The 72,089-nt window shown below is 45.2% G+C and overlaps 1 long non-coding RNA gene and 3 other non-coding genes across 4 annotated transcripts in view; all 4 read left to right on the forward strand.

The window, feature by feature from the left end:
* The window catches only part of LOC130297524 (uncharacterized), a 3,751-nt gene extending 3,164 nt beyond the window's left edge, over nt 1–587 (forward strand). The window contains exon 4 of the long non-coding RNA XR_008849571.1: nt 119–587. This is a non-coding gene — a long non-coding RNA (uncharacterized LOC130297524). The remainder of the gene's footprint in view (nt 1–118) is intronic.
* Nucleotides 588–1,600: 1,013 nt separating this feature from the next.
* LOC130297843 (U2 spliceosomal RNA) lies at nt 1,601–1,785 on the forward strand. The gene has a single exon (XR_008849709.1). It is a non-coding gene; the product is annotated as a U2 spliceosomal RNA (small nuclear RNA).
* Nucleotides 1,786–16,671: 14,886 nt separating this feature from the next.
* Nucleotides 16,672–16,857, forward strand: LOC130297868 (U2 spliceosomal RNA). The gene has a single exon (XR_008849724.1). It is a non-coding gene; the product is annotated as a U2 spliceosomal RNA (small nuclear RNA).
* Nucleotides 16,858–29,750: 12,893 nt separating this feature from the next.
* On the forward strand, nt 29,751–29,935 carry LOC130297854 (U2 spliceosomal RNA). The gene has a single exon (XR_008849718.1). It is a non-coding gene; the product is annotated as a U2 spliceosomal RNA (small nuclear RNA).
* Nucleotides 29,936–72,089: the final 42,154 nt, after the last annotated feature.

The raw sequence follows: 72,089 nt of genomic DNA on the forward strand, positions 1-72,089 counted from the left end.
AAATAACAAATAGTAAAAGACTATTGAAGGATTTTAAAGAAAGTGCTTTCATTGCCCCTGTAAAGGAATTTTAAGAAAAATGCAAATGGAAAATATTAATTATCTTTTTAATTCACAGAAAGATCTGGCTTGGAGCTGAATACACGAGTGTCTTCCATGCCGGGCATTCCAGCACCGAAGAAGGATGGCCAACACTGCAGACTGCCCGAGAGACGGCTGCCAGGAACAAGAGACCGTGTACCACCTTTTCTGGACTTGTTTTTATGCGAAAATTGTATGGACTAAAATACTCCCTCTGGTGAAGAAAATAACAGGACTAAAGGATTTGAACACCGCAGTTATTTTTTATGGATGTCTGAAATGCCCAGCGGACTCAAGAAATAATGGCATGGAAGACCATAAACTGTGTTAAGGCAGCTCTGTGGAACACCAGAAAAATGTAACTTTTTAAAAACAAGATTTTATCTGTGAATTACATTTTATCTATTTGTTTTAGTAATATGTACCTGTACCTTTTATTAGACAGGAAATACTATCCTTTATTAGCTAGAAAATTGTATTCTAATGAATGGAACGCCATTTTGTAAAGCCACCAAGTGTCCATTTTAAGTGTAATATGATTGTATTTATGTAAACTTATTACTATTTGAGATTTTTATTATGTAAAATTTGTTTTTATTGCAAAAACAATAATTGTATGATCGTATGCACTTTGTAACTTTTATAAATTCTAAAAAAAGATACCCCTCATGGGTAGCCAAGTTAAAAAATCTGTTCTTATCAGTTTCATGCCAGTGGCAGGTGACGCCAGTGTAGAGCTGGTGAGGATGGGTGCTACATGGTAGGGGGCAGGTGTACTAGGGTGTTCCGGGGCTGGCTCTGAGGAATCAGCTCAACGGCTGCCCCGATGTGACCTGTTTCCTCCGGGTTTCGCCATGAGGCTGAGAGGGTCTAGAACCGAGGTACTTTAGTGCCTCGGGGAGTGGTGACCCCGAGGTGCCGAAACTCACTGGGAGTATTGGCTCACTGAGTGGTAGCACGGGCACCATGATCTCTTCCCCTTTTGGCATCCACGTCTTGATTCCCGGCCTTCTGGTTAGGATCAGAGAAATTTTTATAGATTGGCCGAATGTCCTGGCAGTATACCTGCCTGCGCATATTCACTTATTTATTTATTTTTGACCCTGTGTCACTTTTTGCGTGTTGTGTGTTCACAGGATTGTTAAGATGCAGTAGCCCTTCTGGGTGTCCCTCCTAGCAGTCTAGGGGAGGTGTGTGTGGCCATCAGGTTCCTCTCCTCCCTGCAACAAACCTTGGTTACTCCTGCATGGGCAGGGTACCGATCGTTTATGGCTCTACAGGCAGATACCTTGGTTAATGCCAAGGGGGATGCCTGGAGCATTTGTGGTCCCTTAGTAGCTTCGGCGAAAAGGGACATCGAACCTGGAAACTTGCAGGTACCTTTTGGTCCGGAGGTGAAGGGTAAGGTTTGTTGGGGGGTTCTCCTATCGGAAAAGGGCTTGCGATAGACCACATCCTTTGTGCACTTTTTTTAGTGTAAAATGTTCTCACTCTTTTTGCACTTTGGGTGATTTGAAAGCACGTTCCTCAGCTCTTAGATAAAAAAAAAAATCTGTTCTTATCAGTTTAATATCTGATACGTCCCCTATCTGGGGACCATATATTAAATGTTTTTTTGAGAACGGGGGCCGATTTTGAAGCTTGCTTCCGTCGCCCTGTGCATTGACCCGATAAGGCAGTATCTTTGGGTACAGTGCATCACCCCATTTCAGTGTTAAAAAGAAAGATTCATTATTTATTTGCTACTTGCTGGCTAGTCCAGTGGGCCTCACTGCAGCCGAAAAACAAAAGGTGCCGCTTGTCTGGCCTCTGTTGGAGCGTCCAGGCACCAGACTGCTGCTGAATGGCCTCCTTAATTGGATAAGCTCAGCAGCAGCCGACACACCTGTGCAGGTTTGACATGACATGATAGTTAGCTGTCTTGCAGGTGGTGGGTGCTGAATCTTGTTAATTGACATGAGGGTCTCCAGGCTATTCACACAGATGTGTCATTGCTGTTGATTGACCATGAATTGGTTCTGTGGTGTTGCAATGATAAAAACAAATGTTTCCATCCATTGCAATAATGGATATGCAATCAGCTATGAGGCATTTGTTTTTACAAACTGCTGCTTACAACCAATGTTGCAATGGAGTGTCTCCATCTGCTGGTGGTATTGGATAAGCATTAGTGCAATGATAGGGTCTGAATAAGAAGAAGAAGAAAAAGAAGAAGCAGAGAAAAAAGGAGAAAAGAATAAAAACATGGAAAGTTTGTAATATGTAAAAACAAGGTTAAAAAGAACTATATACACATACATACATATATGTGTGTGTATTTATGGAGTTGCAAACATGGGTGCAATTGACAAACTTATATTGGCTATTCCCCATTGAGAGATTGTTGCATTCAGGACCCTTAGCACTGCGAGGTGCCACTCAATACCACTGGCATGGCTAGGTGTAAACAGAATATCACCTTTGTTATGTATGTAACCATGGAGATTGTGATGTATCACCTACGTCCAAACAAAGAACAGCTATATCAGAAGCAGCACTGCCATGAGCAGAAGCAGCACTGCCATGGGTTGTGAAATAACCTGGATTTAACCAAGACAAGTGAGTCCAATACGATGCAGGCATCTCCTCTATCCTTACAGCTTCCCATTACTGTTAGTTTTATACTGTTTGGGGACAGCCAAGGAGGCAGCTGCAGGCAACAAAGGTAGGTGTGTGTTTCCTACGCAGATCCTAAACCCAGTATAACATGCAAGGAGGAGGAGTCAGAAGGGTTCCTGCCAAAGCCAGGGTATGAATTGCATTTAAAAATGCTCCTTCAGAGTGGAATGGACTCCTGTTTTCCTGCTTAGCAATAATTATATGGGTATGGGTCTGCTGTGTGTACTGGGGGCTGACTGCCACCCAGCCAGAGTGTGTATGGGAGGCTGCCATCCAGCCTCCCTTCCTACAAGTAGTGATAGTGCTTGTGAAGGGGACATTGTTGGTTCCGCCCCTAACAACGCAATAACGCAAAAAATCCCATTAGCCCCAATAACTTAAATAATAATGTTAGACCCAATAACTCAAAAAATCCCATTAGCCCCAATAACTTAAATAGTACAATTAGCCCTTATAACTCAAATAATAACATTAACCCCAATAACTCTGAAAATCCCATTAGTGAGACTATATGTGTAAAACTTAATGGAAATGTAAAGTGTATGTTCAAAATGCCAGAAGCCTAGCATATAAAATGGGGGAGCTTGAGGCCTTGATACTGGAGGAACATATTGATATAGTTGGGGTCACTGAGACATGGCTGGACTCCTCGCATGACTGGGCTGTCAATCTGCAGGGATTTACATTGTTTCGCAAGGATAGAATGAACAGGAAAGGTGGTGGAGTCTGTCTGTGTGTAAGAAGTGGTATGAAAGTCAGTGTGAACGATGCCATAGTGTGTGATGATTCTGAGGAGGTGGAATCACTGTGGGTAGAATTACAAAAGGAGGGAAATACTGAAAAAATAATACTTGGTGTAATCTACAGACCCCCTAATATCACTGAAGAGATAGAAGGTCGGCTGTATAAACAAATAGAGAGGGCCGCCCGGGCAGGTACAGTGGTAATAATGGGAGATTATAACTATCCAGATATAGATTGGGGCCGGGGGCTGGCTAAAACTACAAAGGGGAGAAAATTCCTAAATTTATTGCAGGATAATTTTATGGGCCAGTTTGTGGAGGACCCAACAAGAAGTGATGCCTTGTTGGATCTGATTATTTCCAACAACGCAGAGCTGATTGGTAATGTAACTGTGCGGGAAAACCTTGGTAATAGCGACCACAATATAGTTACTTTTGACTTAAAATGTAGAAAACAAAGACAGGCGGGGAAGGCAAAAACATATAACTTTAAAAAGGCAAACTTCCCTGGGCTGAGGGCTGCACTACAGGACAGACTGGGGGGAGGTGTTGTCAAATACTGATACAGAAGGTAAATGGGACATCTTTAAATCAATTCTAAATAAGTATACATCTAAATATACACCAAAGGGGAACAAATATAAACGATTAAAACTAAATCCTACATGGCTGACAAATGATGTTAAAAGAGCAATAAACAACAAAAAAATAGCCTTCAAAAAATACAAATCTGATGGGTCAGCGATAACATTTAAACAGTACAAAGAGCTTAATAAAATCTGTAAAAATGTAATAAAAACAGCAAAAATTCAAAACGAGAGACAGGTGGCCAAAGAAAGCAAAACTAATCCTAAATATTTTTTTTGATATATAAATGCAAAAAAAACAAGGACAGAGCATGTAGGACCCCGTAATAATGATATTGGGGTGGTTGTCACAGGCGATCAAGAGAAAGCGGAGCTACTGAATGGGTTCTTTAGTTCTGTATACACTATGGAAAAAGGAGCTGACATTGGCCAGGTCAGTGCTGGTAACACATCATGTAATGTACTGAACTGGCTTAATGTAGAGATGGTACAAGGTAAGTTAAGTAATATAAATGTAAGCAAATCCCCAGGGCCGGATGGACTACACCCAAGAGTTCTTAGAGAGGTAAGTTCAGTAATATCTTTACCCCTGTTCATGATATTTAGAGATTCTCTGGTGTCTGGTATTGTGCCAAGGGACTGGCGCAAGGCGAATGTGGTGCCAATCTTCAAAAAGGGCTCTAGGTCTTCCCCAGGAAACTATAGACCGGTAAGTTTAACGTGCATTGTGGGTAAATTGTTTGAAGGACTTATATGGGATTACATACAGGAATACATAGGGGATAATTGTATTATAAGTGATAGCCAGCATGGGTTTACTAAGGATAGAAGTTGTCAAACCAATCTAATTTGCTTTTATGAAGAGGTGAGTAGAAGCCTTGACAGAGGAATGGCTGTGGATATAGTGTTTCTGGATTTTGCTAAAGCGTTTGATACTGTCCCTCATAGACATCTGACAGGTAAATTAAGGTCTTTGGGTTTGGAAATTTTAGTTTGTAACTGGATTGAACACTGGCTCATGGATCGTACCCAGAGAGTGGTGGTCAATGATTCGTACTCTGATTGGTCCCCGGTATTTAGTGGTGTACCCCAAGGTTCAGTACTGGGCCCGCTGTTGTTTAATTTATTTATCAATGATATAGAGGATGGCATTAACAGCTCTGTTTCTATCTTTGCAGATGACACCAAGCTTTGTAGCACGGTACAGTCTATAGAGGATGTGCATAAGTTACAAGATGACGGATAGACTAAGTGTCTGGGCATCCACTTGGCAAATGAGGTTCTATGTGGATAAATGTAAAGTTATGCATCTGGGTACTAATAACCTGCATGCATCGTATGTCTTAGGGGGGATTAAACTGGCAGAGTCACTGGTAGAGAAGGATCTGGGTGTACTTGTAGATCACAGACTACAGAATAGCATGCAATGTCAGGCTGCTGCTTCCAAAGCCGGCAGGATATTGTCATGTATCAAAAGAGGCATGGACTCAAGGGACAGGGACATAATACTCCCCCTTTATAAAGTATTGGTACGGCCTCACCTGGAATATGCTGTTCAGTTTTGGGCACCTGTCCATAAAAGGGACACTGTGGAGCTGGAAAGGGTGCAGAGACGCGCGACTAAACTAACAGTCTAACAGTCTACCTCAGGAACTGGTCACAGCAGGAACAATTAACAGCTTTAAAACAGGGTTAGATACATTCATGGAACAAAATAACATTAATGCTTATGAAGAAATATAAAATCCCATCCCTTCCCCAATATCGCGCCACACCCCTACACCTTAATTCCCTGGTTGAACTTGATGGACATATGTCTTTTTTCGACCGTACTAACTATGTAACTAACTATGTAACCCTCGACTGACACTTCCCCGAGGGTGGTGTCCGCGGTCCGCCCTCCTAATACGTCTCGCCCGCAACGTTCCCGTGGACGACGATTTAGCTCTTCCCGCGCAGGCAGAGGCTCCCAATGCTCACCTTGAGGCCCTGACCTGACTCTAGGATTCTCCGCTCCACTGGAACCCTCCTGAGACTGTTGAGTATTTTGTTTAATTTGATGTCTAATATCTTACATATGCTAATTGAATTGACTTTAGGTTTCCCTCAAACTGTTTATGATGTTATTATTGTCATGTCATCTGTGGTCATACGGAGCTCTCCGGTTTGCGGACCTGTTTTACCGCGGCTGGTGTACCCCGTATTTCCATTCATTGTTCCTACGCCCCTAGTAGATTGTTGGTAGAATAACCCTCTACCAGGTGTTTGCCTTTTGGCACTTTTGATAGTTTGATACCTCCCTCCTTTTTGCCTCTGGTTCTCCTGCTTCTCCTACTCCCTCCTCATCCCCCTCCCTCTCTCTCTCTTCTCCTACCTCTTTATGCTTCCGCGCTATAGCGAGAGGCCCCGGTTTTTGCTTGCTCCTCTGTAACTCCTCTCTGTCCTCTCTAGGACTCACCATCCCTGATAGCGTCGTTGAGGGTCTCTTCCCTGAATGTTCAGGGTTTTAATGTTCCGGGGAAGTGAGCGAAAATTCTTTACGGATTACACAAACGAAAGTCCCTGGTGGTATGTCTGCAAGAGACTTACTTGAGACAGGACCAGTTAGTGGGGTTTCACAATAGGTACTATCCTCTGTGGTTTCATAGTAGTTCCCCATCACGGAAGGTCAAGGGAGTTGCTATCTTCTTCCATAAATCGCTAGCGGTACAGATAGTAGACACCCGCTCAGACAGTGATGCACGCTATGTTTTTGTCAAGTGCTTAATTCAGGGTAGGGAATACACGGTGGCATCTATGTACGCCCCCAACCATGGCCAGCGCGCCTTCCTTGAGAAGGCACTTGAAGACTTAAATGCCTTTTCACAAGGCACATTGATTGTGTGTGGTGACCTTAATGTGGCCCTCAACCCTGTCCTAGACACGTCGTTGGGCTCCAGTACCCTCTCCTATGCTGCTCTGAACGGGATCAAACGCGCTTTGCATAGACAACAGCTGTGTGATTCCTGGCGTCCGACTCACCCCTCAGACCGTGATTACACTTTTTATTTGCATGTTAGGGGGGTGTACTCACAGCTCGACTACATTTTTCTCTCTCATCATCTCCTTCCCGCCTTGGGGACAACTGTCATCGATCCGATGATATATTCGGACCATGCGGCAATCACTTGCGTCCTGCATTTGCCATATCTTGCTAAGGAAGAGTTCTCCTGCCGTCTCAATGAGACACTGCTTTCAGACCCCATCTGCCTGGCCGATCTTAAATTGGCAATAGTTGATTTTGCTTCTGCGCATGAAGCTGACACTACATCCCCGCAGACCCAATGGGAGGCAATGAAATGTGTACTCCGATGTGTTTTGATTAGACATGTCATCAGGCGTAAAAGGGAAGCATCTAGCAAATTGGCTGTCTTTTTGGACCAGCTTCACCGTTTGGAGGCTACTCATAAACGCTTGCAGTCCAAGGGGGTCCTCAGGGACCTCCTCAGGGTGCGCAAAGAAGTCCAGGTCCTTATAGAACATAAGCACAACCGTTATAGACAGATCTGCGCAGTGTCCCGTTTTGAATGGGGTAACAAGGCATGCTATTGGCCCGAGCACTGCGAGATAAGCGTTCGGCCCTCGATGTCCCGTCCCTTCGGAACTCTGTTGGCAGACTTAAACACATCATGTCAAATATCTTTGATTGCTTTCATGCTTATTACACGCAGCTGTATGACTTAGAGAACTCTAACCCCAGGCCAATGCGGCCTGACTCTGCTATGCTCACGTTCTTGAGACGTACTGCCCTCCCCTCTCTCCCTGCAGAAGCTCTGGTGGACATCGATAGGCCCTTTACGGTGGAGGAACTGGAGGCGGCCGTCTCTCACTCCCCTTCGGGCAAGGCCCCGGGCCCGGATGGTTACACCACCCGTTTCTCCAAGATGCTCCTTCCCGACCTAGCTCCTCACCTCCTAGCGGCCTTTAATGCAATTTCCCCTACCTCACAATTCCCTGACTCCTTCCTGGCAGCGTTTATTACTGTGATCCCTAAGGAGGGTGAAGACCCCAATCTATGTCCCAGCTACCGCCCCATATCACTCCTAAATGTGGACAATAAATTGTATGCCAAATTACTGGCCCTGCGTCTTACTCCCCTGCTGGACTCCCTGGTTCACCCGGACCAAGTGGGTTTTATACCCTCCCGAGAAGCGAGGGACAACACGCTCAAAACTTTTTCTCTGATTAATTATGCTCAATCTGCCAAGGTTCCCTGTATGGTTTTATCCATTGATGCAGAGAAGGCGTTTGATCGGGTGAGCTGGGGATTCCTCAGGGGCGTTCTGCAGTAGATACGCTGACCTTTAGTCGGATCCTGGCGCTGTATGGTAATCCTACGGCGAGGATACGAGTTAACGGCTCCCTCTCTCGCTCTATCAAGATGCGCCAGGGCCACCCCCTCTCCCCCTTGCTCTATGTACTGGTTATGGAGCACTTATTGCAGACTATACGCCATCACCCAGACATTCAGGTCCGTAACATGCACTTTAAGTGCTCTGCATTTGCCGATGACCTTCTTCTGTACATTTCTTCCCCCAATACCTCTCTTCCAGCTCTTATGAAGGTCCTAGATGAATATTGTTACGCCGAGCGCTCCGGGTCCCCGCTCCTCCCCGGAGCGCTCGCTACACTCTCCTCACTGCAGCGCTCCGGTCAGATCCACTGACCCGGGGCGCTGCGATACCGCCTCCAGCCGGGATGCGATTCGGGATGCGATTCGCGATGCGGGTAGCGCCCGCTCGCGATGCGCACCCCGGCTCCCGTACCTGACTCGTTCTCCGTCGGTCCTGTCCCGGCGCGCGCGGCCCCGCTCCTTAGGGCGCGCGCGCGCCGGGTCTTTGCGATTTAAAGGGCCACTGCGCCGCTGATTGGCGCAGTGGTTCCAATTAGTCTGATCACCTGTGCACTTCCCTATATCACCTCACTTCCCCTGCACTTCCTTGCCGGATCTTGTTGCCATCGTGCCAGTGAAAGCGTTTCCTTGTGTGTTCCTAGCCTGTGTTCCAGACCTCCTGCCGTTGCCCCTGACTACGATCCTTGCTGCCTGCCCCGACCTTCTGCTACGTCCGACCTTGCTTCTGTCTACTCCCTTGTACCGCGCCTATCTTCAGCAGCCAGAGAGGTGAGCCGTTGCTAGTGGATACGACCTGGTCACTACCGCCGCAGCAAGACCATCCCGCTTTGCGGCGGGCTCTGGTGAAAACCAGTAGTGACTTAGAACCGATCCACTAGCACGGTCCACGCCAATCCCTCTCCGGCACAGAGGATCCACTACCTGCCAGCCGGCATCGTGACAGTAGATCCGGCCATGGATCCCGCTGAAGTTCCTCTGCCAGTTGTCGCTGACCTCACCACGGTGGTCGCCCAGCAGTCACAACAGATAGCGCAACAAGGCCAACAGCTGTCTCAACTGACCGTTATGCTACAGCAGTTACTACCACAGCTTCAGCAATCATCTCCTCCGCCAGCTCCTGCACCTCCTCCGCAGCGAGTGGCCGCTTCTGGTCTACGCCTATCCTTGCCGGATAAATTTGATGGGGACTCTAAGTTTTGCCGTGGCTTTCTTTCCCAATGTTCCCTGCACTTGGAGATGATGTCGGACCAGTTTCCCACTGAAAGGTCTAAGGTGGCTTTCGTAGTCAGCCTTCTGTCTGGAAAAGCCCTGTCTTGGGCCACACCGCTCTGGGACCGCAATGACCCCGTCACTGCCTCTGTACACTCCTTCTTCTCGGAAATCCGAAGTGTCTTTGAGGAACCTGCCCGAGCCTCTTCTGCTGAGACTGCCCTGTTGAACCTGGTCCAGGGTAATTCTTCCGTTGGCGAGTATGCCGTACAATTCCGTACTCTTGCTTCAGAATTATCCTGGAATAATGAGGCCCTCTGCGCGACCTTTAAAAAAGGCCTATCCAGCAACATTAAAGATGTTCTGGCCGCACGAGAAATCCCTGCTAATCTTCATGAACTCATTCACCTTGCCACTCGCATTGACATGCGTTTTTCCGAAAGGCGTCAGGAGCTCCGCCAGGATATGGACTCTGTTCGCACGAGGCGTTTCTTCTCCTCGGCTCCTCTCTCCTCTGGTCCCCTGCAATCTGTTCCTGTGCCTCCCGCCGTGGAGGCTATGCAGGTCGACCGGTCTCGCCTGACACTTCAAGAGAGGACACGACGCCGCATGGAGAATCTCTGCCTGTACTGTGCTAGTACCGAACACTTCCTGAAGGATTGTCCTATCCGTCCTCCCCGCCTGGAAAGACGTACGCTGACTCCGCACAAAGGTGAGACAGTCCTTGATGTCTACTCTGCTTCTCCACGTCTTACTGTGCCTGTGCGGATATCTGCCTCTGCCTTCTCCTTCTCTACTATGGCCTTCTTGGACTCCGGATCTGCAGGAAATTTTATTTTGGCCTCTCTCGTCAACAGGTTCAACATCCCAGTGACCAGTCTCGCCAGACCCCTCTACATCAATTGTGTAAACAATGAAAGATTAGACTGTACCATACGTTTCCGCACGGAGCCCCTTCTAATGTGCATCGGATCTCATCACGAGAGGATTGAACTTTTGGTCCTCCCCAATTGCACTTCTGAAATTCTCCTTGGACTTCCCTGGCTTCAACTTCATTCCCCAACCCTGGATTGGTCCACTGGGGAGATCAAGAGTTGGGGGCCCTCTTGTTCCAAGGACTGCCTAAAACCGGTTCCCAGTAACCCTTGCCGTGACTCTGTGGTTCCTCCTGTAACCGGTCTCCCTAAGGCCTATATGGACTTTGCGGATGTTTTTTGCAAAAAACAAGCTGAGACTCTACCTCCTCACAGGCCTTATGATTGTCCTATCGACCTCCTCCCGGGCAGAATTTATCCTCTGTCCGCACCAGAGACTCTTGCCATGTCTGAATACGTCCAGGAAAATTTAAAAAAGGGCTTTATCCGTAAATCCTCCTCTCCTGCCGGAGCCGGATTTTTCTTTGTGTCCAAAAAAGATGGCTCCCTACGTCCTTGCATTGACTACCGCGGTCTTAATAAAATCACGGTTAAGAACCGCTACCCCCTACCCCTCATCTCTGAACTCTTTGATCGCCTCCAAGGTGCCCACATCTTTACCAAACTGGACTTAAGAGGTGCTTATAATCTCATCCGCATCAGAGAGGGGGATGAATGGAAAACGGCATTTAACACCAGAGATGGACACTGAGTATCTGGTCATGCCCTTTGGCCTGTGCAACGCCCCTGCCGTCTTCCAAGACTTTGTTAATGAAATTTTTCGTGATCTTTTATACTCCTGTGTTGTTGTATATCTGGACGATATCCTGATTTTTTCTGCCAATCTAGAAGAACACCGCCAGCATGTCCGTATGGTTCTTCAGAGACTTCGTGACAATCAACTCTATGCCAAAATAGAGAAATGTCTGTTTGAATGCCAATCTCTTCCTTTCCTAGGATACTTGGTCTCTGGCCAGGGACTACAAATGGATCCAGACAAACTCTCTGCCGTCTTAGATTGGCCACGCCCCTCCGGACTCCGTGCTATCCAACGCTTTTTGGGGTTCGCCAATTATTACAGGCAATTTATTCCACATTTTTCTACCGTTGTGGCTCCTATCGTGGCTTTAACCAAAAAAAATGCCGATCCCAAGTCTTGGCCTCCTCAAGCGGAAGACGCCTTTAAACGACTCAAGTCTGCCTTTTCTTCGGCTCCCGTGCTCTCCAGACCTGACCCATCCAAACCCTTCCTATTGGAGGTTGATGCCTCCTCAGTGGGAGCTGGAGCTGTCCTTCTACAAAAAAATTCTTCCGGGCATGCTGTTACTTGTGGTTTTTTTTCTAGGACCTTCTCTCCGGCGGAGAGGAACTACTCCATCGGGGATCGAGAGCTTCTAGCCATCAAATTAGCACTTGAGGAATGGAGGCATCTGCTGGAGGGATCAAGATTTCCAGTTATTATTTACACCGATCACAAGAACCTCTCCTACCTCCAGTCTGCCCAACGGCTGAATCCTCGCCAGGCCAGGTGGTCTCTGTTCTTTGCCCGATTTAATTTTGAAATTCACTTTCGGCCTGCCGATAAGAACATTAGGGCCGATGCTCTCTCTCGTTCCTCGGATGCTTCTGAAATTGAACTCTCTCCGCAACACATCATTCCTCCTGACTGCCTGATTTCCACTTCTCCAGCCTCCATCAGGCAAACTCCTCCAGGAAAGACCTTTGTTTCTCCACGCCAACGCCTCGGAATCCTCAAATGGGGTCACTCCTCCCATCTCGCAGGTCATGCGGGCATCAAGAAATCTGTGCAACTCATCTCTCGCTTCTATTGGTGGCCGACTCTGGAGACGGATGTTGTGGACTTTGTGCGAGCCTGCACTATCTGTGCCCGGGATAAGACTCCTCGCCAGAAGCCCGCTGGTTTTCTTCATCCTCTGCCTGTCCCCGAACAGCCTTGGTCTCTGATTGGTATGGATTTTATTACTGATTTACCCCCTTCCCGTGGCAACACTGTTATTTGGGTGGTCGTTGATCGATTCTCCAAAATGGCACATTTCATCCCTCTTCCTGGTCTTCCTTCAGCGCCTCAGTTGGCTAAACAATTTTTTGTACACATTTTTCGTCTTCACGGGTTGCCTACGCAGATCGTCTCGGATAGAGGCGTTCAATTCGTGTCTAAATTCTGGAGAGCTCTCTGTAAACAACTCAAGATTAAATTAAATTTTTCTTCTGCATATCATCCTCAATCCAACGGACAAGTAGAAAGAATTAACCAGGTCTTGGGTGATTATTTACGACATTTTGTTTCCTCCCGCCAGGATGACTGGGCAGATCTTCTTCCATGGGCCGAATTCTCGTATAACTTCAGAGTCTCTGAATCTTCCTCCAAATCCCCATTTTTCGTGGTGTACGGCCGTCACCCTCTTCCCCCCCTCCCTACCCCCTTGCCCTCTGGTCTGCCCGCTGTGGATGAAATTTCTCGTGACCTCTCCATCATATGGAGAGAGACCCAAAATTCTCTCTTACAGGCTTCATCACGCATGAAGAAGTTCGCGGATAAGAAAAGAAGAGCTCCTCCCATTTTTTCCCCTGGAGACAAGGTATGGCTCTCCGCTAAATATGTCCGCTTCCGTGTCCCTAGCTACAAGTTGGGACCACGCTATCTTGGTCCTTTCAAAATTTTGTGCCAGATTAATCCTGTCTCTTACAAACTTCTTCTTCCTCCTTCTCTTCGTATTCCTAATGCCTTTCACGTTTCTCTTCTTAAACCACTTATCATCAACCGTTTCTCTCCCAAATCTGTTCCTCCCACTCCTGTTTCCGGCTCCTCGGACATCTTCTCCGTCAAAGAGATTCTGGCATCCAAAAAGGTCAGAGGGAAAACCTTTTTTTTAGTGGATTGGGAGGGTTGTGGTCCAGAAGAGAGATCCTGGGAACCTGAGGACAATATCCTAGACAAAAGTCTACTCCTCAGGTTCTCAGGCTCTAAGAAGAGGGGGAGACCCAAGGGGGGGGGTACTGTTACGCCGAGCGCTCCGGGTCCCCGCTCCTCCCCGGAGCGCTCGCTACACTCTCCTCACTGCAGCGCTCCGGTCAGATCCACTGACCCGGGGCGCTGCGATACCGCCTCCAGCCGGGATGCGATTCGCGATGCGGGTAGCGCCCGCTCGCGATGCGCACCCCGGCTCCCGTACCTGACTCGTTCTCCGTCGGTCCTGTCCCGGCGCGCGCGGCCCCGCTCCTTAGGGCGCGCGCGTGCCGGGTCTTTGCGATTTAAAGGGCCACTGCGCCGCTGATTGGCGCAGTGGTTCCAATTAGTCTGATCACCTGTGCACTTCCCTATATCACCTCACTTCCCCTGCACTTCCTTGCCGGATCTTGTTGCCATCGTGCCAGTGAAAGCGTTTCCTTGTGTGTTCCTAGCCTGTGTTCCAGACCTCCTGCCGTTGCCCCTGACTACGATCCTTGCTGCCTGCCCCGACCTTCTGCTACGTCCGACCTTGCTTCTGTCTACTCCCTTGTACCGCGCCTATCTTCAGCAGCCAGAGAGGTGAGCCGTTGCTAGTGGATACGACCTGGTCACTACCGCCGCAGCAAGACCATCCCGCTTTGCGGCGGGCTCTGGTGAAAACCAGTAGTGACTTAGAACCGATCCACTAGCACGGTCCACGCCAATCCCTCTCCGGCACAGAGGATCCACTACCTGCCAGCCGGCATCGTGACAAATATGGTGAGTTTTGCAATTTTAAAATTAATTGCTCTAATAGTTTGGCCATGAATGTGTCCCTGGAGCCCCTCGTGGTCCAGCGACTATGTACATCTTATCCATTCTCATGGCACCCTTCCTCCTTCAAAAATCTGGGGGTCATAGTCCCCCGTAATTTATCCCAAATTGTAGACCTTAATTGTGATCTGTAGACCTTAATTGTGATCTGCGTAAATGGGACCGTAAAGATTTCTCTTGGCTAGGACACGTTAATATTCTGAAAATGAATCTTCTTCCCCGCTTGCTCTACCTGTTTCAGACCCTCCCCATGGTCCTATCCGATCTTTCTTTCGTCCCCTCACTGGTTTATTCACAGATTACATCTGGTCCCACACACTCTATTGTGTCGCTAAGGACTCCCTGTCTAGGCCTAAGTGGGATGGTGGTTTGGCCTTCCCTGACCCATACTCCTACTACCTGGCAGCATCTGCTACTCGCATTTTAGACTGTTTTCACTATATGCGGGTGAAGCTGTGGTTACAACTGGAACGGGCTTTATCCCCATGCCCGCTTACTGCCCTGCCATGGATTTTCCCGGCGTTCTGGACTAAACATAACACGACTGGCCTCCCTTTCATTTCCCGCACCTTTCTTCTCACCTGCCACCAACATCCGTATAAGACAAAACTCCTTCAGCCTCTGGGCCCTATGTCCCCCCTAGTTGGTAATCCTGACTTCCCTCCGGGTTTGTCTGTTGGTAATTTCCTAGGGATGGATGCTGCTAGTCCCCTCCCGATTACGAAAGTGTTCTAATCCTCATCCCTGACCCCCCTCCCTGACATCCTAGGTGCTCCCCCCACCTCTCCTATATATTCCTTTCAACACATGCAACTGCAGCACTTTTACATGACATCGAGGACCCTTGGGGATTTCCACTGGGATCTCACAGCGTTTGAACACCTCTGCTTGTCAACTGATGCCCCAACCCCCTTAGTATCCCAACTATATGTTCTGTTGCGCCCGTGGGGCTCTGGTGACCTCCTCCCCTTTCAGAGAGGTTGGATTGCAGAACTTGGCTACACACCTAACACATCTTAATGGGAGGCTTCCTTTCTGTTATGCCATAAATCTTCCATAGCAGTGGCGGTCCAGGAGACCAATCACAAATTATTCTCTCGATGGTACACGGTTCCATCCCTCCTTCATAAATTCTACCCTGCGGTCCCAGATGTGTGCTGGCAGTGTGGCCAATCGGGTGGGATGCTGACACGTGTGGTTATCCTGCCCCATTCTAGCTCCTTTCTGGCAGGCGGTTTGCAAGCTTATTACTGACATTACTTGCGCGCATTTGTCATTCACCCCACAGGTTCTGCTACTGTCCATGCTTGCGGGTACCCCCAGGTCCCTTAAGAAGAGTCTCACGGGTTTGTTGTTGGCAGCGGCTAGGCGGGTAATTCCTAGACGCTGGAAGTCCACCTCCCCCCCCACTGTGACGGACTGGCTGAAAGAAGTCTTATATATTCATGGGTTAGAGGAGAACTGAATGGCACCTCTGATAGGTTCTTGTTGCGCTGGCGACACTGGCTAGATTTTCTTTTTACTCCTCAATTCCTGCAGTTTGGCCTTTCCCCTTCTTCAACGACCACTGGTTAGCCTTCTGCTCCTCTATCTCTCCTGTTTTGGGCAATTTGTCCGAACTCTTCCTCTCTCTTTTCTCCCCCACCCTTCTTAGTCTCTCCATTTCCACTCCCTCTTCTATCCTTCCCCCTTTCTACAATCATCCCTCTTTGTTTCCTATTGCACTCTCTCTCCAGCCTTTCTCAGATGAGCTAGTTATGTGCTTCATTTTGCTCTTGACTGTTCTTTTGCAAATATACCCATACCGGTTTTTACCCCTCCTGCGTTAGGTGGTTTGCTTTATTATTCTTTTGGATTTGTTTTTGTACCCTTTGACGTTGTCACTGACAACATGCATGCATTTCTTATACTTTGTGAACCTGCTATGTGATGTTTGATAAAGCGTTGAATTTGAAAAAAAATACGTTTTTATACTATTTGGTTCATTATTGAAATTCTTAACAGGTCTAAAGGTTTTAAATCATGAAGTTGTTTTGCATGGCAAAAGTGATGGAGTTACGAAAGAAAAAGAATTTCTTGGATTTTAATCAACTGTACAAAAAATGTATTATGCAAAGTTCGTAATATTCTTGTCTTCAAAAGAGATTTTATTTGTGAAAAAATTTTTGAAGATGAAATACAGTGAAATCTACTTGTACTGTTTAATTGATAAAAATATATGGGCAGGAAAAAGCATTAACTACGTGGAATTTGCATATATGGAAGACTGTATTTGATGAATTGTAAAAGTTCCTTGTGATGTATTGAAGTTTTTGAGTTTTTCAAATAATGTATAAAAAAAATCTGTTCTTATCAGTTTTATATCTGATACGTCTGGGGACCATATATTAAATGGATTTTTCAGAACGGGGTCCGATTTTGAAGCTTGCTTCCGTCGCCCTATGTATGGACCCGATATGGCAGTATCTTCGGGTAGAGTGTCCTGATGCAAAACATCAAGCTAGGGAATGTCCTGCAAAAAAGAAAAACAGAATGAACAACTTGGTATGGATGTTGTGGAAAAGCAGGTTGAAGATGTACAGAAAGGATAGAAAGTATAATCAAAGGAAAAGGAGGTGGAGGAGTGAAAAAGGAAAGAGGCTGAGAAGAAGAGGAGGAGGGAGGAAGAGAAAGTGGAGGCTGAGAAAGAGAGAAAGGAAGAGGAGAAAAAGAAAATAGAGGCTGAAAGAAAAAAGAAAGAGGAAGAGGTTAAGAGTGCGGAGGCTGAAAGGAAGAGGAAGGAGGATTAAAAAAAGAGAATGGACGCTGAGAAAGCTAAAAAAAAAAAAAGCAAAAGCATCCAACGGAGTGGTTGTTAGCCAGCTAGAGCCACCATCACAGAAGAAAGGTAAGGAGTGGGGGCGGAGCCTGACCGCTGACTGGAATGGCTGCGTGAGTGAGAGCTCTCCTGCCTCGTACCTCTATAACATCACTTTATTCCCATTTCATTTGGACTGTTATGGTGAAATACGGTCGTTACCAACCCAGTGACCCGCCGGGAATGCCTAAGTCCCAGAAAAGCTAGGCAGACATGGCCAAATATTTCACTAAAAAAGAGTGGAGCGTTCCCCCGCCAGATCTTTCAAGATGGCGCCAGAGCCCGCCTCGCACTGCAACTCTGAGGAGGAGGCTGGACAGGAGAGCGACTCGGACGATGGAGGATCCGCTGCACTGACACCAGCTTTTCTCAAATCCTTAATGAAAAAAGCACTTACCCAAGCCTTGAAACCGGTAAGAGCCAACCTAGCGGAGATTAAATCGGTTGTGCAGGCCATAGGGTTTCGCACTGAGTCCCTGGAATCGGCTTGCGCTGACCTCGTCGTGCACTCGGCGGCCATGGCTGACAAAACTACGGTCCTTGAAACCCACGTGAACAAGGCGCTGACCCTGATAGAGGACCAGGAGAACAGGAGCCGGAGGAGAAATGTCCGCTTCAAAGGTCTGTCAGAGTCATGGGCAGCTGATGCGCTTCCTAAGGTCGAGGGCTTGCTGGGCGCTGACCGGGCAGCGAGCATAGTGATTTAACGCATCTATAGAGCTTTGAGGCCCAAACCCTCTGAACCACCCAGAGACATTATTTGTGGTCTACTGTCTTACGTTGACACCGCTGCTATCCTGCAAGCTGCGCGGGAGAAAAGGCTGATTCATTACGGTGACAACGAGATCACTCTCTATCAAGACATCGCACCTACGACCTTGATGAAAAAACGCATTATGCGCCCATTGCTCGAAAAGCTCAGAGATAAAGGTGTCCCCTACGCCTGCCTTTTCCCCTTCGGCCTCTCCGTGCTCAAGGGAGGCAAGCGATAGGTCATCAAAACGCCTGAAGACCTGGAGAATGTGTGGGAGCCTCTGGGAATCTCTCCTGTCCCAGTCCCCTCGTGGTTACAACTTTCGGATCATGTACCTTTGCCTCAGCTCCCTCGTTTGGATGGCTGGAAACAGGTATCCCACAATAAACCTGCTAAACAAAAGAAAACCCCAGTGAAGACCCCGGTTAAAGCTGCTCCGCCGGACCGCTGACCTCCAGAGGATACTTCTTCCTTCTCGCTTACTTGATACGAACACACTCGGATGACCTGACGAATTGCTGGATACTCCCCGAATGTACGGAGATGCTCACTGTTTATAATTCCTCCCAGTTCCATTGCGACCTGGACACCTGAGGCTTGAACTGGACGCCTATCCCGCATTACAGGTCTTCCTTGCTATCGGAGCCACTTCAGGTGACAAGCTGCGAGGTCACTCCTCGGACCACCGATGATGCCAGCAGGAGAGATGAGTACTGTGACTTCTTTCAACCCCCCCACCTTTTCCCCACTCTCACCTGCCCCTGATCCTGCAGTCCTTACCTCGTGAGTCTCCCATATCTTCCCAGCGACCTCTCCACATACTGCCATTGTCCCCCGCATTCCCCAGAACAGTTCTAAGCTGGTCAATGACTTTTGTGCACACCCCTCCTCCCTATACCCCCCTCCCCCCCTTACTGTGTATGTGATATCGGTCATCCCCTCATGTCCACAATATGCCTTATTTACCTACCATTTATGCACCGGACAGTGCAGCTAAGCGCTGGCAAGCTGAATTTAATTGATGCTGTATGGTTATCTTTATATTGCATATCCGATGTGCACTCTCTACGCTGATCAGTGTGTGCCGTATGCTCCAGGTATTAGCTGATTTATCATAAGTTGCACTGGAGGAGTTGCGTTTCTCCCTCAGCCTCTACTAAGTGTCTTACGTCACCGACCATCCCTCTGTTCTTATACCGGTGGTAATGCCTTTCTTCTACTGACTTCCTTTCTATGATCTATACCCCCCCCTCCAGTTGCTTCAGCAACTTCTCATGCTACCCCTCTGATGACCTCTGACTCCTCTCTAATTCTCATTACCCATACACGTCTGCACCTCCTCTATGGCTTTATGGCTTTAGAGGCTGGGGACACTCTTAAGTCATGTTTCCTTCCCTTTTCTCTCCCTTGCCTTCACTGCTATATCCATCAACCTCCTTACTATAGCTTCCTACAATACTCTGCCTATCTGACCCTCCTCTCTCTCGACATTTTACCCCCCTCTCCCCACCATTTTTTCTTTCCCTTCCTTTTTACTCTCCTCTACCCAGCCTCTCCTTCCCGCCCCCTTTCCTTTGCACCTCCTTTTCCACAATCCCTTTCTATCTGCTATCCCTATCCATCCCTCTCTTATAAATCTCTCCTGAAGACGCTGCTGTAATGCTGCCTGTTAGATGTTTAAACGTCTAGTTGATATAGGCCATGCATGTCTTATGCTCTCAATTGCCTGATTATCTCGTACTGTTTTAATTTGTTATTTCTGGTTTGTCACAAGATTTGACTCATCTCCCTGTTTCACTTAATAGTGGTGCGGAGGTGGCATACCATAGGTCAGACACACCTACGTCCCCCACCTTTTGATACACCGTCTGTTCCTATCGGACCATTGTTCCCGTTCAGTTCTTTAAATACTCCCTTACTCCCCCCTCCCCACACACCTTCTGGGAGCCACCACTACTTCTCTTCCCTCTTGATAGCCCGTTCCCTTGCTCACACCCTTCCCTACCCGACTACCATTCCTACCCCCCCTTTTATTTCTTCCCACCCACGTGGGACTATACCCTCTACCCCAAGCATCCCTCCCTCTCCTCTCTTCTCTGGTACTTCTCTCCTCCTTTCCACTGACCCTAGCTCTTACCCAACGCCTCTCTTCAGCGCTCTTTCGCACACTTCTTTTTAGCTATGGCGGCTCTTTCATGTGTATCCTTTAATGTCAGGGGTATGTTAACTCCAAATAAGCGGAATCATGTGCTCACTGTAGTTAGGCGCTTCAATCCATCGATAATATTTCTTCAAGAAACTCATTTTAAACAGGGGAAGGTTCCTAAACTTCCAACTAAACACTTTTCCAACTGGTTCCATTCTTGCCATGCTACCTCAGCATCTAAGGGCGTATCGATTGCTGTTCACAAGAATACTCCCTTAAAAATCCTACAACAACACTCGGACGATGAGGGGAGAGCTCTCTTTCTCAGAGTCCTGATATGTAACTCCAAATACACCTTAGCAAACATTTACGCTCTGAACCATGCTCAGGTACCATGGCTTCTGAAGGTCTTGGACGACCTTAGGTTGTTCGCTGACGGCCCCATAATTCTTGGGGGTGACCTAAAGGTCACCTTGAACCCGACACTGGACACTTCTGCCCTGAAACCCACTATCTCTGGTAGGGCCCTTGCTTGCTTGCAAACTAAACTCTCGGATCTCTCCTTAATAGATGCCTGGAGGTCTCTGAATCCCATGGTCAGGGGACTACTCCCACTTTGCGGCTGCCCACAACTCCCACCAGAGGTTAGACTACATATTCCTCCACTCCTCTCTACTACCATCCCTCAAGACCACAGGTATAGATGTTATTTCCATTTCCACCACGTTCCTGTCAACCTTTCCTTTCTTCCTTCTGATTCCACCTCTAAGACAGCCCCCGCTGGTGCCTCAATGAACACATCTTAGAAAACGCACAGGCTAGGACAGACATTGAGTCCCACTTGGCTTCCTTTTTCGCTATCAACTCGGACTCTGGCCCGTCCACCCAATTTGTTTGGGAAACACACAAGGCGTACATCAGAGGTATCTTTATCTCCTGGGGTTCTAAATTGAAGGACATTGATGCCCTGTTAGGCCAAATTGCTAATCTAGAGAAGATCCACAGGTCATCCCGCGATAGTGATACTCAGCGCACCCTGGTCTCCCTTAGAGAAAAATTGTTAGATCACTCGAATTATAAATCCGCTAAAGCTTATTTAAACTTCCGCCACAGACTTTATGCACATGGGGACAAAGGTGGCAAACTTATGTCATCCCTTCTTAAAAAAGCGAAGGACAAACAATACATTCACACGATTAAGGATTCAAATGGAATCCTGCACTCTGAGACCCCCGACATAGCTGTAGCTTTTCAGCAATATTACTCTAGGTTATATAACTTGAATGAAAGTGCTACTCCGATGCCTATAGGAGACATGCGCCCATTGATTGAGAGCTTCTTGGAAGACCTCTCGCTCCCTGTTCTAGATGAGGGGATGTCTTCTTCCCTCTTGGAACCCATCACCACTGAAGAGGTTAATCAGGTCTTATCTTCTTTCCCTCCTGGGAAGAGCCCAGGCCCTGACGGCCTCCTGCTCTCCTACTATAAAAAATTCTCTCTTCTCGAGGGTACACCGTTACCGAAGCAGTCCTTGGCAGCACATATTACCTTGATCGCCAAGGAGGGAAAGGACCCAACTGAATATGGTAGTTTCCGCCCGATCTCTCTGTTAAACCTAGACCTCAAGCTATGGGCCAAACTTATTTCATTATGGATTAAAAAATTGCTGCCCCACCTTATTGGAGAGGACCAAGTGGGCTTCGTGCCAGGTAGGGAAGGATGTGTGAATACAGAAAAACTCCTACTTGCTATCTCACAGGCTTCCTCGTCTGCTCTGCCGTTGGCCCTTCTTGGTGTTGACGCCGAGAAGGCCTTCGTTAGAGTAAACTTGCAATATATGATTGAGGTTCTCAAGAAATTCAAATTTCCCAACTTCTTCATCAAGGCCATAATGTCTCTTTACTCCGCTCAGTCGGCCTCCCTCCTGGTGAATTATACTATATCTCCGCCCTTTACCATATCCAATGGAACCAGGCAAGGGTGTCCCTTTCCCCCACCCTTTTCAGCCTGGTGATGGAAACGTTACTCCAAAAGGTTCGCCAACTCACCGCCATTAAAGGATTCCTCACACCCCACGGTGAGCTGAAAGTTTTAGCTTTCGCGGATGACCTGTTGTTTCTCTTGGCTGACCCCCTAAATAGTCTCCCCTCACTGATGCAGCTTTTCTATGACTATGGTACTATCTCTAATTTTAAAGTTAATATCACAAAGTTGGAGTTGCTCAATGTAAGCTTAACCCCAAAAATAGCCTCACAACTTCGCAAGCAGTCTAAATTTCAATGGGCCAAATCCCAGTGAACATAACAGCCAACCTGGGAGCCCTGTACGGTCTCAATTTTGAGTGAACATAACAGTGAACATAACAGCCAACCTGGGAGCCCTGTACGGTCTCAATTTTGAGACGTTACTGACTGAGATCACGTCGACCTTAGCAGAATATGACATATCGTTGATCTCGTGGATGGGGAGGCGTAATGTAATTCAATGCTATGTACTCCCTAAAATAACCTATAAGATGTCCATGTTACCTATTTCCCTCCATGAAAAGTTCTTCAAGTCTATTAGAAGAATTTTCTCTAACTACCTCTAGAAACATAAGATGCCACGTATGTCACATGCCTAAACATGAGGGAGGCTTAGGGCTACCGGATGTTCGCAAATTGTATAAAGAAATCCAGCTTAAACGCTGGGTCCAACTTACTTAGTCCTACACGCTCTACGAGTGTCACAGAATGGGCACACGAAGCTTACGGGGACGACCTGTTAAAAGATCTGTGGCATCCTCCCTCGTCTCGCCAAGGTTCTAAAAAAAGGCGACAGCGGGCTTCTCTATGGAAGGATTTTCTCTTCTTGGTCTAGTCTAGTGTTGAGCAGCATAGGCCATATTCGAATTTGCGAATATTCGCGAATATATGGACGAAAATTTGTCCATATATTCGCAATATTCGCATATTCGTAATATTCTCGTTTTATTTTCGCGTATGCAGAAATTAACATATGCGAAAATTAGCATATACAAAAATTAGCATATTCTAATTTTCGCATATGCGAAAATTCGCACGCCAGTCTTATACAGTAGTATTAGAACCTTCATTACATCACACAAGCTGGAAGCAGAGAGGGGTGATCACTGTGATGTGTACTGTGAAAAAAAAAAAAAAATAACGAATATTCGTAATTACGAATATATAGTGCTGAATTCGCGAATATGTGATATTCGCAAATAAAATTTGCATTGCGAATATTCGCGAGCAACACTAGTCTAGTCTATCTTCTCTGCTCTCCCCTCCTATTTCCCCCCTTCTCCCCTCACATCTACTCCCTGTGGTCTTGGGGATGTCTTCTACCACATTCGCACCTATGCGGGCGAAATTGACAAAGACCCCCCTGATGCAGCTCTTCCCTGACAGTGGGATTCCGACTGATGACCATCTCCGGTCCCTGCTACCTGAGGTGAACTCCTCATTCCTTCATTTTCGGCATGTTAAGGAATGCTGTAAGATCTTTGCCAACAAATACCTGCCTCTACGGGAGTTGACAGATCTGGAACGCTCCCTAATCACAGTTACTGATGGACCGTGGAAACTGTCTGCCAGATCGCTGTGCAGACAGGCTCAACCCTTTACAAGACCTGGTTACATCTCCTCATGGGAGAGGGAATTAGCCTGCTCCTTTACTGACGTGGAAGTTACACGTATTCTTACACACTCACATGGGTTATCTAAATGCGTACGCTTACAAGAAAACCACTTCAAAATATACGCTGGTATAAGGTTCCTGAATGCCTACACGCTCATGGCCTGGCTCAATCCAGTTTATATTAGCGATTTAATTCCCATGTGGGTACTCATACACACATCTGGTGGCAATGCCCTCAGATCGTTCCCTTCTGGCAGGAAGTTTAATCTGTAATCTCTAATGTAATAGGGAAAGCCATACACCTCACTCCAGAAGCGGTCCTTCTGGGATGTCCTTCCATATCTTACGTCCCCTCCTCGGACCTGCTGATTACCCACCTCCTAGCTGCAGCAAAAAGTTTAATCCCTGTCAAATGGCTCCAAACATCCCACCTCCAGCTGGTATTGTGCCAAGGGACTGGCGCAAGGCGAATGTGGTGCCAATCTTCAAGAAGGGGACATTGTTGGTTCCGCCCCTTTCACGGTTATCACTTCTCGGCCTTTTGGCTAAGATCAGGTGTAGTTTCTGCATCTGGTTTTGGTTAGAAGGTGTCTGTGGTACCCTGCTTCCCAGCCTTGGTGGATCGTCTCTCTCCTTGCGGAGTGACTTCACCCCCTTGTTGCTATTGTGGAGCGGGCTTAGTCCTCAGACAAAGGGTTGCGATCCCCGTCTCCGTGTCTTAGAAGGCGTTTTTGGTGGTCGTTGAGCGTTCCTTGGAGCATTGGAAGCACCTGGGGTACCCCCGACCTCGGCCTTGGGTAAGGGTTCCACTTTTATAGTGGGATTCCAAGCCCCTGCTGTTATTGAGGAAGGGGCTTAGTCCCTAGGTGTGAAAGATGCCATTCTCCTTGGCTTTCCCCTCTGGGGAAATGTCTTTGCGAAATACCATCCACATTGAGGTGTTGGAGAGCTATCGTCAGTTGAAGAACCCCCGTTACAATGCAGAGGTGATTCTCCTTGACTACTTCCGCCTCAAAAGGGAGGACATCCTGAATGATCAGGAAAGCAGAGGCCTGTATACCATCTCGTTTGTGGCCAATGCTAGTTGCGATAATATCTATGCAACCTTGTCTGGTGCGGACCAGATGGACGATCATCTTTCCTTCCAGTTCCTCTATGGTGAGCAACATGTACTATTGGTGGTGGCTATGCACAGCCCTTACGTATCCACAGCGGACATAGCCACCTTCCTCGGTCGATACTGTGAGGAGGTGTGGTTTGCCAACAATATTAAGAACTACGTGCAGTTCAGGAACAGCAAGAGGAAGTTCTGGGTCAAGCTCTGTAAGGACCCCGGTGGCATTGGGGGTCTCTACCATCTGCCCCCAAATTTTGCCATCGGGAGAGTTAGAGGCTTCCTGTTCTATCCTCCATGCCCGTATATTGCCAAAATTGTTTGAGGTTTGACCACACCCAGGAGACTTGCAGCTCAGAGTGTGTGATTCGCTGCAATAGCCGTGGCCAGGAAGGTCATGTAGCCTCAAGATGCAGCCACAAGATAAGGTGGAACCTCTGCAGAGAGGAAGGGCATGTTTTTAATTCCTGTCCCCTTAAAACAAAAGCCGACATGGGTGGGTCAAGGTTGGGCCCACCCAAAGAGGGGACAGTAATAAGGACATCTTTGAGTAAAATGCACAACCCCCAAATGACAGATACTGATGGGTCCAAGCCCAAGACCTCTTGTGCTCCATCGGGGGCGCACCGGTGGTGACGCTGGAGGGAGGCCATAGGGATTGCACAAAGCCCGGGCAGGTGGCAAAAAACACTGCCTGGAAGAAAATAAGATGTCGATCGACTAGTAACCTGGCTCAAGAGCCCTCTATAGCTCCCGAGGAGGGCTCAGCTGTGGCAGCCGGCGTGCTTCATTGGGGGCAGGGGTTGACCCAGGTATACATTGCAGATCAAGTACTGGCTTGGCCCAGGGTCACCCTGTCTCGGAAGAGGAGGCCCTGGTGAAGACCCGCTGGGCAGTGGGCAAGGTGGCCAGGTCTGAGCCCGGTCCTGTTACTCCAACAACACAGGACAGGGCCAAGAAGACACTTTGTGCCCATGAGGCTAAGTTGGAGGCAAAACCGGTGTTTGCTGTCCCGCCAGCAGTGAACCCGGTAACTAATACTAGCCATCGTCGATCGATGGGGATGTCAGAGCAGCAGTCCTCAACAGCGGTTGTGGAGTACCAAGCGATGAAGACTTCCCTTAGGAAAGGTCTTGGGAAAGATTAAAAGAAGGCCTCACAGGCCCCTGTGCAGCAGTCCAAGATGTCCAAAGAAGAAAAGACAAGAAGACACAGATCCATCAGCCGGGGGCCAGAGATGATGTCAAGTGAGAGCAATACCGAGGATATGGACAGCAGTATTACATTTAAAAGACAGAGAGAGGAAGAAGAAGCCATTCAAAGGAAAGGGGGTAGAAGGTACGCAGCTGATTTACTTTGATTATCCAAGCTCGGACTCCTCATAAAATATGCCTATCCCTGTTAAAATTGCCTCACTCAATGTGAGGTCCTTAAAGAGACCTGATCACAGGGCTGCTTTACTTTCATACCTGAAAACATGTGACTTTGACCTTTGCCTGCTACAAGAATGTGGAATCCCTAGTAAGATGGACTATAAAGACTTAAAAGAAGATTGAAAGCTGGGCCCATCAATTTGGTCCGGTGAAATGACTGTTCTGTGGGTGTTGGGCTGTTCTGCCGAGGCCAGTCCTTTTCTATCCATGCGGTGACTGAGATTGTGCCTGGCAGAGCTCTTTTAATTCATTTTTATTTTAATGGACTTTTAAATGTATATGCCACTCCCGAAAAGCAGGAGCGGGCAGAACTGTTTGAAATTTTACCACTGTTTTGTGTTGGGTCTTCCCCCCCTCCTGGTGGGAGGTGATTTTAACTCTATAAGTGATAGGGAACACAGGAAGGGGTGGGATATTAACCGTAAAGACCGTACTTCTTGCCTGCTTAAAAATGTTATTGATGATTTTAACTTAAAAGATTGCTGGAAGGATCTCTTGCCGGAGGACCCGGGAGCCACATGGTCCAATGGAAGACTGAGCTCCAGAATCAATTTAATTTTTTCCCCTAAAGCTGTTAAACCCCTGAAATGTTTGCTTGAACCTAACATATTTTCATCAGACCACAAGCTCCTCTTGGTGCACCTGGAGCTAGAAGGGGAACAAAAGGCAAAAAAGGGCCTCTGGAGACTGAAAACCACACTCCTAGATGACCCTGATATAAAAGAGGAGCTTGTGCAAACCTACCAGTGTTGGCAATCCCAAAGAAAACCCCATGAGCCTACGCTGCACTGGTGGGAGGGCATCAAATCTAAAATTAAAAACTTTTTTATTAAAGCAGGTAAGAATGGAAAAACTGTAGTTTTATGTTCTTAACATGCATTTAAATGTAATTTTTTAATTAAAAGAAGCTGGGATAGAGGCAGAGTATGATATTTTAAACCTTAAAACAGAAATAAAACATGCCATAGAAAAGAAAGGGAAACAATTTGTAACTCACATGTGCAGCACCTGGAGGAGGGTGAAAAGTGTTCCTGTTTCTTTTTTAAAAAAAAAGTTATAAATAAGAGGGATGTCATTTTAAATCTAGAAGGTGAATCCACTCTAGAAGGCATGTTAGATGGAGTTTTGAACTTCTAACAGCTTCTTTTTAATAAGAAAAATCTTAATTCATCCTTTTTAGACCATGTTCTTAATTCCCTTGATTTTATGCTAGACATGTTAGACCAGGAAGTTTTATCCCATGTTCTTACTTTAGAGGAACTTTTATTTGCTTTTAAAAGTTTTTCTAGTGGGAAGGCCCCTGGGGAAGATGGTCTTCCCATCAAATTTTATCTAGCTTTTTGGGATGTTTTAAAGGAGGATATGATTTTATTATATAAAGAAGCTTTTATTGTTAATGAATTGCCCCCTTCCTGGAGGAGGGGGATTGCATCATCACTTTTTAAAAAGGTTGAAAAGGATAGGCTTTAAAATTGGCGCCCCATCACACTTTAAAATGTTGATTACAAAGTTTTAGCCAAAATAATAGCTATTCGTTTTAAATCTTTTATTAATAAACTAATTCACCCGAATCAGGTTTGTGGGGTACCTGGAAGATCTATAGCTGAATCCCTAAATATTTTAAGAGATGTTATATGGTATTTTAACATTTCAAACTATGGCTATTTTATCCTTAGACTTTGAGAAAGCCTTTGATAGGGTCTCCTATGAATACCTGTTTTTAGTTCTAAAAAAGATGGCAGTGCCTGAAATAATTTTAAGCCGAATAATGCTTTTATATCGATCCTATTTTAGTCAATTATCTGTTAGTGACTTTTTAACCAGCAGTATTCCTCTTATCTGGTGTCAAGCAGGGGTGCCCCCTGTCCCCGTTGCTATTTATCTGTGCACTCGAACCATTGCTGGCCCTCCTCAGAAAGGACCAGGTACTTAGAGACATACCAATACCTGGAGGAGGGGGGACCCATATGGAGGTACTGGGATACATGGATGACGTCACCATACTGTGCCCAGACTCTCCTTCCATGAGGGGGGCCTTGAGGAACACCAGCTATTTCTGTGAAGTCTCCGGTTTTAAATTAAATACAGATAAATGTGACTGTTTTTATATGGGCTCCTTGGATTCCTCCATCACCCCAGGAGTGGTAATGCAACAGGATCAGATAAAAGTTTTAGGTATTGTTTTTAACCAGGTCAATGATGGGAGTCCTAAATGGGATTCAGCTATAGCTAAGATGGAGAAGAAAATTTCAATGCAGAATCTTAGAAACCTTACCATGGAAGTGAAGATTTTAATAATGAAGATGGTTTTAATCCCAATTATGTTCTATGTTGCCATGGTTGCCCACCATCTAACTTATACATTAAAAAAGTAACAAGAATTGTTTTTACTTTTTTATGGGCATCAAAAATGGAAGAATTAAAGCGTGATTTTATGTATAAAAGCAAAGATAATGTCGGGAAAGATGTTCCTAACCTTTTTACATTCTTTTATATTAAGTATTTCTGTTATAAAATGATGAAATCCAATGGCATTTTTAGCTGCTTTTTAAGGTACGCTGAGGGCATGGTTTTTAAAAGATAGATTAGTATCCCTCTAAACGCTCCTGTGTCCCCCAAAGCATTATACAGTGTTGGAGAAAACAGGCAGGCTCCTAGGCCTCCAAGATTTGGAGCCTGACATATTGGAGACCAGAGAAAGGTATCGAAGGTCCTCAGGCAGAGTGAGGTTACCTTGGCAGTATCCAATTTTACACAGGCAAGGTCCCAATTAGTATGGCGGAATGTGTACGGGAAGTTCCTAGCAAATGTACACAAGGATCTTGCCTTTCAGCACAGGCGAGGACTGGTGGCGAGAGCAAAGTGCCCGAGAGAAGGTTGAGGAGTGGATGAAACGGTGCTGCACATATTTTGGAACTGTCCATTTGCACAGGAGGTTTGGAGGAAGGAAGGTTTTGAAGTGGGCCTGTGGTCTGAAAGATTTTAAACATGAATATGTTTTATATGGCCTTTTTAACTGCCCCAATTTTAAGCAACAGACACTGTGCTGGATGATTATTAACCGTTTTAAAAATGCCATCTGGGAAGTTAGGAACATCTTACCTTTTAAACATGATTGTATTGATGTTAAAAACTGTATAAAGCTGGCCCTGAGTGAGATGTACATCTACTACCTCAGAGACAAGAAGCATCTGGAGGCCAGCGAGGTGGCATCCATGTGGTGCCATCCTCTATGGGATGAAATAACAGTATGATCTGTTTCTATATGTATAAAGTTTTATTCTGCCATATTGTCTTTTCTCTTTTTATAATATTAATTTTATATTTATATAATATTTAATTAATATTAAAATACTGGTTTACTGTTTATATTATATATTTATGTCAATCAGTTTTGTGTGAATATTGATATTGCATTTAAATTTTGTATGGTTTCTTATTCATTTTAATAAAATTTTGTTGAAACCTTATCTGTTCTTATCAGTTTAGTATCTGATTCGTCCCCTATCTGGGGACCATGTATTAAATGGATTTTTGAGAACAGGGGCCGATTTCGAAGCTTGCTTCTGTTGCCCTATGCATTGAACCGATATGGCAGTATCTTCGGGAACAGTCCACCACCCCATTTCAGTGTTAAAAAGATTCACTGTTTATTTGCTGCTTGCTGGCTAGTCCAGTGGGCCCTTGCTGCAAAAAGGTGGTGCTGCTTGTGTCTTGCCCCTGTTAGAGCGTCCAGACACAGGACTGCTGCTGGCTGAATGGCCTCCGTAATTGGATTAGCTCAGCAGCCAGAACACCTATGCAGATCTGATGTGACATGATAGGTAGCTGTCTTACAGGTGGTGGGTGCTGAATCTTGTTAATTGACATGAGGGTCTCCGGGCTGTTCACACAGGGGTGTCATTGCTGTTTCTTGATCATATATTGGTTCTGTGGTGTGGGAAAGATAAAAACAAAACTTGTCCATCCATTGATGGATGTGAAATCAGCCATGAGGAATTTGTTTTTACAAACTTCTGCTCACAACCAATGTTGCAATGGAGTGTTTCCATCTGCTGGTGGTATTGGATAAGCATTAGTGCTATGATAAGGTCTGAATAAGAAGAAAAATAAGGAGAAAAAAAGTAGAAAGAATATGTAAAAACATTTAAAAAGAAGAATGTGTGTGTGTGTATATAGTTGCAAACATGGGTGCAATTGACAAAGTCATTGTGGCTGTTCCCCATGAGGGGGAGGGGGGGGGGGAGATTTTGCACCCAGGACCCTTAGCACTGTAAAATGCCATTCAATGGCACTGCCATGGCTAGATGTAAATAGCACAGGACCATTGTTGTGTATGTAACCATGTAGACCGTGATGTATCATATAGGCCAAACAGATAACAAGAGGAGAAGAAGCAGCACCAACACTGTCATGGGTTGTGAGATAACATGGATTCAACTAAGACAATAGTCCAAGAGGATGTAGGCATTATCTCTTTCCATTGCTGTTGGTTTCATCCCGTGTCTGGACAGTCAGGGAGGCGGCTGCAGGCAACAAAAGTAGGTGTGTGTTCATATGCAGATTCTAAACACGGTCTGACATGCAAGGCGGGGGAGTGAGGAGGGTTCCTGGAAAAGCCAGGGTATGGATTGCATTTAAAAATGCTGCAACAGAGTGGAATGGTCTCCTGTCTTTCTGCTTAGCAATAATAATGTGAATGGGAGACTACTTGAGTCCCTTCCGATGTATGGGAGGCTGCCAACCAGCCTCCCTTCCTTCCTTCCCTCCCTACAAGTAGTGAGAATGCTTGTGAAGGGGGCATGGTTGGTTCTGCCCTTTTCCCGGTTATCGCTTCTCGGCCTTTTGGCTAAGATCAGGTGTAGTTTCTGCACTTAGTTTTGATTGGAGGGTGTCTGTGGTACCCTGCTTCTCGGCCTTGGGGGATTGTCCCTCCTTGTGGAGGGACTTCACCCCCTTGCTGCTATTTAGGAGCAGGCTTAGTCCTCAGACAATAGGTTGCGATCCCCCCCATCTCTGGGATCTTGTGTGTCAGAAGGTGTTTTTGTTGAGCGTTCCTTGAAGCGTCAGTAGCACCTGGGGTACCCTCAGCCTTGGGCAAGGGTTCCACTCATAGTGGGATTCCATGTCCCTGCTGCTATTGGGGAAGGGGCTTAGTGCCTAGGTGTGAAAAAAAAATGCTTTTCTCCTTGGCTTTCCCCTCTGGGGAAATGTCTTTGCGAAGTACCATCCGCATCGAGGTGTTGGAGAGCCATCATTAGTTGATGAACCTCCGTTACATTGCGAAGGTGATTCTTTTTGACTATTTCCACCTCAAAAGGGAGGACATCCTGTCTCTGAATGACCAGGAAAGCCAAAGCCTGTATACCATCTTGTTTGTGGCCAAGGCTAGTTGCAATAACATCTATGCAACCTTGTCTGGTGCAGACCAGACGGACGATCGACTGGATGATCTTTCATTCCAGTTCCTCTACAATGAGGAACACGTACTGTTGGTGATGGCTATGCACAGTCCTTATATGTCCACTGAGGACATAGCCACCTTCCTTGGTCGATATTGTGAGGAGGTGCGGTTTGCCTACAAGATTAAGAACTCAGCACAGTTCTGGAATGGAAAGACCATTTTTTGGGTTAAGCACCCTAAGGACCCTGGTGGCATGGTCTCTGCCATCCGCCCCCAAATTTTGCCATTGGGAGAGTTCAGGGCTTCCTGTTCTATCCTCAGATGCCAATATATTGCTGTAATTGTTTGAGGTTTGGCCACATCCAGGAGAATTGCAGCACTGAGTGTGGGATTCGCTTCAATAGGTGTGGCCAGGAAGGTTATGTAGCCTCAAGATGCAGCCATAAGATGAGGTGCAACCTCTGTGGAGAGGAAGGGCATTATTTTAATTCCTGTCCCCGTAAAACGAAATAAAACGACATAGGTGGGTCAAGGTTGGGCCCACCCAAAGAGGGGACAACACGAAGGACATCTGTAAGTAAAATGCCCAAACCCCAGACTGCAAATACTGATGGGTCCGGGCCTAAGACCTCTGGTGCTCCATCGGGGGCGCACCGGTGGTGACGGTGGAGGAAGACCATAGGGATTCCGCAGAGCCCGTCGTGGATCGATTAGTCAGAGCCCTCCATAACTCCCAAGAGGGGCTCAGCTGTGGCGGGTGGCAGCATGGGTTGACGCAAGTATACATCGTAAGTCAAGTACTGACTTGGCCTAGGGTCACCCTGTGTCAGATGAGGAGGCCCGGTGAAAACCCGCCAGGCAGAGAGCCAGGTGACCAGGTCTGAGCCCAGTCATGTTACTCCGCCAGGACGGGGCCAAGAAGACACTTTGTGCCCATGAGGCTAAGTTGGAGGCAAAACCGGTGTTTGCTGTCCCGCCAGCAGTGAACCCCACGATTAATACTGGCCATTAATATTTCCTCCAGACCTGCGAGGACTTTGGCAAAGCTTTGGGGGCAAAGGTCAACTGTGGGAAGTCTGAGGCTTTGCTCTTTGGGGAGTGGCACCTGGCTTCTTCCACCCCCTTCCCCTTTACTGTTAAACCAGACTTCATCCAAATCCTGGGAGTCTGGTTTGGGAAGGAAGGAGCAGCCCTTAAGTCTCTGCATTAACGACTGGCAAAAATGAACTCTATAATCTGACTGTGGAGCTCCAGAAAGCTCTCGATGGAGGGAAAAACACTGGTCCTGTGGAATTAAGTTTTTCCTTTGCTATAGTATACCGCACAGGCCTGGCCTCCCTATGCCACGATTTGCAAGGCCATCACCCAGACCATGTTTTGTTTCATCTTGGGCAAAATGGACAGAGTCAAGTGGCCTGTGATATACAAGGGTAGGAAGGAAGTCCCAGACACTCTGCTGCGGCTTCCTTTGCATGCATCAGCATGCAGCTGACTCTGGCAGAAAAGACTGGCTAAGCGGGCAGGTCCATGTCTCGCTTGTTTCTTTTGCCCCTCTGGAGGGGGGCTTGGCTGGGACAAGTGGGACAGCTCCATCCCTTACAACTGGAACACTCCCTGGTTCTATGGGGACGTGGTTTGGTTTGTAAAGGAGCACCAGCTGGAAGGACTGAAGCCCGACCTGTGGAAGCCAAAGACTCTACAAGCTCATCCGAGCTAAGGACTTGTTGGAGCTCATTCCAGGGCTTCCCACAGTCACGGCAGAGACTGTGTGGAACAACGTGGCTTCAGCGCGACTAACCAATGGAATTAAGTACTTGATGTGGATGGCTGTTAAGGGAGGACTCTTGCTTAGGTCGTTCATGCATGCCAGCGACCTGTGCAGAATCTGGTATTGCCCCTTTTGCCCCTTTGTGGACAAAACATCTTTTCACATGTTTTGGCAGTGCCCCATTGGACACCCTGGAACACGAACTCAGATACTCTGTACCCAGGAGCTGCGTATCGTACCATTCGGTGCTTTACGGTCTGTTCCCTGGACCCACGATGTGAAGGCCATCCAAGAGGCCTGGTGTCTTATGAACTGTTTTAAGGACGCTGCTTGTCTTGCCAGGAACCGCATCATGATCAACAGGGAGAACATGTCCGTCCGGGACTGCCGCAGAGACTGAGAGACTATGCCATCTTGGACAGTCCAGGCGTCGATGAAGGAGGAGGAGTGAAGACTCTCCTTCCCCATGTCCCCCTGAAGTTATCACCTAGTAGTTTGGCCCTGTGATCCACCCCCTCCCTAACCCCCATAGTCTTTCACGCCACCATGCCCCTCCCCCAATCACAGAATATGTTGGTTTTTGGTGCTTTTCTCTTACAGGATTGAGCAGAGTGAATAGTTTAGGGAATCTTTGCTGTGTATCGTACTATCATGCTTTGTGTGATTGTAATTTATTGTATGACTTGTAATGACTGAACGATCAGTAAAGCTCTTTCAATAACATACCCATATTTCCACCCCATATTGTGCTACTGAGGAGACTAAGGGAAAACAGATTATCATTCAAATCTTATCATTCTGTTGGATTGCACAGGAAGTAAAGTGTTTCTCAGGCTGGGCTCTGTGCATAGACTTTTATTCTGCATTTTAGACCCACCCCTATTGTGGTGAGTGGCATTGGGCATAAATCCTGTGAAATACAATGCTCAAAAAACAAAGGGAATACTCAATCAACACAATTTAACTCCAAGTCAATCACAATTCTGTGAAATCACACTGTCCACTCAGGAAGCAACACTGATTGTCAATCAATTTCACATGCTGTTGTGCAAATGGAACAGACAACAGGTGAAAATTCTAGGCAATTAGCCTAGAGTGGTTCTGCAGTTTGTGACCACAGACCATTTCTCAGTTCCTATGCTTCCTGGCTGATGTTTTGGTCACTTTTGAATGCTGGCGGTGCTTTCACTCTAGTGGTAGCATGAGACGGAGTCTACAACCCACACAAGTGGCTCAGGTAATGCAGCTCATCCAGGATGGCACATCAATGCGAGCTGTGGCAAGAAGGTTTGTTGTGTCTGTCAGCGTAGTGTACCAGGAGACAGGCCAGTACATCAGGAGACATGGAGGGCCGTAGGAGGGCAACAATCCAGCAGCAGGACTGCTACCTCCGCCTTTGTGCAAGGAGGAGTACTGCCAGAGCCCTGCAAAATGATCTTCAGCAGGCCACAAATGTGCACGTGTCCACTCAAACAGTCAGAAACAAACTCAATGAGGGTGGTATGAGGGACCAGCATCCACAGGTTGGGGTCATGCTTGCAGCCCAACACCGTGCAGGATGTTTGGCAAATTTGCCACTGGCACCCTGTGCTCTTCACAGATGAAAGCAGGTTTACACTGAGCACATGTGACATACGTGACAGAGTCTGGAGATGCCGTGGAGAACGTTCTGCTGCTTGCAACATCCTCCAGCATAACCGGTTTTGCGGTGGGTCAGTAATGGGGTGGCATTTCTTTGGGGGCCACACAGCCCTCCATGTGCTTGCCGGAGGTAGCTTGACTGCCATTAGGTACCGAGATGAGATTCTCCTAATTCAAGACAATGCTAGACCTCATGCGGCTGAAGGGTGTCAGCAGTTCCTGCAAGAGGAAGGCATTGATGCTATGGACTAGCCCACTCTTTCCCCAGGCCTGAATCAAATTGAGCACATCTGGGACATCATGTGTCACTCCATCCACCAACGCCATGTTGCACCATAGACTGACCAGACGTTGGCGGATGCTTTAGTCTAGGTCTGGCAGGACATGCCTCAGGAGGCCATCTGCCACCTCATCAGGAGCATGCCCAGGCGTTGCAGGTAGGTCATAGGAGCATGTGGAGGCCACACACACACACCACTGAGCCTCATTATGACTTGTTTTACGGACATTACATTAAAGTTGGACCAGCCTGTAGTGTGGTTTTCCACTTTCATTTTAAGTATGACTCCATATCCAGACCTCCATGGGTTGATAAATTTGATTTCCATTGACAATGTGTGTGATTTTGTTGTCAACACATTCAACTATGTAAAGACAAAAGTATTTCATATGATTAATTACTTCAGATCTAGGATGTGTTATCTTAGTGTTCCTTTTTTTTTTGTTTGAGCAGTGTAGGTTTGGGCACTTGACTGTCAGGTTCATGACGTAGAAGTAGAATTGTAGTTAATATGTGGGCTTGATGAGGGTTGTAGGGTCATGTGGCTAAAATGTAACAGCCCTGTAATTTACTGACAGTTCCCATGAACCACGACTTGAAATAAAGCAGCAATCGATACCAAAGCCCCAGGAATACATAGCTCAAAAGCCTGGATTTATGGATAAATAGCTCAAAAGCCTGGAATTATGGATACTGAATTGTTCTTTACTTATGTTGCAGATCCAATATTAAAGAAAACAGTGACTATACAGGGTGGAAATATTACACTTGATGTTAGGTAGAGATATCTAATAGAATGTCACTATTGCAGTCCTTGAACAATGTGAAAAATATAGACTTGGAAATTGTTTGATTTGTAGTCCTCCTGAGTAGGCTGGTTCTCTACCCATAGTGGTACATGCTGGGCTCAGAGAAATGCAGTCGGTATGGCCTGTATTACACTGGACTTGCAGAATGAGATAAGACTTTAGACTGACAACCTAAAAATGACTCTACTTGACTGTACTTCTGTTCCAGCAGCTATCCAAGTGGGACTAAGTACTTAATTAGTCTTCAAGGGGTGTTTCGTGTCAAACATTGCAAAGTATCACTCTCTCCCCTACCTTACTTCGGTTGCTCTGAAATGCCTTCATAAGGGAGACTCCAGATTTTAGTCTGTCATTTTGGACAAGCCTGCCCAGAGGATACTTGAACTTAGTCCTTTCTTTGCTAGAAGGCATGTCCGCTTTGCTCTTGTCTCTAAAGCATCCACTTGGTACTACACTGAAGCAGGACATGCCAGAAAGGATGCAGCTTATTGTTTAGACCTGGAATATTGGAGGCAGATAGTTGGAGGCAGACTCCCACTAAAGGTGTAAGAGCAGAGACCAGTGCCTAACTCTATAACATGTGCTTTATGTCCCTTTCCTATCCCTGGAGACTGGTGTGAAGACAGGACGGCCTTAGTCCTTAATTGGGTTGACTAGTGACATATTACCAGCTTTACATGATTCACTCCCATCTCTTAAGGGTACAATAACACATTTAACCTATATGTGCATAACAATAAAATAAATTATAAAGAAATATATTAATTTCTCAACATAGTGCGAACACAATAAATATAATCAGAAGTCTGTTAGTGGGCCCAACACATGTGCTGACCAAAGCAGTCCGAAGTCACAGGAAAGACATTGGTTCTGAGACACCACAGACCCACTCTAAAACGCAGCCGTCCTTGGCGCCCAGTCCTGGCGGCTGAGGAGTACTGAAGGGCAGTCTCTTTAAGGTATGAGACAATGTCCATTTTAGTGCCTTATGTAGAACCGAACGCTGTATGACTTTTGTAAACTGTGCTAATATTAGGGTAACATGTGAGGTTGTTAACCTTGAAACTGTATAGAGCTTATGGACTTTAAGGCACTTTTCAGCATTTGGGCAGCCAACAAGAAAGGTATAAGAATATGCAGAGTTCTCGGCATAGCCGAGCACATATACAAGCGCATTGGTTACTTCTTGGCCCAAGGTCCGGCACATTTTCTTGAACTGTTGGGGACAGGAACAAATATCAGTTCTGGGGCATTTATATGAATGTCCTGCACAGACTGGTAGATATGCAGATAAACTCAGGAACTTTAGGCTTTGATGCAAAAACAGAAAAACTTGAAGCATTATTATGGCTCACATTCTCCGCTAATGCTGACTTTTTAGTAAGTAGGGTAAATGCCATCCCAGTGGCGGCGGTCACCACCTCTTCTTGCCTGATGAAGCAGAACTTCCGCGAAACGCATTGCATTGTGGGAATAAAAGAATCCTTACTCTTATCCTGGTCTCAGCGCTTCCATTACTCCGCTTGTCTTTTGGAGGAATTCTGGTTTTAGCGTTATTGCTTGGTGCGGAGCAGCTGCAGAGACCTATCTTATTTTCATGCTCATTTCCATGGTTGTACTTGGATAGGAGTGCAACCTTATCTGGTAAGCGCAATTCACATTGTTGCGTTTGTCCTGTTAACCCTAAGATCTTACACTACGGAGCGCATCCCTTTGTCTTTTTCATATTCACCACCTCTTCTTGGCTGGGACAGGAATCTTGCTGCTCTTCCTTGAGAACCCTCTGGCAGGTTAATGGTGTTGGTCCAGGATACTTTAGATAAATTGGAATGTGAGACCGTTGGACTGATAGTAACCACCATCTGTACAGAGGCAGCTGGTGCCGCTGGAGTGGGAGGTTCTGCAGTAGCTGCTCCCTTAACTTTGTTTTCTGGTGGAGCTGACTGGGGTTTTGCTTTTGCAGCCACCCGAAAGGTAAACAGTCCATGTGGGTCAGAGGACCAATCTTCTGAGGGGAAATAGACAAATAGTAGCTGCGTTGGATTTTTCGGTCTGGTCAAAGCAGCTGCCCACTCTCCTTGGGAACTCTGCACTAGGGTATATTCAACAATTTCCTCACTTCCAATATTGTGTAGGGGCCGAGGTAGGTAGTCTTTTTATGGCCCTCCTGTTCACTAGGATAGTGCCACCATGGTGACAGTCCATCAGGGTCCAAACCCCCTCTGCCTATCAAACTTCTGGAGGCACAGCCAGGTCCAGGAGAGAATCCCATATGGGTAGCTGTGAGGCCGCAGGCTCTTCCGCCTTCCGGGGTGCTGAGGCGTCCGACCAGGCATCATCTTCTGGCAATGGAACAGATCTCTTCTAGGTACAGGAGGGACAGCTGCTCCCCAAGAAGTTGTGCCAGCTCAGCGATATTGCTGTTAGGTTTAAGTGCAGTGGCAGCCGCCATCTTGGTACTCTCAGGCGAGGTGCTGTCCGCCATCTTCTCAGCTTCAATCACACCAGGTACAACTGGTGGGTGGAATCCTGCTGCAGGCTTTATAGCAGGCTCCCCCAAAATGGCCACCAACCTGAAATGAATCATCCATGCAGCCTCTTCAACCAACTCCTGTGAAACAAGGGACAGTCCTTTGAGTTCCACTTAGGCTTCGGCACAGCAACTTGGTTCCCACGCCCATAGGCGGAGCATTTCATCTGGCAGTAATTTTTTGCACACACTGGGATCTCTGGAATGGTTCCTCCTGGGATGGACTGGACTGTGGCGCAGCATGAATTTGTTGCGCTGCTTGCACCTGCTTACTGACATGAGATACACAGTCTCTGGTTACAATCTTCACACACTGTATGGCTATAAATGATATGATCCCCCTCTTTTTTGTTGGCATAAGAAAAGTCACGTACAATAATTCTGGTGCACGATCTGTCACGCTCTGTGTGGCTTCTAGGAGACCGTTCAGACTGGGGGGGGGGGGGGGGATTTCACAGGCACACACCCAAATCCTGTTTGGGGACTCCAAGTTTTGTGGCATCAGCGCATGATTAGGAATTATCCTGTTCGTGATGCCAAGTTTTGTGGTAACCAAATGGGTGTCAGGAGAAATACTTTATCACTTTGTGATGTCAGGGCACCGTTATCCTATATACGGTCCAAGATTGGAGACAACTTCTCCTGGGCCAGACACGGGGAGTTAAGAAACACACCAGCGTCAGGTTACAGATAACTGTCTTTACTGAGCTGGGTGCAGATGGTATTATGTTGACAGTTTGTATTTGGGGAGAGGATGCAGCGTATCCCCTTGGGAGCCTTGTTTCCTTTGTGGGACATGTTATGCTTTCACTAAATTAATTGATACTGACTTGTAAGAGGGGTAGAGGAATTCTGGTAGGTAGGGTTCTGTCAAGGTTTTGTAGCCTTCTCCACCGGGACATAAGCTTCCACCGTACGGGTGATTTTTGCAGAATGCCCAGATTAAGTAGAATTAAGCAAGGCCTTCTCTTAGAGCTGACAACACACCTTACACCTTTACCCCACTGTGTCCAAACTGGGGCAACTCCTCCTCCACTACACTATATAGGAAAGAAATTAGGGATTCCCATTGGCAGGTAGGGTTACATGGGGTTCTCTGCTCTCTTTTAAGGGTACAGTAACACATTTAACCTATATGTGCATAACAACAAAATAATTTATACAGAAATATATTTATTTCTCATCATAGTGTGAACATAATATAATTAGAAGTCTGTGAGTGGGCCCAACACCTGTGCTGCCCAAAGCAGTACGAAGCCACAGGACAGCCAATGGTGCTGGGACGCCACACTACATTTACTCCACTGAAAGTAGCGGATCCAACAGCGGAAAGCTGTGATTGACACTGCTGTGAAAACGTATTTGACCCTTTCCAGATTTTGTATTTTTTTGCACATTTGTCACACTAAAATGTTTCAGATTAGCAAATAAAATTTATTACAAAAGGAATCCAAGCAAAGTTATTTACAAGGAAAAGGGGTGAGAGGTAGGAGAAGAGGGGGTTATATATAAAAAATGCCACAGACCCCTATGACCCATACAGATAAAGCCTCTTTTGTGTATATTTGGGGGGGGAGGCATTATTGTTGTCTTCAGAAAGTGTGTTTTGAAGTAATTCTTTTGCCTTGGTTTATCATAATATGGCGGGGGGGGGGGGGAGGTTTATACGTTTGGTGAATGTAAGCAAAAGCAAATCACTTCAGAACACCATTTTATATGATTTCTCCTCCTGCATTCCTGCATAAAAAGTCAGCTGCGCAATAAATAAAACATTTTTTTAACCCCTTAACGACCAAGGACCCCTTAATGATCAGCGCCGATGACGCTGATCATTGCAAAGCTATGGCTTTGCAGTGAACAGTGCTGGCAATCAGTGTGTGCAGTGTTATAGGTCCCTATGGGAGCTATAACACTGCAAAAAGAAAGTGTAAAAAAAAAGTTAATAAATGTGATTTAACCCTTTCTTTAATTAAAGTTCAAATCACCCCCCTTTTCCCATAAAAAAAAACACCATGTAAATAAAAATAAATATAAACATATGTGATATCTCCACGTGCGTAAATGTCTGAACTATAAAAATATATCATTAATTAAACCACACGGTCAATGGCGTACACGCAAAAAAAAATAACGGATTTTGGTTGCTTTTTATATCATTAAAAAATGTATAAAAAGCAATCAAAAAGTCCAATCAATACAAAAATGGTACCGCTAAAAACTTCAGATCACGGCACAAAAAATGAGTCCTCATACCACCAAATATGCGGAAAAATAAAAAAGTTATAGGGGTCAGAAGATGACAATTTTAAACGTATAAATTTTTCTGCATGTAGTTATGATTTTTTACAGAAGTACAACAAAATCAAACCTATATATATAGGGTATCATTTTAACTGTATGGATCTACAGAATAAAGATCAGGTGTCATTTTTACAGAAAAATGTACTGCGTAGAAACGGAAGCCCCCAAAAGTTACAAAATGGCGTTTTTTCTTCAATTTCGTAGCACAATGATTTTTTTTTCCGTTTCGCCGTAGATTTTTGGGTAAAATGACTGATGTCACTGCAAAGTAGAATTGGTGGTGCAAAAAATAAGCCATCACATGGATTTTTAGGTGCAAAATTGAAAGGGTTATGATTTTTAAAAGGTAAGGAGGAAAAAATGAAAGTGCAAAAACGGAAAAACCCCCGGTCCTTAAGGGGTTAAAAAGTGTGACTTTTTAAAAGTGGCCTTTAAAGGATGTTGTTAAAACCAGGTCTGTGCATGTGTAGATTTGCGACTTTATGTGTAACATTCGCAATTAACAAATCCGTTACCACTTCAAGTTGACTGCAAGATTGTTTGTAAATTTTTGCTCACTGTGTAGAGTAGCAAAAAAAAAAAAAAAAAAAAGGTACTTTGGTGCACATAAGACATTTCATGAACTGATTATAAGCCAAAAAAATATGCTCTAAATACAATGATAAGTGTCCCCCTACTCATAGCTCTATGTCACAAATCTTCATAAATAGATAACTTTAAAAAATCTAATTTGGATCATTTTACAAATCTTAAAACAGTCAGATCCAAACTGTAAAGCCTCCCTCCATGGACATCTAGTATCCTGCTTAATAATGCCACAAATCCCTTCCAGGGGGCATATATCTCTGTTATAATTCACTATGTTGGCAAAAAACTGATAGTGAAAATTGAACGATTTTACATCTTGTGCAAGAAAATAATCAGGCTCAAATTCTGAGTGTGATCAACTATTAATGTTATAAGATTTTAGTGAGAATTCACACTGCTACATTACAAACATTCACTTTCAATACAATGTAGCAGATCTTCTGCTGTGTGAATACTGCACAGATTCTTCCAGAGATATTTTCTTACTCTCTGGCTCATTTGGCCATTAGGAGCAGGCTCTCTCACCTCTCCAGTGTGTATGACTGAGCTACATCTCATTATCCAGTAATAGAAAACACTGTCAGGTTGAGACAGTGTGTAAAATCATGGACACATATGACAGCCTATTTGTGTGCTTTGTAGAAATATTCAGCTGCTCAGTTCTGCCATTAGGTGCTTCAGCTGGCAGCAAGTATGCAATTATATTGCTAAATACCACCAGCCCATACAACTAAGAGATGGGCATAAAGTTTAACACTGAGCGCTTAGCACAGGCTTTAACACACCTTTGCTGTACTATACACAGGTGGCCTACAAAGCATTATACAGCTTTACACCTGCTGAGCCTCACTGGCCATGTCATGGCTGTGTAAGGTATATGTTCATTCACTAGCCAGCTTCATCTAGGGCACGCCCCGCCATCACCTGGCAGGTTATATCAGGTTACAGTGATTGACAGCAGTAGCAACCAATCACAAGAGAATCAGGTTACTGAGTGATTGACAGCAGTAGCAGCCAATCACAAGAGAATCAGGTTACTGAGTGATTGACAGCTGTAGCAGCCAATCACAAGAGAATCAGGTTACTGAGTGATTGACAGCAGTAGCAACCAATCAAAAATAAATAACTCCAAACATAGGCTAGGATAGTAAGTAACATCCTCTACTCCCATAATAAATAATGTTGTTAGATAAAAGTGGGACTAGTACTTTTACTGCACTGAACATAATACATTCATTTTGAATATTGTACTTTGTATAGTGTATTTTGTATAACACAGTATAGCAATATTTGATTATAAAATAGAAAATGTTAAATGGGTTGCACAGTGAACTGTATTATTTTTAATTTTTTCCCCAGCCTTCCTATTAAAATAAACTTATCAAAAACTTTAACTTACCTTTCTCATAGCCCCAATTATCAGGATGCCCCATCTTCTGCCAGTGTTTCCTGACAGTCTGCCGCAGCTGTAGACATAACTTCACATCACAGGGTACATAACAAAAAATAAATAAATATATATATATATATATATATATATATATATATATATATATATACACTCACATTTGTGTGTATATATATCTATATACACACACATATATATATATATATATATATATATACACACACATATGATAAACACATATCACTTATCTCTAAATAAATCATATAGTTACACTGTTATATAAGGAGGAATATTATCACAATACATATTACCATCATACTATTACTATTAACAGACTAAATCATGTATACTGACCAAGATTACCAATAATATCAGTATACAAGGAGGAATATTATCACCATACATATTCCCATTCATCGTACTGTTACTGAATAAATCCTTTATACTGAAACCAATAATACTAATAATACCAGTATACTGGTAGTGTTGCTCGCGAATATTCGCAATGCGAATTTTATTCGTGAATATCGCATATTCGCGAATTTGCGAATATTCGCGAATATAGCACTATATATTCGTAATTACGAATATATATTTTTTTTTAATCACAGTACACCTCACAGTGATCAGCCCTTTCTGCTTCCAGCTTGTGTGGTGTAAAGAAGGCTCTAATACTACTGTGTGAGACTGTCGTGCGAATTTGCGCATATGCGAAAATTTGCATACGCTAATTTTCGCATATGTGAAATTTCACTTATGCAAATTTTCGCATACGCAAGTTTTCGCATATGCGAAAATAAACCGCGAATATTACGAATATGCGAATTTAGCGAATATATGACGAATATTCGTCCATATATTCACGAATATTCGCGAATTCGAATATGGCCTATGCCGCTCAACACTTTATACTGGTAAGGAGGAGCTATTACCCCCATACAGTGATCATATAGTGGTAGTTATTAGCTCTGCACAGGCTCTGCAGATCGCCATTGACTAGAGATGAGGGAATCGAAGTTGACGAACCCGAATTCGTTACGAATTTCATGAAAAATTCGATTCGCAACTAATGCGAATATCGCCGCGATTCGATCGCGCAAATCGCTTCATTAAACTCCATTTTACAGCGTTCCAGGCTATTGGAGACCTAAGATGGTGGATCACATGGGGCAGGGGATTATGAGAGGGTGGAAAACAGCGGTGGGAATGAAGGTAGGCGGGCTGACCCTGAATCACATGTGAGATGCAGCCTATCAGTGTTCACTGACCCCTGTGATGTCACAGCCCCTATATAATCGGCGGCCATGTTGCCTCTCTTCATTTCATCTATGCACTCAGATGGAGAGGACGGGACTGTGTGTGTGAATTGCTCAAACCACAGCGTTACACTGCAACTGCTAGTCACATCAGCATTAGGGAAAGACAGGAGTGCAGAGTGCTTTGCTGTTACACTGAGAAGGATCATTGATAGCTAACCTTCCTATTCAGTTATTGAGCATTGCAGCAGAGAGGGGCAGATAGCTGTCAGCTGCCTCATACAGATCTCCAAGCTGCCTGAACTTTCTGAAGCATCTTATCTCCTCATTTCTCAGCCCAATTGAGTTTTTTAGGGTTTAATCCCTGGATTTTTTTTTTTTGTGGTGCTGCACTGTTGGGTCCTGTTGCTGTTCAGAAATATGTAATTTTTCAGTGGACTGTAGTGCATTTGTACCATTTTGTACCTGTTAATCTGTCAAGGGGCTACATACTGTGCAAGTCCAAGCAATAGTATGCACCGGCTGTTTTTTTTTAAATAGTTTTTTCTCCGTATAGTTACGCATATATAACTGCCCTCATCAGTGCATACCACATAGGTACATCCAAGTATTGTATCATTTAGTACCTGTTAAGCAGTCAAGGTGCTCCATACTGTCAAAGTCCAAACAATAGTATCCACCGGCTGGTGTTTTACAAAAATACAGATTTTTTTCTGCGTATAGTTAGGCGTATTACTGCCCTCATCAGTGCATACCGCATAGGTACATCCAAGTATTGTACCATTTAGTACCTGTTAAGCTGTTGAGGTGCTCCATACCATCAAAGTCCAAACAATAGTATCCACCGGCTGGTGTTTTACAAAAATACAGATAATTTTTTTCTGCTAATAGTTAGGCATATTACTGCCCTCATCAGTGCATACCGCAAACGTACATCCAAGTATTGTACCATTTAGTACCTGTTAATTTGTCAAGGTGCTCCAAACTGTCAAAGTCCAAACAATAGTATCCACCGGCTGGTGTTTTACAAAAATACCGATTTTTTTCTGCGTATAGTTAGGCATATTAATGCCCTCATCAGTGCATACCACATAGGTACTGTCAGGATCCGGAGTGGTATGCAGGATAGACACAGGTTTTCACCAGAGCCCGCCACAAACCGGGATGGACTTGCTGCGGCAGGTAACCCCCAGGTCATTCCACCCAATAGCGACTTAACCTCACTGACTGCTGAGTCAGGCGCGGTACAGAAGGACTAGGCAAAAGGCAAGGTCAGACGTAGCAGAAGGTCCGGGCAGGCAGCAACGGTTCGGAGTAAAGGGCAACGGCAAGGGTCTGGATACACAGGCAAAGGACACATGGGAACGCTTTCACTGGCACAAGGCAACAAGACCCAGCAGGGACAAGAAGGGGAAGTGGGTTTTTATAGTGTAGGGAGTGCTTGGAACTAATTGGGCCAGGCACCAATTAATGGTGCACTGGCCCTTTAAATCTGAGAGACCCGGCGCGCGGGCGCCCTAGAGAGCAGGGCCGCGCGCGCCGGGACTGAGCAGGAGGACAGGGCAGGTGAGAGACACGGGATGCGTCCCCGCCGAGAAACACAGAGCAGCGCTCCCGGTCAGCGAGTCTGACCGGGGCGCTGCAAGGAGGAGAAGAACGCCGCGAGCGCTCTGGGGGAGGAGCGGGACTCGGAGCGCTCAGCGTTACAGGTACATCCAAGTATTGTACCATTTACTACCTGTTAATCTGTCAAGGTGCTCCATACCATCAAAGTCCAAACAATAGTATCCACCAGCTGTGTTTTACAAAAATACAGAGTTTTTTCTGCGTATAGTTACGCATATTACTGCACTCATCAGTGCATACCGCATAGGTACATCCAAGTATTGTACCATGTAGTACTTGTTAAGCTGTCAAGGTGCTCCATACCGTCAAAGTCCAAATGATAGTATCCACCGGCTGGTGTTTTACAAAAATACAGAGTTTTTTCTGCATATAGTTAGGCATATTACTGCCCTCATCAGTGCATACCGCATAGGTACATCCAAGTATTGCACCCTTTAGTACCTGTTAATCTGTCAAGGTGCTCCAAACCGTCAAAGTCCAAACAATAGTATCCACCGGCTGGTGTTTTACAAAAATACAGATTTTTTTCTGCATATAGTTAGGCATATTACTGCCCTCCTAAGTGCATACCGCATGGGTACATCCGAGTATTGTACCATTTAGTACCTGTTAAGCTGTCAAGGTGCTACAAACCGTCAAAGTCCAAACAACAGCATTCTCCGGCTGGTGTTTTACAAAAATACAGAGTTTTTTCTGCGTATAGTTATGCTTATTACTGCCCTCATCAGTGCAGACCGCATAGGTACATCCAAGTATTGTACCATCTAGTACCTGTTAATCTGTCAAGGGCATACATACTGTCAAAGGACAGCCGTAAGTATTCACCTGCTGCTGTTCTAGACAAATACTGTTTAAAGAGTAGTGTAGCGTATTTTAATACCCTCATAAACGCACTAAGTATGTCAGGCAGAGAAGTGCCAGGACGTGCACAGAGGAGTGGCACAGGCCTAAATACTTCAGGCAGAGTTGGGAGCAGACTTTGGGCGGGTGGCAGCAGGAGTCGCAGCGAGAGGCCTGAGCTCCCGTTATCAGCCAGCGGTCGTGTCTCCACCAGCAACCCATCTGCTGTCGTCGATTGGTTAACACGCTCATCCACATCATCACAAGTGACATCTGACACCACCAGTCAACAGTCGGTGGGTTCCTCAGACACAACCCTCAGTTGGCATGGCTCGGGAGCAGTCCCTGTCCTCCCATTGCCTTTGTCCTATGCTGTTCCCTCTCCTAGAGAAGTATCTTATGCTGTGGGTTCAGCTCCACTATTTACTGAGGACGATCTAATAGAGGACAGTCAGCAGCTACTGGACAGCCAAGAAGGGGAGGAGACATGTGCCGCTTGCTCCGCTAGGCAGCCAAGTAGTGATGCGGAAAGTGACGTGGGAGGCGGTGTTGCAAGTGTTTAGGGTCCTGAAGCAGACACTTTTGGGGAACCTGAGGAGGACATCAGTGACGTGCACACACCTGTTGATGATGATGATGATGCCGATCGGAATTGGGAGCCAGGTGCAGAAGGGGCTTCATCATCATCAGGAGAAGAGAGTTGCAGGTTGCCCTTGAGGCAGCAAGGCAGTAGCACGGTTGTCAGTCAGCATGGTGGCAGTAGTGGAAATTCAGGAGCCAAACGTGCTCAGGGGAGACCACCTGCTTCGCGGCAGCCTACCTTTCCGGGAGGTAGTGGAACAGGGGTTCCTGGAGACGGCGCCAGTAGCAGTCAATTAGTGGGGACTGCGGGTGGGAAAATCAGCTACTCGGCAGTGTGGAAGTTTTTCATAAGGTATCCGGCGGAGGTTCACGTAGCTACATGCAAGATCTGTCGGCAGAAGGTGAAGCGTGGCCAGGGTCCCAATGTCAGCACCACGGCCCTGCGTCAACACATGCTTCGCCACCCTAAAGCTGCCTGGGAGAACCGTGGCTCCGATGTAGTGGTCCAGCCTGCCACATCACCCAGTGGCCATTTGCTCCCTCCTTCATCCAGCCAAGGCTCCACCACCTGAGCCGAAGGGAGCTGTGTGTCAAACCCTCCTTCTGTCGCTCCTGCTTCTCCCGCTTTTAGTCAGCCATTCCGCCAACAATCCATCAGTGAAGCCATGTCCAAGAGACAACAGTATGCGCCCACTCATCCAACGGCACAGAAGTTGAATGTGCTGCTGTCCAAGTTGCTGGTGTTGCAGTCCCTCCCTTTTCAAGTGGTGGACTCTGTACCTTTCAGAGAATTGATGGCTTGTGCCGAGCCGAGGTGGAGAGTCCCAAGCCATCATTTCTTTGAGAAGAAGGCAGTACCAGCCCTGCATAAGTTTGTACAAGAGGTCCTTGAGCCTGTCGGTGTGTTCAAAAGTGCACGGCAGCGCCAACGTGTGGAGCTGTAACTACGTGCAGGGACAATACTTGTCTTTTACGGCCCACTGGGTAAATGTGGTTCCTGCACAGCCACAACAGCAACTTGGACAGGTCACACTGCTTCCTCCTCCACGCTCTCGCTCCCAGGCAGTTGGTCCTGTTACAGCGTGCGACGCTGCCTCCTCATCCTCCACCGTGTCCTCGGCCTCCACTGCACTTCCAAATCTCGGTGGCCCTTCATCGTAGCATGTGTGTAGGACACGGCGGTGTCAAGCTGTTCTTCACATGGTTTGCCTTGGTGAACGGAGTCACACAGGAGAGGAACTGCTAAAGTTCATTCGTAAAGAAATCTGAGTATGGCTTACTCCACGAAATCTGGAAATGGGAACCATGGTGACCGACAATGGGAAGAACATTGGGTCTGCACTGTGACAAAGAAGTGTGAAACATGCGCCCTGCATGGCACATGTGTTGAATCTGGTTGTCAAGCACTTCCTCAAGTCTTCATCCCATTTGCAAAACATCCTGAAAATGGCAAGGAAACTGCATGCACTTCAGCCACTCGTACACCGCCAAGCACACCTTCCTTGAGCTGCAGCGTCAGAACGGTATCCCACAACATAGTCTTATTTGTGACGTTGCCACACGTTGGAATTCCACCCTCCATATGTTGGACAGACTATACGAACAAAGAAAAGCCATCACCGATTTCTTGATGATCCAAGCAGATAGGAGTACTCCCCTGTGTAACTTCAATGTGAACCAGTGGCAGCTCATACGTGACACCTGGCGTTTGCTGAGGCCCTTTGAGGAAGCCGCATTATTTGTGAGTCGCCTGGATTATGCCATGAACGACGTAATTCCACTCCTACTTTCCTACAACAAATGATTGAAACCATGGCTGGTCACGGCAATGGAGACATTGCGCCTACATCTCAAGGCTACATGAGCCCTGTGAGGGCTGAACTGGAGGAGGAGGATAATGAGGGGCAGGGCGGAGCACAGTTTAGGTTGGATGAGATGGCCGTTGTTTCTAGTCTTCGGACAGGAGAGGAGGAGCAAGAGCAGCCAGAGGAGCTGGAGAGTTATGAGGAAGTTGAGACAGAGGACCCAGACACACCGTGGCAGTATGCAGTGGAGATGGAGGCAGGTAGTCCCTCCGAGTCACTGGCGCAAATGCATGCTCAGTTGCTTGCGTAGCGACCCCCTAATTGTCAAAATTCGTCAGCGGGATGACTTCTGGATCTCCACCTTATTAGACCCTCGCTACCGTCCCAAAATGGGGGCCTTTTTTACACCCACTGAGAGGGAGGACAAACTGACCTACTACAGAGAGATTCTACGTAGTCAGTTGGCTGATGCCTATCGGCTACATGGTCCATCCACTCGCAGGTCTGACTCGAGGGGCCCTCTGTGCTCACCTTCCACTGCCATGGCTGCTGGGGAGGGGAGGGGTGGCAGGAGTAGTACCAGCTCAATCAGCAGCAGCCTGAGTCTACAGTCGCTGATGAGTAGCTTTCTTCACCCGCATAGTGAAGCAACTCATCAGCAGCAGGTAGACATGGAGCAGGACCTGAACCAGCAGGTGGTGGCATTCCTTGACATGACCATGCCAAGAACCATTGAAGATCTGCTGGACTTCTGGGCAGCCAAACTTGATTTATGGCCACAACTAGCAGAGTTTGCCCTGGAAAAGCTGTCCTGCCCGGCCAGTAGTGTGCCATCAGAGCGGGTGTTTAGTGGGGCCGGGGCTGTAGTCACCCCAAGGCGAACTCGTCTGTCCACTAAAAATAAAGAGAGACTGACGTTTGTCAAGATGAATCAGGGATGGATCAGCCAGGATTTCCAGCCACCAATCCCAGATGCCTCAGAGTAGATTGACCATGCTGCTACACCAACATTTGCCAATTATGGTTGGTTATGAAACCCTCTTAGGTTATCAATTAGGGTTATGAAACCCTCTTGGGTACTGCGATTGCCTGCTCCTGGCTCATCCTGAGTCTTTCAGGAACTACTTGCCTCACTGATGCTTCTGGCCTTGGGCCTTTAATTTTTGGATGTTTAGCAGTAGCTAAATATATGCTTAATGCAAATGTCAACATTGATCTTTAAATGTAAAGGGGCTATGAAACCCTCTTGGGTACTGCGAATGCCTGTTCCATACTCATTCTTTGTCTTTCAGGAACTACTTGCCTCCCTGCCCTCAGGCCTTGGGCCTTCAATTTTTGGATGTTTAGCAGTAGCTAAATACATGCTTAATGCAAATTTCAACATTCATCTTTAAATATAAGGGGTTGGTTATGAAACCCTCTTGGGTACTGCGATTGCCTGCTCCTTGCTCATCCTGTGTCTTTCAGGAACTACTTGCCTCACTGATGCTTCTGGCCTTGGGCCTTTAATTTTTGGATGTTTAGCAGTAGCTAAATATATGCTTAATGCAAATGTCAACATTGATCTTTAAATGTAAGGGGTTATGAAACCCTCTTGGGTACTGCGAATGCCTGCTCCATACTCATTCTGTGTCTTTCAGGAACTACTTGCCTCCCTGCCCTCAGGCCTTGGGCCTTCAATTTTTGGATGTTTAGCAGTAGCTAAATACATGCTTAATGCAAATTTCAACATTCATCTTTAAATGTAAGGGGATGGTTATGAAACCCTCTTGGGTACTGCGAATGACTGCTCCTGACTCATTCTGTGTCTTTAGGAACTACTTGCCTCCCCGATGCCTCAGGCCTTGGGACTTCAATTTTTGGATGTTTTGCAGTAGCTAAATACATTCTTAATGCAAATTTCAACATTGATCTTTAAATGTAAGGTGTTGGTTATGAAACCCTCTTGGGTACTGCTCCTGACTGCTCCTGACTCATTCTGTGTTTTTCAGGAAATAATTGCCTCCCTGATGCCTCAGGCTTTCGGCCTTCAATTTTTGGAAGTTTAGCAGTAGCTAATACATGCTAAATGCAAATTTCAACTATTGTCTTTAAATTCTCTGCGCTCTGCTTGGGCCTTCTCCTACCCCACCGGGGCTGATCCGAGGACCTCTCTACACCATCCAATCGGTAACAAAAAATAAAAAATAAAATAGCAACAAAGTATCAGGGTATAAATGTATCAATGAGACATACACTATGTCTAAAGCATATCCCCGGTACAAAGGGGCTTCATATATGGCCTCCAAAAATTGTTAGACAAAACACCAAGAGAACGGAGTCATTTAAATAGAATTAAAACATGATTGCTTTTATTAGTTACATAAAAACATAGAAATGGGGGAAGAACAAACTAACTGCGGGAGGTTAGACAAAAAGGGGCGACACTACCTGCTCATGTGCATAATCACTATAGTTCAATAAAGGTACATGGTGCATTAGATAAAGTGCATACATCAAAGGGTCGAGAAAAGACCTCTATAAAGTGCGCATAGCTAAAATACAGACATGCATACCACTCGTAAGAGGTGATTGATAATACCAGCAGCAGAGCAGGAGCGACGCCACCCCTACGATCGTTTCGGCGAACCTTCGTCCTGGGGGTGGGTGACGAAGGTTCGCCGAAACAATTGTAGGGGTGGCGTCGCTCCTGCTCTGCTGCTGGTATTATCAATCACCTCTTACGAGTGGTATGCATGTCTGTATTTTAGCTATGTGCACTTTATAGAGGTCTTTTCCCGACCCTTTGATGTATGCACTTTATCTAATGCACCATGTACCTTTATTGAACTACAGTGTTTATACACATGAGCAGGTAGTGTCGCCCCTTTTTGTCTAACCTCCCGCAGTTAGTTTGTTCTTCCCCCATTTCTATGTTTTTATGTAACTAATAAAAGCAATCATGTTTTAATTCTATTTAAATGACTCCGTTCTCTTGGTGTTTTGTCTAACCATCCAATCGGTAGTAGAGACATGCGGTGTGTACAAAGGGCAGAGACTTAATGAACCCGAGCTTATGACCCGCGCTTAGTTGTGATTCTTCTTTCCTGGCAAATAATTGCAATCCCTTATCCCTATCGCGAACAGGGTTCAGCAGGGTTACCTGCACCTGTCGGTGAAAGATAGACACACGCTGGTCCGTTCAGTGTAGCGCGTGTGCAGCCCCGGATATCTGAGGGCATACACACCTGTTATTGCTCGATCTCACGAGTAATTGTGCAATGTAAGGGGTTATTAAAGCCTCTAGGGTACTGCTGATGCCTACTCCTGACTACTCTTGTGTCTTTCAGGAACTACTTGACTTCATGATGCTTCTGGGCTTGGGCCTTTAATTGGAGAATTTTTGAAATACATACATACATGCTTACCGTATTTATCGGCGTATAACACGCACTTTTTAGGCTAAAATTTTTAGCCTAAAGTCTGTGTGCGTGTTATACGCCGATACACCCCCAGGAAAGGCAGGGGGAGAGAGGCCGTCGCTGCCCGCTTCTCTCCCCCTGCCTTTCCTGGGGTCTAGAGCGCTGCTGTCGGCCCTTTTCACCACCTGGTTATCGGCGCCGCTGCCCGTTCTGTCCCCCTGACTATCGGTGCCGGCGCCGATTGCCATGGAGAGAGAAGCGGCGCCGACAGCCAGGGGGAGAGAAGGGGCAGCGGCACCCATTGCCGGCGCCGCTGCCCCGTTGCCTCCCCCCATCCCCGGTGGCATAATTACCTGAGTCCGGTCCGCGCTGCTCCAGGTCTCCGTCGTGCGTCCCCGGCGTCATTGCTATGCGCTGAACGGCGCGGTGCATGATGTCAGAGCGCCGCGCCGTGCATAGCAACGACGCTGGGGACGCACGACGGAGGCCTGGAGCAGTGCGGACCGGACTCAGGTAATTATGCCACCGGGGATGGGGGGAGGCAACGGGGCAGCGGCGCCGGCAATGGGTGCCCCTGCCCCTTCTCTCCCCCTGGCTGTCGGCGCCGCTTCTCTCCCCCTGGCTATCGGCGCCGGCACCGATAGTCAGGGGGACAGAACGGGCAGCGGCGCCGATAGCCAGGGGGTGAGAAGGGCCGACAGCAGCGCTCTAGACCCCAGGAAAGGCAGGGGGAGAGAAGCGGGCAGCGACGGCCTCTCTCCCCCTGCCTTTCCTGGGGGTATATCGGGGTATACACGCGCACACACGCACCCTCATTTTTTCATGGATATTTGGGTAAAAAACTTTTTTTACCCAAATATCCTTGGTAAAATGAGGGTGCGTGTTATAGGCCGGTGCGTGGTATACCCCGATAAATACGGTAATTAAAATTGCAACATTTATGGTGCAATGTAAACACTCTTGGGTAGTATTTTTTTCAAATTTTCTGATAATTATCACAGTAATAAACTTGAATTTTCCAAAATAATAACCATTACACCATTGAACGATTGTTGCGTGTGATTTTTTAAGTAAAATTTTCAAATAATAAATACGCAGAGGGATGAACTCTGCTTCTTTATTTCATAAAAAATAATAGAAGAATGTCTTTTGGTGGTCCACCGTCCTGCATTATAGAGTCTTCTGGACTCTTGGATATGCAAGGTGTGTTTATATATATATATATATCCTTTGTATATCCTTTTTGTAACCAGGTATTTATATGTAATAGGTGGATTATATGTCTGGATCCATGCCGCTTTCTATGTCTATCCTGATTCTCTGTGTGTGTTAATGATCATGTGACTAGATATCTGTGTATATAAGTCCATTATTACACCATGTTTTTATGCCATGACTAAGGGCTCAACAGCCCGAAACGCGTAGGCTATTGTCTCCTGTACTATATGCTATTTTGCATGTTGAATAAAGCACCGGATTTTACCCGCTATCATTGTTCCGGACTTCTTCTATTGTTTGTTTGCTGCACGTGGAGAGGAACGCCACCTCTCTGGTCGGAGCACTGGAGCAGCGGTAAGGGGGATCGAGCGGAGGACTTTACATATTGTTCTTAAACAAAGGTACAAAAACCAAAAATGGCCGGTCAGGGGTATGGAGACGTTGCGCCTACATCTTACGGCCACATGAGCCCTGTGGGTGCTTGTGAGATTAGGTCCTTTGTACCCACACGGCGGGATCCGGGACACAAATTTTGATTTACATTTCAAATAAAAAAAATCACACATTTCAATGGTCTCCTCATGCTGCAGCCAACTCCAGGCTGCGTCATTCTGGTAATATATAGAGAGCACTCGCTGTCCTAAATTTTCGTTAACATTTTTCGTCAAAAATTTTTGTCTTTTTTATTAGGGATTGTGAAGCTTTGGTGCGTACTCATGCATCAGGCAATATATGGTTTACTGATGGCGCTGCTGGGCCTGGGTCTTGGAATTTCAAATTTTCTCATAGGTAGCACTCGCTATCCAAAAGTCTTCTTCATAAATGGCTACAATTGTTGTATTTTTTTGGAGGGATTGTGAAGCCCTAGTGTGTACTCATGCATCAGCCAACTCCAGGCTGTGTCATTCAGGCAATTTATAGGTAGCACCCGCTGTCCTAAATATTCTTAAAATTATTTTAAAAATGTTTGTTTTTTCTTTGGGATTCTGAAGCCCTGGTGTGTACTCAATGCTGCTTCCTGCTACACTCTGTCAGCCTGTTGGTCCTGCGACAGTGTGTTACTCCGCCTCCACATCCTCCACTGTGTCTTAAGCCTCCACTGCCCAGACAAGTCTCAGTGGCCCTTCAGCATACCATGTGTGCAGGTCACGGCGGTGTCACGTTGTTCTTCACATGGTTTGCCTTGGCGAGAAGTCTTGGAAACAATGGCCGGTCAGGGCAATGGAGACGTTGCGCCTAAATCTCACGGCCACCTTAGCCCTGTGGGGGCTTGTTGGATTTGGTCCTTCATACCCACATGCTAGGGTCCGGGACACGCAAAGGTTGTTTTACATTTCAAATAAAAAAATGATGGCGCTGCTGGGCCTGGGTCTGGGAATTTCAAATTTTCTCATGGGTAGCACCCGCTATCCAAAATTAAAATTTTGGTGTTTTTTGGGGGGGATTGTGAAGCCCTGGTGTGAACTCGTGCATCAGCCAACTCCAGGCTGTGTCATTCAGGCAATATATGGGTTACTGATGCCGCTGTGGAGCCTGGGTCCTGTTATTTCAAATTTTCTCATAGGTAGAACCCGCTATCAAAAATCTTTTTCAAAAATTTCTAAAATTGTGATGTTTTTTGGGGGGAATTGTGAAGCCCTGCTGTGTACTCGGGAATCAGCCAACTCCAGGCTGTGTCATTCAGGCAATATATGGGTTACTGATGCCACTGTGGAGCCTGGGTCTGGTAATTTCAAATTTTCTCATAGGTAGCACCAGCTATCCAAAATCTTTTTCAAAAATTTCTAAAATTGTGATATTTTTGGGGGGGGATTGTGAAGCGCTGGTGTGTACTCGTGCATCAGCCAACTCCAGGCTGTGTCATTCAGGCTATATATGGGTTACTGATGCCGCTGTGGGGCCTGGGTCTGGTAATTTCAAATTTTCTCATAGGTAACACCCGCTATTCAAAATCTTTTCCAAAAATTTCTAAAATTGCAGTGTTTTTGCGGGGGATTGTGAAGCCCTGCTGTGTACTTGTGCATCAGTCAACCCCAGGCTGTGTCATTCAAGCAATATATGGGTTACTGATGCCGCTGTTGGGCCTGGGTCTGGGAATTTTAAATTTTCTCATAGGTAGCACCTGCTATCCAAAATCTTTGGTTTAAATTTCTTAATTCATCTTTTAATCTTAGGGATTGTGAAGGCCTAGTGCCTACTCATGCTGCTGGCAACTCCGTGCTGTACCATTCATCCACTATATGGTCTCCTCATGCTGCCAACACCTCCATGCTGTGTCATTCAGCCACTATATGGTCTCCTCATGCTGACAACATGTCCATGCTGTGTCATTCAGCCACTATATGGTGTCCTCATGCTGCCAACACCTCCACGCTGTGCCATTCAGACACTATATGGTCTCCTCATGCTGCCAACACCTCCACGCTGTGTCATTCAGTCACTATATGGTCTCCTGACACTGATGCCACCACCAGGCTCTGTAAATGTGCTGCTGTGCGGCAGTGATTCTAAAAGCGATGCCGGTAATCTGCATGTTATTCTGAATAACAGTATTATTTCACTAACCCAGCACACTCCATATGCGTTTTAGAACACAGCAAAGTGTTCTATACCCCTATAGAGGCTGTATGTAGGCTAGAAATAGCCTTTTTTAATATAGATTTGCCGCGAAAAAATTCGGAACGAAACGAACTTTATCGGAAAATTCGGCGAATCGGCTGAATCTAATTTTTTAAAAGTTCGCTCATCTCTACCATTAACTTTCCCCGTTTTTTGAGCCGCTAACAGCAAATATCTGGAGCCCTTTAATTGTGCTGCTAATAGCACTAGGCCATGACGCCAATATTACCCATGACCTATGGTCACCAAAAATGCAAAACAAGTGACCTGATGAATTGCCAAAATATAAATCATGCAATACATGTCTCTGGGCATGACTATTTAGCCATAATTGTTTAGTTCACTGATTAGCACTTGGCAGTACTCTTGCAACATCATAAAACAATACACAGGTATTCTAAAATATGCAGATTTATTGGTTGTGATTAGAGATAAGCGAATCGAATCTGACGAATCCGAATTAGTTACGAGTTTCATGAAAAATTCGATTTGCAACTAATGTGAATATCGCCACGATTCTATAGCGCAAATTGCTTCATTAAACTCCATTTAGTGTGGTCCAGGCTCCAGCACATCTGAAATGGCAGATCCACATGTGAGAACATGGGGCAAGGAACTCAGGGAAGGCAGGGACAAGGATAGGTGGCATGACCCGTAATCACATGCTGCAGCCTATCAGCAGCCAGTGACCCCTGTGATGTCAAAGCCCTATATAATCAGCAGCCATATTCCGACTAGTCACTTCATCCTTTCACTGCAGAGAAATAGGACTGTCAGCTCTTTGGGTGTTACACAAGCACATGGCGTTTTTGCACACCTTACCTTTTGTTAAATTTCCCAAAAAAATTTGGGGCCATATATTTTATCCTAAGAAAAGTTAAGTTTTAGCTAATGCATATCCTCAATACTTACTTCTGCACAACAACACTTTGACAAAAAAAGACTGTTTTCTTCTGCCTACCTGCCTCAGCTACTATTCTGATCCTGCCACCCACCTGATGCCACACATCTGATGCCAAGTTCACCTTTCACTGGTATTAACTGGTATTAAGTGTACCAAAGTGCACGGCATCGCCGATATGTGGAGCTGCAACTATGGTCAGGGACAATACATGTTGATTGAGTAGATTGACCATGGTGCCACACTAACACTTCACAAATGTGGATAGTGCCAAACAGATTTAAGGTGCTGCTCGCCAGTTACAAACATTCCTCAGCATCAGACCTTTTTTCACCCACCTTCGTCACCGGGTACTGGTATTGCCACCCACCGCACCACGCTGTCACGGGTCACTTTCAGCACTCCTCCTGATGCTGCCACCTCTAGGCTGTCTCATTCAGCCACTATATGGTCTCTTCATCTGCCCCCAATTCCAGACTGTGCCATTCAGCCACTATATGGTGTCCTTATGCTTCCGACACCTCCAGGCTGTGTCATTCAGCCACTATATGGTTTACTGATGCTGCTGGGCCTGGGACATTACCTAAAAAAATGTTATGGGACCACTAGCTACCATAAATCTTCAATTTAAATTTGAAAATTCATATTTTAATCTTAGGGATTGTGAAGCCCTATTGTCTTAAACATAGAAACATAGAATGTGTCGGCAGATAAGAACCATTTGGCCCATCTAGTCTGCCCAATAATCTGAATACTATGAATAGTCCCTGGCCCTATCTTATATGAAGGATAGCCTTATGCTTATCCCATGCATGTTTAAACTCCTTCACTGTATTTGCAGCGACCACTTCTGCAGGAAGGCTATTCCATGCATCCACTACTTTCTCAGTAAAGTAATACTTCCTGATATTACTTTTAAACCTTTGCCCCTCTAATTTAAAACTATGTCCTCTTGTGGTAGTTTTTCTTCTTTTAAATATGCTCTCCTCCTTTACCATGTTGATTCCCTTTATGTATTTAAAAGTCTCTATCATATCCCCTCTGTCTCTTCTTTCTTCCAAGCTACACATGTTAAGGTCCTTTAACCTTTCCTGGTACGTTTTATCATGCAATCCATGTACTAGTTTAGTAGCTCTTCTTTGAACTCTCTCAAGAGTATCTATATCCTTCTGGAGATACGGCCTCCAGTACTGCGCACAATACTCCAATTGAGGTCTCACCAGTGTTCTGTACAGCGGCATGAGCACTTCTCTCTTTCTACTGCTTATACCTCTCCCTATACATCCAAGCATTTTGCTAGTGTTTCCTGCTGCTCTATTACATTGTCTTCCTACCTTTAAGTCTTCTGAAATAATTACTCCCTAATCCCTCTCCTCAGATACTGAGGTCAGGGCTGTGTCAAATAATCTATATTCTGCCTGAGGGTTTTTACGCCCCAGGCAGAATATTGTCTTGCACTTATCCACATTAAATTTCAGTTGCCAGAGTTCTGACCATTCTTCAAGTTTGCCTAAATCCTTTTCCATTTGGTGGATCCCTCCAGGAACATCAACCCTGTTACATATCTTTGTGTCGTCAGCAAAAAGACATACCTTACCATCGAGACCTTCTGTAATATCACTAATGAAGATATTAAACAATATTGGTCCCAGTACAGATCCCTGAGGTATCCCACTGGTGACAAGACCTTGCTCTGAATATTCTCCATTGACTACAACCCTCTGTTGTCTGTTACTCAGCCACTGCCTAATCCACTCAACAATATTGGAGTCCAAGCTCAATGACTGTAGTTTATTGATAGGTCTTCTATGTGGGACAGTGTCAAAAGCCTTACTAAAATCTAGATATGCGATGTCTACTGCCCCTCCGCCATCTATTATTTTAGTCACCCAGTCAAAAAAATCAATAAGATTTGTTTGACGTGATCTCCCTGAAGTAAACCCATGTTGTGTTTCATCTTGCAATCCATGGGATTTTAGATGTTCCACAATCCTATACTTTAGTAGGGTTTCCATTAATTTCCCCACTATTGATGTCAGACTTACTGGCCTATAGTTGCTTGATTCTTCCTTACTACCTTTCTTGTGAATGTAAAACAAAAGAAGAACAGGCGCTCCCATGTGGAGAATCAACGGGATCACAGGTGCGTGAGAAGGGAGGGTAAAAATGAAGGCTCACCCTGCCAGGTTGTGCAAATTTCCACACAACAAGGATCTGTGTTTATAGTATAGTGAACTGGGTCTGCAGCCTTCCTGGAATCGACAGAAATGCAGAGGCGAAAGCTTCAGGGGTGCAGGAATACAGGCGCTGACCAAGAAGGGGACCAGTGAAGTCAAGTAGATATCAAACAGCTTTAATCCAATGCGACGCATTGGATTAAAGCTGTTTGATATCTACTTGACTTCACTGGTTCCCTTCTTGGTCAGCGCCTGTATTCCTGCACCCCTGAAGCTTTCGCCTCTGCATTTCTTGTGAATGGGCACAACATTTGCTAATTTCCAATCTTCTGGGACGGCTCCTGTTACCATTGATTGGTAAAATAAATCTGCTAACGGTTTTGCTAGCTCACCACTAAACTCTTTTAATAATTTTGGGTGTATCCCATGAGGCCCCTGTGATTTATTTGTCTTCACTTTACAAAGCAAACGTAGAACCTCTTCCTCTGTAAAAACACATGCATCAAACGATTCCTTAGTTTTTCTCTCTAATGGAGGTAATTTTCCTTCTTTTTCTTCTGTAAAAACTGAACAGAAGTATTCATTAAGGCAGTCGGCTAGCCCCTTTTTCTCTTCTACATACCTTCCTTCCTTTGTTTTTAATTTAGTTATTCCTTGTTTTGATTTCCTTTTTTCATTTATATATCTGAAGAATGTCTTATCCCCTTTTTTCACAGACTGAGCTAGTTTTTCTTCTGCCTGTGCTTTAGAAGTTCTTTTAACTTGCTTGGCCTCTTTCTGCCTAGTCTTGTAGATTTCCCTATCTTCATTGCTCTGGGTTGTCTTCTTATGCTGCCACCAACTCCAGGCTGTGTCATTCAGCCACTATTTGGTCTCCTAAAGCTTCTGGGACATTACCTAAAAAAAATTATGGTAGCACTAGCTACCATATATCTTCATTTTAAATATTAAAGTGCATCTTTTAATCTTAGGGATGGTGAGACCCTATGGTCTCCTCATGCTGCCACCAACTCCATGCTGTGTCATTCAGCCACTATATGGTCTCCTCATACTGATGCCACCTCCAGGCTTTGTCATTGTGCCGCTCTGCGGTAGTGGTTCTAATAGTGTTACCTGTAATCTGCATGTCATACTGAATAACAGTATTATTTCATTAACACAGCACACTCCCTATGTGTGTTAGGACAAGGCAAAATGTTCTACACCCCTATTGAGCCTCTCTGTAGGCCAGAAATAGTCGTTTTTAATACCGATTCGCTGTGATAAAATTCAGACCGAACCAAGTTTTTTCAGAAAATTCGGCGAATCATCCGAATCAAATTTTTCAAAAATTCGCTCATCTCTAGCAGTGGATGCTGAGAGTAATACTTATGCAACAGCAGGAGGCACACAGGCCTCATCTCCTGCTGACGCCACTAGATCCCATTGCCAATCCCGATCTCGTCACCACTGATAAGGTTCCCCCCCCACACTCCCACCACACTGACTCTTGCCCTCCTAACTAGGGGTGGAGCGGGTGCCATCACTAAGATCTCCCAGTATGAGGCCCGATTGGCCAACCTGACCAATCAGCACGATCTTGAGGTGACCCCTGCCACTTCTGCTGGGTAAAGGTGATTGGTGCTGTCTCAGACAGCACCAATCACCTTTTTTTCCGGGTCACCAGAGACTCGATTGGCACAGAAAAGCCATGATTCGCCAGTCAGAATTGACTGGTGAATCATGGCAATTGCCTACAATGAGGGGGGGGGGGTCTCAGGACCCCCATGAGCGATATGCTGGTGTGGCTGTTGTTAGATAACAGCAGCCGTCCCAGCCCTATCACCACATCTGGAGACACAGTAATCCTGGGACACAGCGCCGTAAATGTACGGTGCTGTGTACTAAGTTACTCTTAGCAGCCCCGTACATTTAAGGCGCATGTTCTAAAAGGATTAATTCTTCTGTATACAGGGATGCATGAGGGCTTATTTTTTGCGCCATGATCTCTAGCTTTTACTGGGACCATATTTGTTTTGATGAGACTTTTTTCATCGCTTTTGAATTTTTTTCTGATATATGACATGTTAAAAATCAGTATTTGGGTGTTTGGTATGTTTTTTTTACGTTTATGTCATTTGCCGTTTGGAATCATAAACATTATATTTTAATAGTTTGGACACTTATGCATGCGGCAATACCAAATACGTTTTTGTTTTGTTTTGTTTAGTTTTTTTGAAAAATGGTAAATAAGGGTGATTTGTTTTTTTTATTAGGGGAGGAGGCTTTATATAATTTTTAAAACTTTTTTAAAATGTCTTATTTTAACACATTTTAAGTCCCCATAAGCCCCCACTTATTAGATTGCAGTCACTGTATAATGCTATGCCTGTGCCAATCCACTGGTAAAGTTTAGCTAAACCAGACTGCATCATTGGTGTCATGACCAACTGGGGGGACAGGGAGAGTGAGCCCTAAGCTGTCACTAATAACACTCTGCCTGCCTACTTGCCCATCTGCCCTACATGGTGGATTGACAATCACGGTGCCGGTCCCTTCCTAAGCTAAAGTGACAGTCCCTTCCTAATCAAATAATAATATACATAGTAAGTCACAGGCCAGAAACATAACGGGAAAACCACCAAACAAGCAAGTATACAAAACAGAATATAAACAGGCAAACAGGGCAGGATATAGTGTGCTACCATACAGATCAGAAACCGGAACCAAGATAAACGGCAGACATAAATAAATGAACAAGACTAGGTATGGAACAAGTATATAGCAGAAACCAAGAGATGTGGGGGATAAACAGAATAATTGAATGTTAAACACTAAACTGATCAGGAAAATTGAATACTGTTCACACTGGATACAGAACACTAACAAACAGATTCTAGTTCAGAGGACACAGATCAGTGATAAAGTACAGATGACACTATAGACCAATGGTAATGTACAGAGGAAACACTAGATCAGTGCATGTACTAAAAACACATAAGATCAGCAATCATGAACTCTATAAAAAACGGATAAGAAAAACCAAACTCCCCAACATGGAAGAATACAGGTCAGGATACCAGAACAGGAATTATACAAGCGAGACTCACTGTGTGAACACAGACTAATATATAAGGCTAAAGCAGAACAAACATACAATAATCCCAAAAACCGACACATGTACTACAGACTAATATATATCAAGCTCAATAGCCCTCATTTACTAAGAGTGGAGTGTAGGTATTCTTTGTGGGTTTTAATTCCCTACAATTTATTTTCCACAGTATTTGCTAAGGTTTCCCTACATTTTACACTTTCCCTACACTTTTCTTTTTTTTTACACATGCTCTGATCTGTCTGGTTTTCCTCAACTTAAATCCACCACATTTTCTGTGGAAACCTTAGTAAATATGTTGGGTTTTTGTGAAAATGTCAGGAACACGCCCCTTTTCTGAGACCACGCCCCATTTCCCCAGCAGCCACACCCCTTTTTCGGGTTTCTTAGCAAAATGGAGAGTTAGTCGGGTATTTTCAATTCTGGTGCAAATTCTGGCGCAAAATCTGGCGCATACAGAATTTCTGGCACAATGCAACAGAATCTGGCGCACAACCCAACAAAACATGTCAGGTTTGCAATAGTAAATGAGGGCCATTGTGTGTATGTGTTTGTGTGTGTATGTTCCAGCATCTCGTCCAAACGGCTAAAGATATTAACATGAAACTTGGCACACATGTTACTTATATGTCAACAACAAACATAGGACAGGTGATTTAACCCTTACTCACCCCCATTTTCCAGAGTCAGGGTTTTTGTTTAAAGTCCCATGCAAGTCTATGGGAAATATATGTTACTGCATAACTTCCAAACGGCTGGAGATGTTTCGATAATACTTGGTCACATGATACTAATATGTCCACTTAAAATACAGGACTAATTTAACCCTTAACTACCCCCATTTGTGATGGTCGGGGTTTTTGTTTAACCCCTTAAGGAGCAAGCCCATTTTAACCTTAAGGACCAGGCCAATTTTATTTTTGCATTTTCGTTTTTTCCTCCTCTCCTTCTAAAATCCATAACTTTTATATTTCCATCTACAGACCCATATAAGGGCTTGTTTGTGCGTGACCAATCTTACTTTGTAATTAAACCTCTCATTTCACCATAAAATGTACGGCGAACCTCCTAAAAAATTTTTAGGGAGGAAATTTAAATGAAAACCACAATTTTGCACATTTTGGTGGGTTTTGTTTTCACACTGTACACTTTACGGTAAAAATGACATGTGTTCTTTATTCTGTGGGTCAATACGATTAAAATGATACCCATTGCCAGATACTTTTATATTTTTGTACCACTTAAAAAAAAAATCTAAATTTTTTGTACAAAATCCGTAATCTAAAATCGCCCTATTTTGACCACCTATAACTTTTTCATTTTTTCTTATATAGGGCGGTATGAGGGCTATTTTTTGTGCCATCATCTGTACTTATTATCGATACCACATTTGCATATATTAAACTTTTAGATAATTTTTTATAAATTTTTTAAATAAAATGTGACAAAAAAACAATATTTTTAAACTTTTTTTTAATTTTTTACGTTCCCCATACAGGATAATTAACATTATATTTTGATAGTTCGCACATTCACCCACACGGCGATACCAAATATGTTTATAAAAAAATGTTTACGCTTTTTGAGGTAAAATGGGAAAAACAGACAATTAAACTTTTTATTGAGGAAGGGGAATTTTCACTTATTTTTTTTACATTTTTCTAATTTTTCATTTTTTTTAACACTTTTTATTTCCCCCATAAGGGACTATCTATAGCAATCGTTTGATTGCTAATACTGTTCAGTGCTATGCATAGGACATAGCACCGATCAGTATTATCGGTGATCTTCTACTTTGGCCTGCTCGATCTCAGACCGGAGCAGAAGACCCCGGGAGACGGCCAGTGCCAGGTGAGGGGACCTCCGGCCGCCATGCTGGATGATCGGATTGCCGCGGCAGCGCTGTGGGCGATCCGATCATCCATTCAAAGTACCGCACTTTCGAAGATGCCGTGATCTGTATTGATCATGGCATCTGAGGGGTTAATGGTGGACATCCGCGTGATCGTGGATGTCGGCCATTACCGGCGGGTCCCCGGCTGCTGCTAGCAGACGGAACCTGCCGTGTATGACACGAGCAGCGTTCCGATGCTCGCGGTCATGCACAGGACGTAAATGTACGTCCTGGTGCACGAAGTACCGCCAAACCAGGACGTATATTTACGTCCGTGGTCGTTAATGGGTTAAAGTCCAAAATTTAAAATGCAAATCTATGGAAAATGTATGTTCCCACAAAACTTCCGTACGGCAGGAGATATTTCAATAATACCTGGTACACATATTACTTATATGTCAAATGAAAAGATGTGATAGTTAAATTAAACCTTACCTACACCCTTACATAAAAGATGGGTTGTATTGTATAGTGTGCAAGTATATGGGACTTCCAGTACCTTACTCCACAAGTACCCCTTTGCATCTCCTGGTGAATGTGTCAATCCGGCTTGCAAGCCACACCCCATCTCACAAAGACACACCCACATTTTAACCCCCACCCCTTTTATTATCGGTCTGGCATGCAAATCTCACCCAGTCCCACAAGCCACTGTCACGTATGGGCAGGGAAGGAGTGCACTCTAATCTCGGCCGCTCCCCTATCCCTGCCTACTTACGTACCTGCCCTAACTGACAGGTCTGTAACTACGATGACAGTCCCTTCCTGAATACGTGAGGGGAGTAAATGTCAGCACAAGAGAATACAAAGAAACTGTCAAAGTCCGTGACCAGTGGGATACAGGCAAACTTACTAAAATAAAACTAAACACACACACAAAAGTCAGAGTCAACAAACCGCGTCAAAGCCATGAGAGGACAGAAGTACCAAATCACTATAACCAGAGGGAAGTTGAGTAGGAAGCCAGGTAATACAAAATATACAGGGAACACACACTAGCTACACAAGTCAAAAGACTGTTTCACAGGTGCCAACTGAGAGCCAACTGCTGGGTTAAATAGGTAGGCCACAGCTGCTCAATCAGTTAGCAGACCAGCCAGACAGCAGGGTGTAACCTGGCAACCAAATAAACAAAGAACTCATTAACCCTGAAGGTTCTGACAGCCACATCCCCTTCTATTTTCAGCTTACAATATCTTCATCACAAATCAGTCCCACCTGAGGACAGGATATGGGGTCGGGATATGAGGACGGGATATGAGGATGGGATAAAAGGACGGTATATGAGGTCAGGATATGAAGACGGGATATATGGTCTGCATATGAGGACGGAATATGAGGTCGAGATAGGAGGACTGGTAATGAGGTTGAGATATGAGGACGGAATATGAGGACAGGATAGGAGGTTGGGATAGGAGAACGAGATATGAGGATGGGATATGAGTTCAGGATATGAGGACAGAATATGAGGACGAGATATGAAGTCGAGATTGAAGGACAGGATTGGAGGTAAGGATAGAAGATCAACTACTGAAGCAAATAAACAAGGCAGCAAATCAAAATGAGGTGATAATAATGGGGGACTTTAACTATCCGGATATAAACTGGGAGATTGAGACCTGTGAATCTCATAAAGGAAACAGGTTTCTGACTATAGCTAAAGACAATTATCTGTCCCAAATGGTACAGAACCCGACCAGAGGGGTCGCCCTACTAGACTTAATATTAACCAACAGACCCTATAGAGTAACTAATATGCAGTTAGAAGGACACCTGGGAAATAGTGATCATGAGATAATAAATTATAACTTGTTCTTCAATAAGGGAATCTCTCGAGGGGCCACAAAAACAATAAACTTTAGGAAGGTAAAGTTCGATCAACTCAGAGAAGCCCTTAACAATATAAAATGGGATAATGTCCTCAAAAATATGAATACTGACACTAAATGGGAGACTTTTAGGGATATCTTAAATTCTTTATGGGAATAAAAGGGTCAGAAATTAAAGAAAACCAATATGGATGAATAAAAATGTTAAGGGGGCAATAACTGACAAAAGTAAATCATTTAAACTACTAAAACAGGAAGAAGCATTAAAAAGCTATAGAGAAAAAGTTAACATATGTAAAATACAGATAAAAGCCGCAAAAATAGAAACAGAAAGATTCATTGCCAAAGAAAGTAAAACTAACCCCAAAATGTTCTTTAACTATATAAATAGCAAAAATGAAAGTGTAGGCCCCTTAAAAAAAGATAAGGAAGAAATTATAAACAGGGATCAGGAAAAAGCAAATACATCGTTACATAGTTACATAGTTAGTACGGTCGAAAAAAGACATATGTCCATCAAGTTCAACCAGGGAATTAAGGGGTAGGTGTGGCGCGATATTGGGGAAGGGATGGGATTTTATATTTCTTCATAAGCATTAATGTTATTTTGTTCCAGGAATGTATCTAATCCTGTTTTAAAGCTGTTAATTTTTCCTGCTGTGACCAGTTCCTGAGGTAGACTGTTCCATAAGTTCACAGTTCTCATGTAAAGAAGGCGTGTCGCCCCTTGAGACTAAACTTTTTCTTCTCCAGACGGAGGGAGTGCCCCCTCGTCCTTTGGGGCGGTTTAACCTGGAACAGTTTTTCTCCATATTTTTTGTATGGGCCATTAATATACTTATATACGTTTATCATATCCCCCCTTAAACGTCTCTTCTCAAGACTAAACAATTGTAACTCCTTTAATCGCTCCTCATAGCTAAGATGTTCCATGCCCCATATTAGTTTAGTCACGCGTCTCTGCACCCTTTCCAGCTCCACAGTGTCCCTTTTATGTACAGGCGACCAAAACTAAACAGAATATTCCAGGTGAGGCCGTACCAATGCTTTATAAAGGGGGAGTATTATGTCCCTGTTCCTTGAGTCCATGCCTCTTTTGATACATGACAATATCCTGCTGGCTTTGGAAGCAGCAGCCTGACATTGCATGCTATTCTGTAGTCTGTGATCTACAAGTACACCCAGATCCTTCTCTACCAGTGACTGCAAGTTTAATCCCCCCTAAGACATACGACGCATGCAGGTTATAAGTACCCAGATGCATAACTTTACATTTATCCACATTGAACCTCATTTGCCAAGTGGATGCCCAGACACTTAGTCTATCCAAGTCATCTTGTAACCTATACACATCCTCTATAGACTGTACCGTGCTACAAAGCTTGGTGTCATCTGCAAAGATAGAAACAGAGCTGTTAATGCCATCCTCTATATCATTGATAAATAAATTAAACAACAGTGGGCAGAGTACTGAACCTTGGGGTACACCACTAATTACCGGGGACCAATCAGAGTACGAATCATTGACCACCACTCTCTGGGTACGATCCATGAGCCAGTGTTCAATCCAGTTACAAACTAAAATTTCCAAACCCAAAGACCTTAACTTACCTGTCAGAAGTCTGTGAGGGACAGTATCAAATGCTTTAGCAAAATCCAGAAACACTATATCCACAGCCATTCCTCTGTCAAGGCTTCTACTCACCTCTTCATAAAAGCAAATTAGATTGGTTTGACAACTTCTATCCTTAGTAAACCCATGCTGGTTATCACTTATAATACAATTATCCCCTATGTATTCCTGTATGTAATCCCTTATAAGTCCTTAAAAGAATTTACCCACAATGCACGTTAAACTTACCGGTCTATATTTTCCTGGGGAAGACCTAGAGCCCTTTTTGAAGATTGGCACCACATTCGCCTTGCCCCAGTCCCTTGGCACAATACCAGACACCAGAGAATCTCTAAATATCATGAACAGGGGTACAGATATTACTGAACTTACCTCTCTAAGAACTCTTGGGTGTAGTCCATCCGGCCCTGGAGATTTGCTTACATTTATAGAACTTAACTTACCTTGTACCATCTCTACATTAAGCCAGTTCAGCACATTAGATGATGTGTTACCAGCACTGACCTGTCCAATGTCAGCTCCTTTTTCCATAGTGTATACAGAACTAAAGAACCCATTCAGTAGCTCCGCCTTCTCTTGATCGCCCGTGACAACCTCCCCATTATCATTATTAAGGGGTCCTACATGCTCTGTCCTTGGTTTTTTTGCATTTATATATCTAAAAAAAATATTTAGGATTAGTTTTGCTTTCTTTGGCCACCTGTCTCTCGTTTTGAATTTTTGCTGTTTTTATTACATTTTTACAGATTTTATTAAGCTCTTTGTACTGTTTAAATGTTATAGCTGACCCATCAGATTTGAATTTTTTGAAGGCTATTTTTCTGTTGTTTATTGCTCTTTTAACATCATTTGTCAGCCATGTAGGATTTAGTTTTAGTCGTTTATATTTGTTCCCCTTTGGTATATATTTAGCTGTATAGTTATTTAGAGTTGATTTAAAGATGTCCCATTTACCTTCTGTATCAGTATTTGAGAACACCTCCCCCCAGTCTATGTCCTGTAGTGCAGCCCTCAGCCCAGGGAAGTTTGCCATTTTAAAGTTATATGTTTTTGCCTTCCCCGTCTGTCTTTGTTTTCTACATTTTAAGTCAAAAGTAACTATATTGTGGTCGCTATTACCAAGGTTTTCCCGCACAGTTACATTACCAACCAGCTCTGCGTTGTTGGAAATGATCAGATCCAACAAGGCATCACTTCTTGTTGGGTCCTCCACAAACTGGCCCATAAAATTATCCTGCAATAAATTTAGGAATTGTCGCCCCTTTGTAGTTTTAGCCAACCCCGGACCCCAATCTATATCTGGATAGTTAAAATCTCCCATTATTACCACTGTACCTGCCCGGGCGGCCCTCTCTATTTGCTTATGAAGCCGAACTTCTATCTCTTCAGTGATATTAGGGGGTCTGTAGATTACACCAAGTATTATTTTTTCAGTATTTCCCTCCTTTTGTAATTCTACCTACAGTGATTCCACCTCCTCAGAATCATCACACACTATGGCATCGTTCACACTGACTTTCATACCACTTCTTACATACAGACAGACTCCACCACCTTTTCTGTTCATTCTATCCTTGCGAAACAATGTAAACCCCTGCAGATTAACAGCCCAGTCATGCGAGGAGTCCAGCCATGTCTCAGTGACCCCAACTATATCAATATGTTCCTCCAGTATCAAGGCCTCAAGCTCCCCAATTTTATTTGCTAGGCTTCTGGCATTTATGAACATACACTTTACATTTCCATCCTTTATGTTATTGGGGTTAATGGCATTCAAGGGTGTAAGTTTTATTTTCCTATGAAGCCTATTCCTATTAACTATTCTAACCCCTCCCTCCGTTCCACCCCCAGGTACATTTATAATTCCCACCTCTCTATCTACACTATCTTCCCCCTCTTTGCTGTAGGCTCCCTCCCCCCAAGTCCCTAGTTTAAACACTCCTCCACCCTTCTAGCCATCTTCTCCCCAAGCACAACTGCACCCTCCCCATTGAGGTGCAGCCCGTCCCTACAGTAGAGCCGGTAACCGACCGCAAAGTCAGCCCAGTTCTCCATGAACCCAAACCCTTCCTTCCTACACCAGCTTCTGAGCCACTTGTTTACCTCCCTGATCTCCCGCTGCCTCTCTGGTGCGGCTCGTGGCATTGGTAGTATTTCAGAAAATACTTACTTGGAGGTCCTTGCCTTAAGCTTGCGGCCTAAGTCCCTGAAATCATTTTTAAGGACACTCCACCTACCTCCTACTTTGTCATTGGTGTCAATATGTACCATGACTGCTGGGTCCTCTCCAGCCCCGCCCAGCAACCTGTCAACCCGATCCGCGATGTGCCGAACTCGTGCGCCAGGCAGACAACACACTGTTCGGCGATTCCGGTCTTTGTGACAGATTGCCCTGTCTGTCCCCCTAATAATTGAGTTCCCCACCACTAGTACCTGTCTGGCCTGCCCTGTACTCCTCCCTCCCTCCTTACTGGAGCAGACACCCCCCTGGCGGTCAGAGGCAGAGTCCTGCTGCAGTTCTGCTAGCTCTGTAATGGCATCCATTACACTAAACAAATTCTTCTCCACTGTATTCACCGAGGAAAATGAAATGCCAGGTGAAATAAATTGTGATAAGGTAAACTCCCCAGTACAGGTCACCTGTCTAACCCAGGAAGAAGTACAGTGCCGCCTACAAAAAATCTAAATAGACAAATCACAAGGTCCAGATGGCATTCACCCCCGAGTTCTAAAGGAATTAAGTATTGTAATAGACAGACTTCTATTTTTAATATTTAAGGACTCTATACTAACAGGGACTGTTCCCCAAGATTGGCGCATGGCAGATGTGGTGCCAATATTTGAAAAGGGGACAAAAGGCGACCCCGGGAATTACAGACCTGTTAGTTCAACCTCTCTTGTATGTAAATTGTTTGAGGGTTTTGTAAGAGATTCTATTTTGGAGTGTATTGATAAAAATAAATGTATGACTCCATATCAGCATGGATTTATGAGGGATCGGTCCTGTCAAACTAACCTGATCAGCTTTTATGAGGAGGTGAGCTCTAGACTGGACCAGGGGGAATCGCTGGATGTCGTATATCTGGATTTTTCCAAAGCATTTGATACGGTGCCACATAAAATGTTGGTGCATAAAATGAGAAGGATTGGGCTGGTTGAGAATGTGTGCATTTCGGTAAGTAACTGATAGGAAACAGAGGGTGCTTATTAATGGTACTTATTCTGATTGGGTGACTGTTAGTGATGTCGCGAATTGTTCGCCAGCGAACAATTCCCGGCGAATTTAGCATGTTCGCGTTCGCATCGCCGGGCGAACATATGTGAAGTTCAATCCGCCCCTATACTTTAACATTGCAGTAAACTTTGACCCTGTGAGTCAGAGTCAACAGACACATTACAGCCAATCAGCAGCAGTCCCTCCCTTCCAGACCCTCCTACCTCTTGCACAGATGCCATATTACCCTCATTCAGCATGCTGCAGGCTTAGGAAGTGGAGGGTCAGAGAAGCTGCTCCTGCTGTATTGAGAAAGCGATAGCTAGGTTGCTGCTAGGTGGTGTATTCAGGGTCCAGTTTACTTCTAAAGCACTAGTGTAACATCTGCTTTAAGGACAGCACCCAAAAAAGCCCTTTTTAGGGCTGAAAGATATCAGTCCATGTGTCTTGCAACAGCTGGAGGCACCCTGGTTGGGAGGGAACCGCTGGTTAAAAGGGGTACTCCAGAATCAAATTTAAGTTCCTTCAAGCAACTAACTACTACAGTATTCAAAGGGCTGAAAGATATCAGTCCGTGTGTTTTGCAACAGCTGGAGGCACCCTGGTTGGGGACCACTGCATAAAAGGGGAACTCCGCTGGCAAGCTTTTTTTCTTTAAAGCAACTAACTACTTTAGTAGTCAAAGGGCTGAAATATATCAGTCCGTGTGTTTTGCAACCGCTGGAGGCACCCTGGTTGGGGACTAGTGCTTAAAAGGGGAACTCCACTGGCAAGCTTTTTTGCTCATTGTCACACTAGTGCAAATCACATTAGGTGTGACAGTTGTGCAAATTTAAAAAAAATAATAATTTTGGTGTCACGATGCCGGCTGGCAGGAGGTGGATCCTCTGTGCCAGAGAGGGATTGGCGTGGACCGTGCTAGTGGACCGGTTCTAAGTCACTACTGGTTTTCACCAGAG

Source organism: Hyla sarda, chromosome 13 (assembly GCF_029499605.1).
Source record: "Hyla sarda isolate aHylSar1 chromosome 13, aHylSar1.hap1, whole genome shotgun sequence".
NCBI lineage: Eukaryota > Metazoa > Chordata > Amphibia > Anura > Hylidae > Hyla > Hyla sarda.